Raw genomic sequence first — 72089 nt, 5'->3', positions numbered from 1 at the left:
TTATCTTTCAGAAAATGGTTGAAAAGAGCTTGAATAACTTTCACACATTCTTAATATAATCGGTGACTTCTACTTAAAGGGATAGCAACAAAAGCCATATTATCCCAGATATTTCAGTGGAGACTAAATTCCTTATAAACTTCAAAAATAACTCATTTAAACAAGAGTAAAATATCATCTCATTAGGCATAGATCCCAGCTTGTAGGGATATTCCTTCAAATAGCACCGGAGGAGATGAAAGTCAAGTCAGAGAGTTCACATGCTTTGCTACTAAATTATGGGAGAATTTTTTGTCCCTACTTCTGAAGTTGTCAGCTAACTACCAGCTCAGCTCAGACACCCATCTCAGATAACTACCATGGAAGGTCTTAAAATCAGCACTCATGAGACGGTTAAGTGCATACTGGAGTAAAGTTTGCTGGGTACTTACGTATTGCATTAGTCTTTCAGGTCCTGGAAATATTCTTTGTTCAATGAATGATGCTATGTAAGATGCTGGCAGATCAGGTCAGGTCAGGGTCACAGACCAATTTGCTTGTGTGTTAGTATAGCTCAAAGTGTTAAATGTATACGTGTGTATTCAGATGTTTAAACTTCATGAAAACTAGTGGAATGTTATTTGTATTGTTTTCATTTATCTGCTCCTGATACAATGTAATGGTAAACATTTATATTGTGCATACCTATTTATCTAACTAAATAACTCATAAAAAAATCTTATGAAATGCTAATGAAGGACTAACAGAAAATGCTAATTTCAAAGCAAATGGCCATTATGGATGATGGTCGGAGGTCAAAAGACTAAGTACATTCCTAACTCATCATCATCAATCATCATCATCAGAGGAAAAGCCTACATGGGTAGAGAGGCTGTCAGCTTGTCTTTTGTGAGAAGATATAAGAAGGGATACAAAGAAAGATCCTTCATCTTTGAACTGTTTGGACTCTTACAGGGAAGTATACCAAATGCAAAGCGGAGATCCTCAGACAATCTGGGTATCCTGAAAAGACTTTAGGAAACTCTCAGTTTATTATATCACTGCCATTATTTGGAGTTATAAACTGTGATTCACCTGTACATATCTCTTACCTGCGTTAACCTCTCAATAACTCCCATTCTTTTTCTTAGCTAATAAACCTTTAATAAGCTTACTGTAGAATTGGCTGCCAGCCTTGTCTTTGGTGTAAGATCTGGAGTACCAGTTGATCTGGGGTAAGTGACTGGTCTCTTGGGACTGGGAGAAACCTGATGTGATGTGATTTTGGGTTTGTGTGACTTTATCACAAAGTCCAGTTTGACTGAGTGGCAAGATAGGCTGGAGTGTCTAAGGGGACTGGGTCTCTCTCCATGGTAAGACTGGTATAGTGATCCAGGAGTTCATATTTGTGACTGGCATGGTGAAATCTAATTGCAGAATACACCACCAGTGTGGGGTTGTGATACTGTCTGACTGAGAACGACCATATGTATAATTGTTGCTACCACTGTTCTACAATTGCAACAAATCTTATATGAAGTGTAAGGGGTCAATGAGAAACTTACAATCAAGTATGATTATCCTCGTTAAATCCATGTATCATCACTGTATCTGAAGTTATGAATATTGGCTAAGTATCTGTATCTAATATGTGGTTGTTCCTGGGGTAACACCCACAAGATAGCTTACATCCAGTCTCACCAGCCCATTGTGAATGGACTATTAAAAGTTTGATGGGCCACTAAGAAAAATCAACTCTCCAGATAGCTCTTACTGTAGATGCCTAAGCAAGAATATGGGCAATGGCTGTCCCTGTGAGTTATTAAAGGACATGTGATATGCTCATGTGACCCTGGACTCCTTCTTGGGCCAGTCACCTGGCTGTGACCTTTGTTTGAGCCAGTAAATTTCCAGGCATATGGCAAAGGGTATAAAAGACCCCAAAGATATCTCCATTTTGCCTTTTTTCCTGCCCTGATTCTCTGGACTATGGACTTACAACAAAAAAGGAGCATTTTGAACTATGGGCTGAGGACCTTCCAATCTTTTGGAAGTTACCAGAGAATTTACAAGCCTTCAGTTTATTCCATCACTGCTATAAACCTGATACCCAAGGACTTTTCAATTATTTGTTTGTATATGATTAACCATTATTAACTCTTTTCTTAATAAACTTAGTTACTAAAGGATTGGCAGCAGCATGGTTACTGGGTAAGATCCGAGTTATATATTGGACTTGGCTATGTGGCTGATCTCTTGAGATTAGAGGACCCTTTGTATGACAAAACTGGTTTTCAGTAACCACTCATCATAGAGTCCAGTGTCTGGGTGGTGAGACAAGGGCTGGAATGCCTAAGGAGACTGTATCTCTGACTTCTTGTTAACTAGTGTGGTGACACAGAAGTTCACTTTTGTTACCAGCCTGGTATAATCTAATGATAGAATAAGCACCAGTTTGGGTGAGTCTGCCCTATAGCTCAGCACTTTATCCTGAATCTGGTATTCTTAGATGTGACCCACGGAGGCACGGTGACAGGCACTCACTGTTGTGAGCCACTCCAGACCAGACAGCCTGACACTATGTTCATTTTGTTGGCAAAGAAGCATACCTGATATTCCTGGCACTTCCACCCCATTGACTGCAACACTGTTCACAGAGACATTTGTGAAAGAACTAGAGCAGACAGGAAAATGGTTTTGTTCACCTATCCTTGACCCCATGCCACACACAAGCTTTTACAAATTCAGAAACATTTATGACTCCCCAATGAGTATCTTCTGACAAAGCAAACATCCTAGGACAAGAAAAGGAAACAATGCAAACACAGAGACAGAGATTACATTACCCTGCACTGCTCAGGCCACAGAGAGTATATGCTATAAATGACAGTATACTATTTCATACAATAAGTGTTGCTATAAATAACCCTTAAATCCACAGAACATTTAAAAGACAATGATCTAAATGCTCTCCTTGTTAACCACACCAAATTCTTGGTTACTCACACACTGTAGGGCAGTGGTGGGCAACCTGTGGCCTGCGGGCCGCACGTGGCACGGCAGGATAATCTGCTGCCGGGCTGCCAGAAAGTTTGCTTATATTTGCACGGCCGCCAACAGCTCCCAGTAGCCGCGGTTTGCCGTTCCTGGCCAATGGGAGCTGCAAGAAGCAGTGGCCAGCACATCCTTGTGGCCTGCTCCGCTTCCCGCAGCTCTCATTGGCCAGGAATGGCGAACTGCTGCCACAGGGAGCTGCGGGTGGCCATGCAAATGTAAACAAACTGTCTGGTGACCCTCCAGCAGATTGCCCTGACGGGCCACATGTGGCCTGCAGGCCATAGGTTGCCCACCACTGCTTTAGGGACATCCATCCTTACCCTGTTCCTAGGGCTCAGGCGTAACTGTTAATTTAGGCACCCACCCTCACCCTTCCGTGGGCTCAGGACGTAACCTTATACTCTGCGAGTTTGCGGGGTCTTTTACCAAAGAGCCTTACACAATAATATCCTACTTAACCTGTATTTATTAACAATCAATCAATCATCAAAACAGAATGCACATACACATACAATGCTCACCACTCCCAATAAGGCAGATGAACTTTTCTTGATGGCCAATCAGGATCAGGTCATCTGGGGGACTTCAGCTTCTGCACGATGTGATTGGCAGAGTGTTGAGGTCTGGCAGCTCTGATCTTGGGGCTGTGTCCTGGAGTTGGTTCCAAAGAACTTCCTTTTGGACCCCAATTTATATAGTGAAACTGGAATCTTGCTTAGCTGTACCTTACCCAATCATTTCACTAAAATATTACTAAACGATTTTCTAACCAATCCTAACATATTGTAAAACAATCCTTTAACCAACTATACCCTACCACCTTAATTGATTTACACCTCGCAAAATTAGTTATGCAACAGACAGAAACAATCAAAGAACCAGACAGAGACCATACAGATAAACAATAGGGAAGTGGGGACCATAAAGACAAGACAAAATAAAGAAATGAAGATTTCACAACCCCAACTATTGATAAGTGATTCCTTGCCAGATAAAGAAAACTTTGTTTGATAGCATTCTAACAATCTTAAGGTCTGTTTCTTTATCTGGTGATGGTAGGTACTCTTAGGACAGGATCGCCTTTTTAACAGCCAAATATTACATTGTTTTAATGTAATTTAGATGGAATGTGAGGATATGACTTTCTGCTTCTTAGCTCATGGCTGCTGCTCTCCTAATATGGGCCACAGACAAAGGCCTCAGACCTTACAATATGGCTACAGGAAAAGGCCTTATCCTTACACCCCACTGTAGAAAAATCATCAGGAACCAAAAAGGGGTCAGGACACGGAGGTTGAGTCTTTCAGAACTACTGATTCATACTCCCCTCTGCGGGGAGAAGTTTGCAGCCGCTCCTCACACAGGCAGCAATTAGGGGCACATAGCTCCCAACCTCCACAGAGCCCATGAATCTACATATAAGTCTAATTCCACCCCTGTAGACATCCATAAGGAGGGACGCTCTTTAAGATTCCTCTCCCCTTTGTCAGGGAAGTTCCTAAGGGATCAGCTCCTTCACCACAGCTGCACATTCCAACTCCCTTTGTGGGGAGTCAGTACTGGTCAGATTAGGAAATACCCAATATATTTTTGGCTGCTATATAAATAAAGCAACCATTTCCTCTGTGTCAGCTAGCCATAGATTTTAAGTCTCTCTGTCAGGAAAGCATGCTGGGTGAAGGGGCTGCTTCTCTCTGGGATACCCTCTCTGCATTGAATACTCATGAAACGCCAACCATACGGTACTAGTTTGTGTTTCTGTGTGTTCAGGACAAGATGGGGAACCTGGGAACTTAGGCTTCATTCCCTTTCCTCCTCTTATATATGGGCATTTTCTGCTCCTTTGGTCGCCTCCATGCTGTAGAAGCGGATGAGCATTTCTGATCCTTGTCAATAGCACTCTTACGGATTATTGTCTGTATAGAGGCTAATGTTTTCAAAAATAGAGGAATTAAGAGTCTGAGGTTAGGTCTGCACTACCAACATAAGTCGTTATAACTATGTCTCTCAGGAGTGTGGAAAATCCACACCTCTGAGCTATGTAGTTATAGTAACCGAACTCCTGGTGTAGACAGCACTGTGTTGATGTGGGGACTTATCCTATCAACATAGCTACCGCCTATCAGAGAGGTGGAGTATCTACACCAACAAGAGAAGCTCTCCTGTCGGTGTAGGTAACGTCTTTACTGAGCACCACAGCAGTGCAGCTCCGCCAATTCAGCTGTGCCGCTGCATCTCTGTAAGTCTTTATTGCTGGGGGTAATTCTGCATCACTCTGCAATGCAGAATTTGAGCAGAATTAATGTTCTGCACAGAATTTCATGTTTTCCTCACAGAACTGGGGCTGCAGAGCTGCTGGCTGCCAACTGGGGCTGCTGGACTCTGCAGAGCCTGGTTCTCCAGCGTGCAGTAAGCTGAGTGCCCGGCCCAGTGGCGATGGAGGCTCTGTATCCTCTGGCTGCAGGGCTTGATCCCCATTTGCCCAGGGATGGGAGTGGGCCCAGGAGACCCAGCTCTGGCAAAGGGTGAGGAAGGGCAGGGCTTCACCACGTCCATCAGTGGGACAAAGCTGAGCAGAGCGGATTATATGGCCGGGCTCTCGGGAGAAGTGAGGGGGGACATGTGTGGGCGGGGGGGCACAGCTGGGCTTTGTGGAGCCAGGGGATCCTGTTTCTGGGCTCTGGGGGAAGGGGGTCCCCACACAGCCCTCTCTAGCACACCCCTCCCCCCAAGTGGAACTGGGTTGTAGTAGGAGTTTCTTTAACTCTCTACTCCTGGGGGAATCTTTTTCATTGTCTGTGTTGTTGACACATTTGCTGACAAGTATCTTGAAATAAATTACTGAAATAATTGAAACTGGTGTGATTATTTTGTGTCATTTTGACAAATAAAATATGCAGAATTTTAAAATATTGTGCACAGAATTTTTAATAATTTTGGTGCAGTATTCCCCCAGGAGCAGTAACTGTAGACAAACCCTTAAGCTATTTTTAGGGGTATGTCTCCACTGCAGCTTGCAGGGTGCTTCCCAGCATAGGTACAGAGCTATGCACTACTCTAATGCTTTAAGAACAGCAGTGTAGTCATGGCGGGATGGGCAGCGGCTTGGGCTAGCTGCCCCAGTACATTCATGCCTGATCCCCTGGGTATGTAATTGGGTGGCTAGCTTGACCTGCATCCCGTACTGCCGCTACTATACTTCTATTTTTAGTGTGCTAGCTAGAGCAGAACTAGTGCTGGTTTGTCCACCTGCATTGAGAAGCACACTCCCAGCTGCAGTGTAGACATAACCTAACTGTCCAACTTGAGACAGTTTTAGTCTGATTAGAAGAGGTTCTGCAAGCTCATAATTCTCATTGACTACAGCTGGCATGAGTACTGAACAGGCCTGAAAAAAAACAAACCCAAGATATCACTTGTTGATTACCCAAAAACTGAGGCACTTAAAAAAAAATCAGAACTATGGCCAATTTTTCAGAAATAAAATTAACAAGAAGCAACAGCAGAAATCTATACATGAACACCGTCTAATCAAAACTGACTTCGCTCTCTTTCTGTCATTTTGGTATATACTACCTATGCTTGTGCTATATTTTCTTCTTAGTTAAAGCCGAAGAGAGTGTAACCATGGAGGCTCAGCATTTTCATTTTCTTTATGTTTGCTGTGTGTATTTTCAGATTGTAAGGTACGAGGGACAACATTGGATACATGTGCAACTCCATTAGAAATCAGTGGAAATTGCCTACATATCTGTGAGGAGATTTGGTCCTCCAGAGTGTGACAATTTCTTTCATTATTCAAAGCAGTTCCTGTTTCTCTCAAGTGACTTCTGCCTTCCAAGAACAGAACTTTTAAAAATTGTAATTAGGGCTGTTGATTAATCGCAGTTAACTTGCGATTTACAAAAAAAAAAAAAAAAAAAAACCACCAAAAAAACCTCTACTCATGATTTTAAAAAATTGTAATTAATAGTAGTTTTAATCGCAGTGTTAAACAATTGAATACCAATTGAAATTAAATATTTTTGGATTTTCTGCATTTTCAAAAATATTGATTTCAATTACAACATTGTATACAAAGTTGACAGGGCTCACTTTATATTATTTTTATTACAAATATTTGTACTGTAAAAATGGCAAAAAAAATACAAATTTTTCAATTCACCTCATACAAGTACCTTAGTGAAATCTCTTTATCATGTAAGTGCAGCTTACAAATGTAGATTTTTTTTGTCACATAACTGCATTTGTAAATAAAATAATGTAAAACTTTAGAGCATACAAGTCCACTCAGTCCTACCTATTGTTTAGCCAATCGCTAAGACAAACAAGCTGGTTTACATTTACGGAGCTGCCTGCTTCTTATTTACAATGTCACCTGAAAGTGAGAACAGGCATTCACATGGCACTTTTGTAGCTGGCATTGCAACGTATTTACATGCCAGTTATGCTAAACATTCGTATATCCCTTCATGAGTCGGCCACCATTCCAGAGGACATGCTTCCATTAAAAAAAAAGTGTTAATTAAATTTGTGACTGAACTCCTTGGGGGAGAATTGTAGGTCTCCTACTCTGTTTTACTTGCATTCTACCATATATTTTGTGTTATAGCAGTCTCAAATGATGACCCACAAAGAAGATACCAATGTGAGATTTCTAAAGATAGTTACATCACTTGACCCAAGGTTTAAGAATCTGAAGTGCCTTCCAAAATCTGAGTGGGACGAGGTGTGGAGCATGCTTTCAGAAGTCTTAAAAGAGCAACACTCCAATGTGGAAATTACAGAACCTGACCCACCAAAAAAGAAAATCAACCTTCTGCTAGTGGCATCTGATTCAGATGATGAAAATTAACATATGGCAGTCTGCACTGGTTTGGATGGTTATCGAGCAGAACCCATTATCAGCATCGACTCATGTCCTCTGGAATGGTAGTTGAAGCAGGAAGGGACATATGAATCTTTAGGGCATCTCACACATAAATATCTTATGACGCTGGCTACAACAGTACCATGCGAATGCCTTTTCTCACTTTCAGGTGATACTGTAAACAAGAAGCAGGCAGCATTATCTCCTGCAAATGTAAACAAACTTGTTTGTCTTAGCAATTGGCTGAACAAGAAGTAGGACTGAGTGGACTTGTAGGCTCTAAAGTTTTACATTGTTTTATTTTTGAATGCAGTTATTTTTGTGCATTATTTTAGATTTGTAAGTTTAAATTTCATGATAAAGAGATTGCACTACAGTACTTGTATCAGGTGAATTGAAAAATACTATTTCTTTTGTTTTTACAGTGCAAATATTTGTAATAAAAATGAATATAAAGTGAGCACTGTATGCTTTGTATTCTGTGTGGTAATTGAAATCAATATATTTGAAAATGTAGATAATATACAAAAATATTTAAATAAATGGTGTTCTATTATTGTTTAACAGTGCAATTAATCATGATTAATTTTTTTAATCGCTGAACAGCCCTAATTGTAATTAACTCCCCCATGAATGCAGAGTGAATTTTTCCTACTGTAAAACCAATTTAGTACTGAGTTTCCAGAGTGACCAACTATGCATAATTATGGACAGTAAAGCACAAGTCTGGAAGCAGAGACAAGCATACAGATGAATCCTTCTGAAGATTTAAGCATTTCAAAGAAGTCCATCTGGAGCTGGATTTCTAGTCTGAACCATGAGTAACAGGTAAATGTTTTGATGCTGAGAAATTTAAGAAGAAAGAAATCCCCATATGTTGTTAATTTTGAACTTTTTTTTAAAGTTCTGGTGGTACTTGAATTCATTTCTATATTTATAGAAAAATAGCACGTATATAATGACATTACAAGGAGAATTATGAGTAACCTTTTTTCTAGGAATGAATTCAGTGATCATGATTAAAATAAATTAAATTTGGGGAAGTAGTTAAATAGGAATAGGCCTGAGTTTGCCTGTGAACATTTAAGAAAACAAAAATATTATACCCTTGAACTTTTCATACATGATGACTGACAATACATAGAGACCCAGACATCTGTAAAAAGAGAATGGAAAGTTGCCAGATGTAAATGGAGCAGCCCCATAAGTATATTTTAGCTTATTGGATTTTCATGTAGCAAAAATTCCACTGGAGAGAAAAGAACACTAATCAGACAGCAAAAAATGGTGCATTAGAAGACAACTCATTAGCCAATTGGGACTCAAACACTATTAGAAATGACTGGGAAGCGCCAAGGATGTGCCTACACTATTTGACATGTGATTAGCTTACACAATTTAAATACTATGGTCAAGTACTTATTTTTGTATGATTTAATACTTTAGCAAATAAACATGTTTGATCAGAGCTATTTACTAAGTCAGATAATACACAGTCAATCATTACACTATAATTAGCACACAGATTTGCACTGCAACAGTTTGATTCATAAAAATGCAGCTTGAAATCCCAGGATTAGCACAGATAAAATTTTGTAAATTACAGACCAAATCTTGCAGTTTTCACCTGCAAACATTTTGAATTCCAATTTTTTAAATCCCTCCTGCTACTAAGATGACCATACGGTAGGATTTTTTGAAAAATAAACTTTTTTAAAGAGTCATAAGAAAATGTCCTATTTTGAAGACATGTATAAATGAAAAATTTCAAAATAAAAAAGATCGATAACTTTTTCAATAAAAACATTGCCCAGAAATAAATTTTTGGCCAAAAATATAAAAAGGACCAGATCTACCATTAACAAAATATAGCACCAACAAACTGAGTGGAAATTAATTTTTCCTTTTTTCTTCAGGTATGCACCAAAATAATTCTAGCACTTTGTAGACCATTGTTTGTTCTGGGCTGTTCATTAGGAAATGTAATGTAACTGCATATATATTCCCTCAAAAACAACATTTTATGAGGAAAGGTATAGAAACAACCTTGCTAGTGATCTCATTTGTATATTTCATAGAAAAATAGCACATAGGTAGTGACATTACAAGGAGAGTTATGAGTAATCCTCCAGCCAAGAACACAACCTCCAGACACAGGAGTGCAGACATTCCTGGCTGGGATTCCTGTCTTTTAACAGCCACACTTGATACTCCTAGATGGTCTGTTGACTGACTCTTTGGATGGCATCATGCCAGATCACAGGCTTTTGCCCTGTTTGAATAACCAGGCCATGATAAATTTAGATGTGTAGCCTGCAAGACAACACTGCTAGGGGCATATCTTCTTCCGGAAGTAAGTCTGTGCCAGCATTAAAGCATTAACACCACACGCCATTTTACACTTGACATCTGTGGACACAGAGTATGTGACAAAACGAACAGCACAACGAAAGAGGAAAGGAAGACATGCAGTTTATAGGCTTGGCTGGAGGCCAGTAGAGGGGATGAATTGCAGCTGGGGCCCAGGAAACCCATTAAGAATCTTTGGGGTATCTCTGTATTTAATATGAGAGCACTCTGACTTCAGGCATTCTGTTTCAAGGCCAACACACAACAGGACATCACAATAACAAACAAGGCAAGCCAGCAGAGCATGACACAGACAAGTTGTTCACATACACCCCTCCTTGCCCACCAAAAGATGTCAGCCTGCAGAATATGACAACCCATTTTGTGAGGAGCAATGTCAAAAGAGTACGTACAGTAATGCTCTATGGGAAGTGCCCACAATTGTGTGGTGCACAGAGGGGAACAGCTCAGATGGCTCTTAGCCAGTCTGTCATCTGACAAGCTTGAAACATCCAGCAGAAAAATGAGATATCCACTGCCCTTAAATGCCCACTAGCAAAGCACAACCAGCCTTTTAAGAACCGTTTGCCTCTTCAAAGGGGTCATTCCACCAGAATATACTCACCCATTTACTGACATTACTACTTTTTCTTGCCATGAATCTCTCAGTTAATAAGACATAAATTATACAATTATAAATTATACATGTGTGATAATTCCATATTAGGTACTAATTTAAAGGCATTGTATAAATCAACAGCCAGAATCACAAGCAATCAGGAGATACTCATCTTCTAATTACAGCTTAACCCAGGCCAGCCTTAAGCACAAGCAAGTAGCAACTTAGTGACCCATCGGGTATGTCTACACTGCAATTAAAAACCCACAGCTGGTCCTTGCCAACTGACTTGGGCTCTGGCTCAGGAGCTGTTTAACTGCGGTGTAAATGTTCAAGTCCAGGCGGCAGCCTGAGCTCTGGAACCCTCCCACCTCACAGATTCCTAGAGCCTGGGCTCCAGCCCACTCCTCAATGTTTGCATTGCAATTAAACAGCCCCTTAGGCCAAGCCCAAGTCAGCTGGCACGGGCCAGCCACAGGTGTTTAATTGTAGTGTAGACATACCCACAGTTTAAAACTTCTGAATTCACGGGCTGGCTCTACTTTTCCCTCCAGCAATGGAACAAAATAAGGACAACCATCAGATCCCCACTTCTAGTAACAGGGCCAGAAGGATAGGCTGCTCTTGGCCTGATTTCCCCTCTTTGGAAGCTAAAGGTCCCACAAATTGTAAGGCAGAGAGAGTTATCAGACGATGGATTCCACAGGTAAGAGTTATAATTCAAGTTACAGAACAATATATTTCTGGACTAACGAATGTCTAATCAGAGCAGGCCTTTCAACTCAGCTCTATAAAAATAAATGAGAGAAATCATCAGGTGGCATACTTATGGGAACTATCCTGCTACTTCAACACACTAAGGGCTTGTTTACACTACAGCCACGCCAGGAAACCTGGGCCTACAATATGGTTCCACTTTGTAGTGTAAATGGGACATTATTTCTCCAACTATGTTAAAGCCTTGGCTATCCAAGATAAACAAGGCCTTAGCTCGGTTTGGGGAAATAGTAATGGCCCATTCTACACTGCTAAATGAAGGCACATAGTAAGCAGGACCATCACCAGAGTTGCTGTGTCAAGTGTTCTAAAAGGCAGCCACAGAATCCAAGAATGGGGTAGAGGTCGATTGCTGCATACTTTCTGGGCACTTTGGGGGAAATTAGGAAATAAAGCTAAGAATGACTTTTCAATCTTCTTCCAGAAGTGATCTCCACCAAATTTGCTTCACTTTACAGACTTCTCCTGAAAGAGACCGTAAGACTAAAGCAGCATTGCTCTGTATTATGTCCCATCAAGCACCTAATGATCAATTGGAAAGGAATTTTTATTTTCCCCTGTGTGGCATAAAATCTCTACTACTATCACCAAACATTTAACTTCTCTCCCATCTGCAAACAATTAACATTTAATTTCTAGGCCACATCTCCAATTGCAAATTTAGGTCTACTATTACAGCTGCAGACATGGTAATCCTCCTCAGAGTGAGGAAACATGATGCTAAAACATCCAGATGCTGTCTACACAGCAATCTCCATGTTACTACCACCAGCAGAGGTGCAAACCAAGTGAAGTTGCAATTGTGGCAAAATCCTAAATTTCTCATTGTAAACACAGCCCTAGGGAACAGAAAATAGTTCACTCCCTATCCCTGTTCCTTCTTTTGACTGTCTGCTCAGACTGCCAACACTGGCACTGTTTTCTGATGTGTGACGGCTAGGAATCAGACGGTAACTGAGGCCACCAGTCTATTTTACATAGGACACATTTAGGAAAGAAAAAGGAAATGGATTTCTGGGGCTGACATTGATGAACTGGCTCACATGGAAGCAGCCTTGACTCCCTTCACACTCCTGAATCCTGAACAGATAATGCAAACTCACAGACATCCTAGAGGAAACAGTGCAATACTGAGTTATATAACAGGCTTGGTTAAAGAGATGGATCCATCAGCTATCATTACTGTCCTGAAGACATACATGCAGCTTTGCTGGTGGACAGCACAATGTATTTGGAGGGGAACGATTATTATAGTCAGAAGAGAGGTTAGTGGAAATATTTCAGACCTCAGAAGACAAGAAGTGTACGATGTAGCAATGTAAAGGATGAATATTTCACAGATTATCTCCCAGAAGTGTCTACCAAGATCTGACCCTTTCAAATCTCTTGCTCTGGTTTGTATTTATGCTTAAGTAGATCCGGTCTTTCACTTTTGAAAACAGATGATGGGCATAGAGAACTTGGCAGTGCAAAAAGGAGCTCTGACTTATGAATACTATGTATGCCAGTGTTTTAGTGGATTATGTGGTCTTTTTGAAGCAAAGAGGAAGGTTATTGCAAGAATAGGAGCAGTATTTTAAACAGTCACAGTCAGGATTTGAAGCAGCAAACAAAGGTCACTATGACTGATTTCAAGTCCCAATGAATAATGTTTTCATATTTGGTACTTTTGGAATGCAAATCAAAGGAAACAATAGACAAAGACTGCCTTTGTCTTGAGTCATGTATTACTGTACAAATATAGCCTACCAGTAAAATTACCTCCACCTCGTCCTCCAGCCTGTGTACTAGAACAGAATGAATACAAAGAAAGATTACTGACTTGTACCTATTCTTATCCATATGGTAGATATTACAAAACATCTTTTTTCCCTTCATTGTTCGGCCAGCTCTTGGGTACTGATTCTCTTTGGGGGGAAAATTTTTACAAAAAAGTAGAAAATGGGGTATTTCCCTGGGCCTCATCTGGTGAGTTCCACTAAGTGAGGGCCATCTTTGATCATGATGATATCCTCAGGTCCCCACCTGTTATTTATTACACTCCAGCCAAAACATTCACAAATCAGATGAAATGGCTACTGGGAACAAGAGTGGAAACACTTGCCTATCATGGCATTAATCTTAAAGTCAAATTAGTCAACACATTGTCAGCTACATGTGAGTACAAAGTTAAGCAAACTTGGAATGAATCTGAAAAAAAAAAAAAAAAACCACACCAATTGGTGATTACTCACATCCTCTCTGCTTGACATTCTCAATACTGAATTCCCCGATTTGACTTAGTTTTCTTTGTTTGATCCGACCCCCTCTCTATTCCCAGGACTTTGACTCCTCTTTACTTGGGCTTAATCAGTTAGAAAGATGCATGTACTCTGCTCCTGTATATTGAGAATGTAGTCCTGAATCCCAGGGGAGACAATAGCCCCGTTAGTAAATATTAATCTTTTGTGATTCGTTTCTGCATTAAATTCATGATTCCTTAAATTCATTAATGAATTAATTAAATTAAATTACATTCATGATTCCTGGCCAAAAATACCAAAATCTACCAGTATATTCCATTTGTAGTAGCGCTGTATGTATTATATTGTTTTAGCTGTGTCTGTGCATGCCTGCCAGATCTGGAATGGGTTTTTATTGATGCTGGAGATACAGCGTAGGGTTTCAGTTAATTTAATTTAGCAACATAGTGAACAGGGATCACAGTGAACAGCTGTACCGATGCAGCTGTGCCATTGTAGCGTGTCTGGTGAGGATGCTGACGGGAGAGAGCTTTCCCGTCAGCATAATAAAACCACCTTCCAGCAAGGCGGTAGCTCTGTCGGCGGGAGAAACTCCCACCAACATAGCATGGCAGTGCACACTGGTGTTTAGGTCAGCATAATTTACATTGTTCAGGGGTCTGGCTTATTCACACCCCTGAGCGACATAAATTATACTGGCATAACGTGTAGCGTAGACAAGCCCTAATTCAGAGATTACTCTGTAATGGAGACAGTGCTTTCACTCTCAGTTTGATACACCTGAATGGCATGCCTCCCACAGCAGGCAGGCTCTCCTATATGCATGGGTGACAATCAGGATCCAGACACCCCAAGTGGAGAACAGAAGGTTTAGGCCCCATGATAGAGCAGCTGAACCAAGTCAAGGTCTTTTACTAAAGCCTGTAATGTTCTAAACTTAATAATCAGTATGAGATATGTACGCAGGCTACGGGTATGAACTTATATAGATGTAGAACTGTGTTCATAAACTTCGGCTCGACCTCACACCAGCACAGTGAGCGAGAGGCACTTCTTAAGGCAGGTGTTTACGCAAAACCAGACTAAACTAATGATTCCTTGTCCAACCCAGATGGGCCATTAGAGTTAAATGGAAAGATATTGAGGCAACTGGGACTTTCCCCACATTGAATATCTATAGTGACCGAAGGGTGGAAAAAAAGTCAAACCTGCAAACCCATTTTAAATGGAAGGGATTTGAAGGGAAATCTGTTCAGAAACCAAGGCGCTGTCTCTGGGCAGGAAGCTCTCCCTGGATGCTGGACCCCCCCCACCCTGTAGCTAAGGCAGTGGTTCTCAACTGTAGTCCAGCGCTTGTTCAGGGAAAGCCCCTGGCGTGCCAGTCCGGTTTGTTTACCTGCCACGTCCGCAGGTTTGGCCTATTGCGGCTCCCACTGGCTGTGGTTTGCCACTCCAGGCCAATGGGGGCTGTGGGAAGGGCGGCCAGCATGTCCCTTGGCCCGCGCCACTTTCTGCAGCCTCCATTGGCCTGGATCGGTGAACTGCGGCCAGTGGGAGCCGCGATCGGCAAAACCTGCGAATGTGGCAGGTAAACAAACCAGACTGGCGCGCCAGGGGCTTTCCCCGAACAAACGGTGGACCAGAGTTGAGAACCACTGAGCTAAGGGATATGGTGGAACACTATTCAAAAGAAAATCACTAATTTGTATTAGAAAAGTTATATCTATTATGAAATTGTAATGCCTGAGGTTGTCTCTGTTTATTTTCGGAGTAACTTGTCTATGTTTGCTCTCCCTTACTATTTTTGTCTCGGAATCTGTGGTTTTTCCTAGTAACTAAACCCTTCGTTTATTTTTACCCAAAACAGGTCTCTGTAGTGCAAATTGCATGGAATGTGTGTGTGCCAAAGTGAACTGATCTGTGGGGCTGGTTTCGTGCCTTTGAAGGTGACAAACCAGAAGGGAACAGTCAGACTATCTGGTACTTGAGAACTCAGGGAAGACAGATTTGGGGAAACTCAGGACTAGAAAGGCTGTTGGTGTCACCCTGCAAGGAGTAACTAGGCTGGTGAAAGCCAAGGTGAGACCTTGTGCTTGCGGGCAGGCTGTTGATGTCAGGGAACTGAACAATAGCAGCACAGCATAAAAGCGGTGACAGAATCCCTGACTGGTCTGGTTGATCCCTAAAACATCACAGCATGTCATCACTGCCATATTAATTAGATCTCCATGACACAATTGCCAATTTTCACATGGTAAATAAGCACCCCGACTTTCACAATAAGCCAAAAATCAAGCGAATGCCATTTCAAAACAAGGCCAAAACAAGCCAATCCCTAAGAACCCCAATGCTCCATGTGACTAGATCCCCCCGCTGGGACTGTGGTGGGCCCGTTGTTCACCCCGACTCTCTCCCCCCTTTGCCCTTGCTTGCCTGGAGCCGATTAAAAAAAAAAAAGCAGCAACAAGCAAGAAGCCAAACACAAGCCCAATTTCTGCATTTTTTTTTTTTGGCAGGTTTGGCATGTCTGCTCCATGACAGAATAAGTTATATTACATCAATCACCGGTATATCCAGCAAATATCCTAAGTCCTCTCAGGAAATCACATTGGCACCAAAATCTCCTTGCTGTCTCACATGCAGAGTAGCAGAGGGGAAAATTAAAAAAGCCTTGTGTCGCTCTAATTTCATCATTTTTATGCAGCTTTTGGAAGGGATTACAGGAAATAAGATTTGAACTTGGCTACCCTTTGGAAGGCCATATACACTGTACTTACAGCTCCCCCAAAAAGCAAAGAAACCATATGCACCACATTATGTCCATCCTGGCTCCACTAAGGGACCATCTTCTTTGATGCAATTTATACTCTGGGATAATTTAACGTAATTTCTACCTATTTTGGCAAAAGTACGTTGAGCACCAGATGGTGTGGTCAGACCCCTGTGTTTCCTTCTGTTTCCAAGTCCATTTATGCCTCTCCAGTGCTCCATACGTGCTTGGTTGGAATAAATCTGCTTTGAATTCTATGTAACATGCTGGCTAAGCAGATGTGATCGTGTCTTTCTCTAGACATGCCTGGCCCACAGAGGCTAAGAGCTTGCTATTGCTACCAGTTAATGGAGCGATTCCATAAGTGGCAGAGGTCTGTATTTTTTATGCTGAGGATCAGAGTTTCTGTCCTTGGTGATGACCAGTAGTGAGGCTTGTTGCTTTAAAATATAGATGTAGAAATGTAGAGGTTGCTCCTGAAAACAAAAACAATACAAAAATACCTCTATGGCATGATTGAAAGAGTAAGTTTTCTGACTGCAATTGAGTGAGTGACCTGACAGGAACAAAAAAATTATTTGTCCTTCTCTGGTAGAAAGGTTGACTGCTCTATTGAGACCTAATCCTGCAAAGGGCTGTGTGCCTCCTGGGAGGTGCTAGGAGCCCTCAGCGTTCCCTGACTTTAGTGAGAGTTCAGGATCCTCAGCATCTTACAGTCAGTGGGATTGTGCACGTATGTAAGGGCATTTCTACACCAGGGGTTCAAGTGAGCAAAGGAGATGCAGCAGCTACAATAGTTATTGTCATCACAATAGCACACATATGCCCCAGTCCCTATTGCTGCCACTGCACTGATGTCTCAGCTCTGGCCATTGCAGCATCGGCAACTGGCTCTTCATTCCGACACTTTCCACGCAATTGTTTTTAACAGTTTTGTATAGTAGTTAAGGAGGAGATGTGGCGATTGAAAGAAAGGGACTTGACCTAAAGTACTTTAAAAATTGGGATAGTTCACACATGCACTGACAATTTAATATTTTAAGAAGTTCAACTGATAGACTTCTGAATTTGCAGCTTAGCATCAAAATGTCAATGGTCTATTACAACTGATCTACTGGGCACAGCTAATTGGTTTGTTTACCACGACTGGATATGTCCTTGGTTAAAAGCTCACCTCATTCTTTCTAAAAAAGAAGGGAAGTTCAGTCTGAGTTCCCTTAAGGCATACAGAAGCAGATTCATAGACTAGTCATTTGTGGTTATATTTGCTGTTGTCAATGGAATGCTTTTCTGAGGCTATGGATATTGCAAACTTAAAGTGTAATGACTTATTTCACAATATCTCCCATGGTAGGAGCATTTATATACAGAGAGCTAAAACACAGGAAACGCTTCCGTTACTAGAAACTGAAAATATTGGAAGATGAAGGCAAAAAGCATTTGATATACATGAAAAAAGGTACTCAAGTAGAACCATCCTTTCCATCCATATTAAGTCAGGAAAATGTGTGGTAAAAAGGTGACAGAGTTACTAGCAATTTGAGTCAATTTTTTCTGGCAATTATGAGTCACATGGTGCACCTTTTTATGATTTAGGCATTATCCCTTGGTCTGATCCCTATCCCTTTATTCCCCCCTTCCCACAGTGCACGCATGCAGGGCTTTAGAGATTGCTTTTGCAAGATGTCATACACCTGAACCTTTTCTGCTAGAACTGCTTAGTGGCCATAAATGATCATATTAAGCCATATTTGAGAAATCCACCATACAGCTCTGATAACTCCATAGTATTCTAAGCTCCTTGGGAGGCAGGATATTAGGCCATTGAATAATTAATGGCATGACCGTGCTTTCTTGTTGAACACACCGGCAAAATTCTTTCCCCTGGAGACCACACATGCTTCATGGGTTAATATTATGTTTTAATCTAATGCTGGTTGCGAGAAAGCTATATCTGTACACTTTACCACTCACAAACATCAGTGCAAAAAGCCAACACATTATATGTGAAATAAGGGAGACAGTTAGTGTTAGGCAGGTAAGCACTAGCAAGGATGATGCTAGATTACTGAACTTAAGTGGGTATTGAGAAAGTAGAAAGATTCCAAAGCATTGCCACAGAGATTAATGACCTAGAAGAAGGGAAATGAATATGCACAGTCTAGAGCAGGGGTTCTCAACAAAATTTTTTGTGGCCTCAAAGTGCGGCCACCAACTCTTGCTAGTGGCCGTGCTGACAAATTTTTCTTAAGATACTTAATTAACTTTAGGAAAAACAAATAAATATGCACACATACATGTTCAAATCATTGTAATTTATTGAATCTTTTTGCAGACTCAATAATAAAAATAATGTACAGTTGTCTCTATTCTTTACTGGACCTAAACAGAATAGAAACAAATAAGGTGCTCTGTAGGTTCTTCTCTTTTTTGTTGTTGTTTCTTTTGCTTTTTTGGTTGCTTTTTTTTTTTGGACTTGCTAGCTAGTAAATTTGCTGCTGTGAAAAGTGATATTAACAAACATACAAATATCAGTTTTCACAGCAGCAGACTTACTCAGTCCTGGCAAGCCCAGGGACAAATTAAGCCTTAGATGGGGAGGTCAGTACAGGGGAAATAGGGGATGCGGGGAATGCATGATAGGCCAGCAGGGGCAGCAGGAACCAAGGGTGATGGGGGTGTGAATTCTGTGGGGCTAGAGCTTGCTGCCCACTCTAGCTTGATGCTAGAGCCCGACCCTACCATCCCCAGGAATGTGGGGAACTCACTAACTGCCTGCTCCTCCAGCATTTGTGTCTCCGGGGGGGAGGGGGGGGGGGAAAGAGAACAGGGTCCAACCCCTGCTGGTGGCCCTGGGAGAGAGACCACTGCTTTGCCCCGCCCCCCATCACTGCCCAGGAGGGTGTGGCTGCAAGAAAAGCCCCTTGTGGCCACATTTGAGAAATGCTGATTTAGAGAAGAGAAAACACAGAAAGAGACAGTTATTGCTGCTGTCCCCACTTTGTTCCATTCTGGTAGAAAAAAAAAAAGGAATGATAAATGAAATAACTAAAACACAGTTAATCCTACCCCACCTGCTCCTGGTCTCCTCCCCACTCCCAGTGTGGAGAGCACTGCAGGGGAGAGAGAGGGCATGGCCAGAACACACAGCACCTTGGTGCCTGAACAAGTTAGAGGTGCCTCAGGATTGCTCTAACTGTCTCTGAGGTTAAACCAGGCCCCAGTTGTTCCCAGGGTTGGGGGGAGTGTCAAAATGACATAACACAACCTTTGCCTCTCTCCTTGGGTATTGCATCAAGTTCAGTTTGGCTGCACCCAAGGATCTAGCCCATTATATCTATGAATACATAAGACTCTAATAAACAAACAGTTTCAGTAAGCATCAGAGGCCAAAGCCGGATCATCTTATTCACATGGGGCCAGATTTTCATGGTGCAATTTTGTGTACATCCATCTCACATAGGTAGACCTCAGGATACACGCATAGCAGAGGCCTGGTCTACACTTAAAAATGACCTAGCTACATGGCTCAGGACTGCAAACAAATTTCACACCCTCAGAACTGTAGTTAGATCAACCTAACCCCCAGTGTAGATGTGCCTCAGTCGACCGAAGAATTCTACCTTCACACTAGCTATCACCTCTCAGAAAGGTGGATTACCCACATCAACGGAAAGCCCCCTTCCATCAATGTAGGAAACATCTATACTGTGGTGCTACAACAGTGTCGCTGCAGCACTGTAGTGTAAACTGTGACCTCCTGTACCCACGACATCCTGTACCCCATGTTCACCACTTTTATATGATTATGATGTATTTCATACAAAGTATGCCTTGTGAGGTATCATTTGAAAACTCATAATCTACTGAACATCATTGTCCTGTTATAATATCAACATTGTATATGGAGCTATGAGGTTGTACTATAGGATTGTTACCCAGAACTAGCACTCCAGCTAGGTGCTAAAAGGACATTACTTGCTTAATCAGGGATTCACCAGCAGGGGAGCTGTAAACAGGAAATTTACAATTCACCTGAAGGACAATTGGCAACTCACATAGACCATGGAACTGCCTGACCCATAACCCAGCAAATATTTTTCCAGTACAAAGGATCAGAGTATAAAAAGGAGAGACAGTGACCTCCTCATCACCTCTCCTCCCTCATCTCTACTCATGGCAGCAAGATCACTTGAAAGACATCATGCATCATTGCACTGTGGGTAGTGGTCCTGGCCTGGAGGTTTTCCAGCCAGTACAGACTATTGAAAATTTTGGGGCGAGAGAAACTTTTGCTTTTAAACTTATTAGCCTTGGTAAAGTTTAGGAATTAGCTTGGTAAAGTTTAGGAATTATCTTTTTATTTCTTTTGTAACCAACTCTGACTTTTATGTCTTACCACTTTTAAAATCACTTAAAATCTCTCTCTATTTAATAAACTTATTTATTGTTTTATTTAAACCAGCGTGGTTGGCTGAAGTGTTTGGGAAGCCTCCACTTGAGACAGCAAGGCTGGTGCATATTCGTTACCCTTTGTTGAAATGATGGACTAATTTATGAGCTTGTATGGGCTAATGAACGGTACAAGATGCACATTTCTGGGGGCAAGGCTCAGACTGAGGGATATGCGGGCATCACCCTGTATCTATTCATGTACTTGGCTGGGAGTGACTTTGTATACTGCTGGCTGAGAGTGAACAGAGCCTGGAGGGGTTTGTTGTTCACTAGCGAAGCAGTATAAAAAGGTATCCCAGACTAGAGAGCTAAGGGGACACAGCAGTTCAGGTTGCTTCCTGGGGAATGTCATATAAACATACCCTCAGGGTTTGCACCCACACAGGTCAGGCACATACAGTATTGCAACAGGAGGATGGGGAGGAGAAATCAATGGGACAGCAGTTGGCCTGAAATCCATAGGACTACAAACAAACAAAGATTGTGTCTTTGGAACATCTGTACTTTTCCTAAGAAGAAAATGGAATGTTCTTTATCCCCAGAGTCACTTTAGATTCCATCGTGCAGGGTGGAACAAAAGGCACTCAGCATTTTGCTGGACTGTGCCCTTAAATATCTGAAGGATTTAAGCATCAAAAAGAAGGACAGCTGCTGCCTAACATGGGTCAAAAAGATATAGCTAGAAGCAATGGGGTGAAGCTAAGCAAAGGAAAATTTAGACTGAATGTCAAAAAAATTGTCTTAATAGCAAAGATCTATGAGATTGTAGAGTAGTTACCTAGTAACTAAACAGTCTACTATTTAAAAATCAGACTGAACAAAGAGCTGGAGAACACAGTGTAGGGAGCAATCCTGCACTGGCGGGGAATGGTCTTCTCTGAATAACCCCATAAGTCTGTTCAATCTCTTACTTTTAGTATTCTCTGTTAACCACAGTTTTGTGTGCCCCATATGCTCCACAGAGCTGAGCTAATGAATACACAGCCCTTCCCATTCTCTTTGCCAAGTCTATTTTATTCATGCCTAGTTCCCACTCTCATCCTTTTTGCTGCCATGCCTTTGAGTGCAGTGATTGGATGCTGACATTTAGGGTGATCCCATTCCTGGGTAACTGTCAAATGTAATTTAAAAATTGCTTGTTTGGTATTTGCTTAGATAATTGTTGTAATGATACTGTAAAGTACTTTGTAAAGTACTTTCAGATGCATGGATGAAAAAAAGGTACAATATAAGTGCTAGATCTATTATTATTATTGACAGTGGGGTAGCCTGCTATGGTCACCGTAGTCAGTTTCTGAAATGTTAATATGCTTGCCACTTCACACAAGATAAATATACTTTTATAAGGTAGCCCAACTACTCTTCTGCATATCTCAGGACAATGGTTATGTACAGCCAGATCCCTCATTCAGATTTCTGTTAGACATTGTTCACCACTACGAGGGTGATCAGATAGCAAATGTGAAACATCCAGACACATTTTTTCCCGGCAAGGGAGGAAGGAGAGAAGGTTGCCTAAATAAGTCAAAGCCCCTAATATCTGGACATGTGGTCACGCTAACCACAACCCAGAGTATAAGCACGTAACCAGTTTAATGCCATTATTCTCAATTATTTTACAAGAAAGAACAGACCAATTTCTTATCATTATCCAATTCCATTTTCCACTCATCACTATCCCTTTGTTGGAAAAGACTTAAATATCTCCCTAAGTAGGATTTTCATCACAGGAGAAAAACAGCAAACTGAGCCAGATGAAAATGACAAAATATTACCAGAGTTACAGCAATTACTGTAGCATCCATTTCCCTCTCTTTTCTCCCCCTTTTGCTATTGTCCTTTATTTTAAGCCTGTATTGATTTTTATTATCCATCCCTTAGCATGCCCTTCCCTGGGTTGCTTAGATGTTTACAGGAATTTAAACAGACTTTCAGAAATGGTTCTCTCAGTTCTGAAGGTTGTTTAAAAAAGGACTCTGTCAAGCTGTTTCTTTATCTTTCAAGGTGTTTCTTCAGCTTTGATTAAAAAACCCCAAACCCTCCCTGTTAATGACACCCTTTTAGAAACAGGATGTGATTTTATCTTGACTGGATTAATGTCAAGAAAGTGACTAAGTTGATACCATCAGGTTTATTTTCACTTGTTACCTATGCCAGAATTTCAGTCATTGGTTTCCTGAAGGAAAATGCCCAGTTGCCAGAAAACTGCTACAAATGAAAACATTCCTAACCCTTTAGTATAAACCCAGGTCTTCAGAAGTGAATGCTGGGGGCATTCACTTGTTTCTGGCTTAGTACATGGTTTCTTTGATCTTTTGGGTACCAAAAAAATCCCAAACACACACACTTGAGCAAGAGACAAGCTTTTTTGTTAACTGCACGTATTTAAAGGAAAGAAATACACCTTTCTCATAAGAATATTAAAATTAGAAAATTGTGCTTGTTCATGTAACTACAAGAAGCACACTCATACTCAACTGCTATGATTGAAGCTAGATTTGAATCACACATAATTTGACACATTCATGCTGCAGTATTCAGTAATTAGATGCTATTTGCTACCCTTGAACAATAGCTACTGTATATGTCAGAATAACTATGGAAGCATGTGGTAATAAGATAAGAGCAGTGTATAACTGCAGCAAAGTAAAAGTGCATAACTAGATGAACAGGTTTTGTACAATTGAATGATGTAGTGAGAGATATAAGACTTTAAAGCTTACCATGCATGGCACAGCTATTAGTTTTTCTTTCCCCTGTACTAATCATACTTTTCTGACCTGTTTATTTATTTCCCTATGATCCATTTCCTGCTACTCTTCTTAGTCTTTTTATCCTTCCGTTCTCTCCCCTCTTTTACTTTCGGAAGCTTCTCTCACATGTCAGTTCAATCTCTCTTTTCTACGATACAGTCACCAATCTGGACCAACAGCATGTAGTGAGGATTGTAATACAATGATCACACACAACAGTTCTTTCTCTGCTATGTTCCAACAAACCTTCCCATTGCAGAGAAGGGAGGTCATAGCAGATATTTCCAAGTCAGTTTACCAGTTCATAACATACAAGTTGTTGTCACCCCCATGTCTTACTCCCCAGTTTAGAGGGAGAGTACATGGGCTTTTTTGGTGCTAAGAATTCAAGATGATTCTCTCTCCTGTGCATATAGAGTGGACTGTGAGCCAGTCAGTTATTTCAATGATTCACAGAAGTGATCTGGGCTTTATCACCAGAAAGAGATGGTAAAACACAAGAGAAAAATCTTTGGAGCAGTTTCTCAGCTGTGTAAATTGTCATAACTCCATTGCCTTCAATATTGTTGGATCAATCCCCTTCTCTTTAATGCACGTTTCTTTCAGAATGGAGCCTTCCTCAACTCAGTCCAAAGAGGGGAGTCCACTGCCAAATCCAAACTGGCTCAGGTCAACCAAGGAAGCCAGAATAAAGGGTTAGAGAACAGTTTTAATTTGTTATTTGTGTTACAGTAGCACCTATGGAGTTCCCAGTTTTTAAAATCAGAACTCATTGTACTAGGTGCTGTACAAATACATAGTAAGAGACAGTCCTTGCCCTGAAGAGTTTACAGTCTAAATGGAAAAGTATTGTGACGTTGCACTCCATATGCTTTATGAAAATATGCTTCTAAATGTGAATATGATGTAACCGAAATATGCTTTATGCAAAAGGTCTCTTGTAAGGCATCATTACAAAGTTTATAATCTACTGAGTGTGTTCATCCTATTTGTATGCATGTATCATTTTTGTATCTGAAGCTAGAAATATGAAGTATAACTCTGAGGTCCAATTGTAATTATGCAAAGTGTGGGCCATTAATGGTGGCTTAGAATCTTGATGGCTCCCATTGACTAGGAATTGGTTGTGAATGGGCTTATTTACCTGCAAGCCTTCCTGTGTATGTGTGGGCTAGGAAGAATGAGGTCTCACAGGACATGTGACCATATCACATGATACTGGAATCCATCTTAAATCTGGTACTTTTCCATTTAGAAGGAGGGGTGGGGACCCAGAAAGACAAAATATTCCCACCTTGTGCCAAAAGCTATAAAAGGGGATGGAACAGAACAACGGGGACCAGTCATGAGAAAGCCCCTGTTTTCCACCTAAGATGTCTGCTGGAACTAACAAGGACTGTACCGGGGAAAGGATTGGGCCCAGACTAGGAAGGAGTCTAGTCTGTGAAAGAAGCTTATTGGAACATCTGAGGGTGAAATATTATCTGTAATCAGTTTCTTAATTTTTAGGCTTAGACTTGTGTGTTTTTGCTTTATTTTGCTTGGTAACTTACTTTGTTCTGTCTGTTATTACTTGAAACCACTTAAATCCTTTTTTATACTTAATAAAGTCACTTTTCTTTATTAATTAACCCAGAGTAAGTAATTAATACCTGGGGGAGCAAACAGCTGTGCATATCTCTCTATCAGTTATAGAGGGAAGACAATTTATGAGTTTACCCTGTATAAGCTTTATATAGAGTAAAATGGATTTATTTGGGGTTTGGATCCCATTGAGAACTGGGTGTCTGGGTGCTGGAGATAGGTGACCTGCTGAGCAGTTTTTCGTTAAAGTCTGCAACTTTGGGGGTGTGGACCAGACCTCGGCCTGTGTTGCAGCAGGCTAGTATGTCTGGCTCAACAAAGCAGGGTTCTGGAAGTCCCAAGCTGGCAGGGAAAATGGGCTCAGAGGTAACTTCAGCACATCAGGTGACAGTCCCAAGGAGGTCTCTGTGACCGAACCCATCACAAGTATCATCACTATTTTATAGATGGGGAACTGAGACAGACAGATTAAGTCACTTGTTGAAGGTCACACAGGACTAGAGCTAAGTGAAATTTTTTGCCCAAGACTTCATTCAGCAAAACATGCAGACTGGGCAACACCAAAACATTTCCTGAATTCATGTAGATTTTGCCAAAAGCCTTAATATTTTTTTGAAAAAAACCCAAACAAATCACAAAATGTTTGGCTTTTTAAATGAAACGTTTTGATTTTTCCATTCAAAATGACTTTTCATTGAGATTTTATTTTATTTAAAAATTAAAAAAACCTAAAAGTTCTAAGACAATGTGCAGTTTTTGCTTTTAAAATTACCACATGAAGTTCTTCCTGCTGTTCAAAAGAGTCAAATAGCTAAATAGGTCTGGAGTCCCCTAAGTTCCACTCACAGTGGCAGAATTTGCAATTCCTACTGGACGAAATACTTGATATAATCACAATCTTTCCCATCATTTTTCTTATATTCTATCAAGGACCACAATTCCTGTTTCACAGGCCAAATAGCAGAGACACATTTATGCCCTCACAATGCCAATTTTAAAATGTGGTTCCACTGAAAAGTGAATGTAGAAATGCCAGTGTTGGATTCAGTATTTGTCTCTCAGTGACTGTAGATCAGAAGTTATTTGGTTGTATTCCTTTTTCAACTTGGCATCGGATGGCAAAGCTGGGTTTTTCCCTGCTTGTATATTACTTCCAGTAATAAGATTTGAGAGCCAAATTCTGTCTTCAATTAGATCTGTAGAGTTGTACAGGTGTGAAGGCAAAATCTGGTTCCTCTCCACCTTTGACTGTGGTTCCATAGGTGCAACTGTGAATGAATACAATGTTCTTGAACTAGGTCAAATAGAATCCAGCTCACTCTCTCACCATTTTGTTGGCTCTGAATTGCTAACAGGAGTAAAAATTAAGAACTCTCTACGGTAATCAGATCTGTTGATTACAAAGCTGCCATGTTTTACATTTCTGATAACTGGCACCTGTGTTAAGGGAATTTGTACTATATTTTTAGGAAGAGCCCCCTTAGAAGAAAGTGTGAATTCCAGACAGAATCCCCATTTTGTTCTCATTATTATGAGTATGGGAATTAGTACTCTGTATATAAAGCTCAGCGATGAACCAGAAACTCTTCTCTCTTTGCTTACATTCAATATGCCGTAACACAGGAAATGGTGGGGGATGATATAATTGAATACACATAAGGGGAAGTGAGTGCCTTAACTGCTTTAGATTAAACAAAGCAATCAATCAGCCACTCTGTCCTAGAACCAGTAACCCTAACATATCTACCAGCATGGAACCAACTCAAGAGATCCCTCACTTCGAGCCCTTTAAACACCCCTGTATGTTTTTGAGCTAAGAGTGTAAAACTAACCCTTCCCTAAGTGCTAAACATTCATAAAGATTGTTTATGTAGGAGCATGAATTTGTCCTAAATAAGTTTAGGTTGTTGTCAAGCAGTCCTGCCATAGCCCAAGAGTATGAGTACCAACCTCAGAGCCGACTGTTAGGAAGCAGGGCACAAACCCCTAATTCGTTGTGAGTTCTATACTTAGATTTCACCACCCAACTATCAAGTGCAAACTTCTCTGGCACTGTAACAGCCTTAACATGGAGTTACAGACAGTCCCCTTGGATAATCCAGTCTGTCTCATCACCCTGGTAAACCTACCTTTGTGATAGGTGGTCCCTTACATGAGATATGACAGCAGTATTCAGGTTGCTCCCAGTCCCAAGGGACCAGTCACTTACCGCAAATCAATTGCGCTTTAAAATCTCAAAGACAATGCTTGTAGCCAATCCTATGGTACAGATTTATTAATAGGAAAAGGAAATGAGAGTTATTTACAAGGTTAAAGCCGGTAAATATACAAACCCAAATGAGTTACAATCTTAGGTTTCAAAAGGTGGTATAAGCTTCTATAATAAATTAGTTCTAGATGTCTTTTAGGGCTAACCCAGGCTAAGCAGCTGGGGTTCTCTTGCTTATGTCGAGAAAATTTTGCCTTCCCCCAAAGTCCAACAGCATAGAGATATAGTTCTTTCTTGTTAGGGATTTTTCCCCCCTTCCCCATATGCTCTGAGCTGTGAACTCAGTTGATGGGAGGAATTCACTTGCACGACTCCTTTTCATTGGGGGGGGGGGAGGGGAGGAGAGGGGGAGGAGTGGAACAAAGTCTGTTGGTTCTCTTCAGTGTGCCAAAATAGTCCATCTGGTGCCTATGGGATGGGATGTAACACCTTCTGCTGGAGACCCACACTTTACACTAGTTAATGTCTCTCTCCTGTCTGGTGATTTTCGCAGTCACAATACAAATGCTTAAATATTACCTTACAATATGGGATAAAGATGCTGGAAGCGAGAGGGATGCATGCAGCAACTCACAAGCATTCAGTAACATCCATAGGCGTGCACACGGGGCGTGCCCAGGCACACCCTAATGCCCTGAGCTCCTAATGCTGCTCCTCCCCCTCCCCCACTGGAGGCTTGGGGGGTGGGGAGGAGGAAGAGGAGGAGGCTGCAGCAGTTGCAGGCAGCGATGGCGGCGGAGCCGTGTTTACATCGCTGCTGCCCCCAGTGGCGCGGGGTGAGTGGAGTCGGCCCAGGAGCCCAGCTCCACCAATATTTGGGGCCAGGTGTCCGTCCCCCCCCCCGTCGCCCCTGCCACCCCCACCCACACCTCCCCCAACCCCCTCTTGCTGCCCCCCACACACCTCCCCGGGCCCTGGAGCAGAGAGTCTCTGCCTCTCCCGAGCAGCTCCAAGCTGCCTCCCTGCAGCAACTGCTGCCGCAGGGTCCTAGTACCCCCCCCCCCCAGCTCCACTGCCAGGGCACACCGACTCTGAGCCTGCCCTTCCACCTCAGACCCTTCCCTTTTCCGGCGGGACCCGCCACCAGCACAGGTGGCCCCCCCCGCCCGCAGTCACCGCTCCTGCCCCACTCTGGGCAAGGAGGCAGCCCCGTCCCTCCCCCTCAGTGAGGCTACAGTCAGGGGCCACAGCAGGGGAGGAGGCGCACGCAGCACCCGCCGCCACCCACCACAGGGGAGGAGAGGGAGATTCCTGGACCTGAGAGGGGCCCTAGCAGCACATGACGTGACAGTGGTGGGGGTGAGTGGGCTGCTGAGGGGGGTGGCGAGAAAGGGGGCCTCCTCCCCCAGAGCTTGCTGCTGCCAGCAGGGAAAGGGCTGGGGGGAGTCCTCCTCTCTGGCCCCTGTCCTGGAGCAGCCTGCCTGAACCCCAAACTCATCCCCAGCCCTGCCCCACCCCAGAGTCCACAGCCGCAGCCAGAGTTTTCACCCCACCACTGCACCCTCAACCCTAGCCCTGAGCCCCTCCAACACCCTAAACCCCTCATCTCCAGTCCCAACCAGAGCCCTCATCCCCCTCACCCTAACCGTCCGCCCCAGCCCTGAGCCCCCTCCAACACCCCAACCCCCCCAGCCCCAGACAGAGCCCTCACCCCCCCACACTCCAACCCTCTGCCCCAGCCCTGAACCTCTCTAACACCCCAAACCCCCCAGCCCCAGACAGAGCCCTCACCCCCCACACCCTTACTCTCACCCTGAGCCCCTCCCACACCCAAACCCCTCATCTGCAGCCACACCCCACACCTCTGCACCCCCTCCCATCCCCAAACTCCTTCCAGGAGCCTGCACCCCAATCCCCTGACCCAGCCTCGGGCCTGCATTCCAGACCTCCCCCCACCCAAACTTCCTCCCAGAGCCTTGGGCAGGTGGGGGGCGGAGTTTTTTGGGGCGGAGTTTGGGTGGGGGCAGGTTCTGGGCACCACCAAAATTTCTACAAACCTGCCACCCCTTGCCTCCCCAGCGCTACATGTGACCTTTGTTGACTTACGTCAGTCATAGCGCTCTTCCACCCCTGCACTCCAGCTTGGTTTGTGCTCTTTGTACCCGCCCCGTAAGTGCTATCACGTCATTGGTCAAGGGGATGTCCAGGGGGTGTGTTATAACCATACAGCCAAGGGTAGCCTAGAAGTCCTCCTTACCTGTAACGGGTTAAGAAGCTCAAATAACCTGGTTGGCACCTGACCAATGGGGAAAGAAGATACTTTCAAATCTTGAAGGGAGGGGGAAGACTTTGTGGGGTAAAAAGCAGAGGGGCATCAGGTCAAAAAAACTCCTTGTCCTCTAAACCATTCTGCACAAATCTCTGATATTACAAAAAAAGTAAATAAGGCAAGGCGCGTTAGATTACCTTTTGTTTTCAACTTCTGAATTTGTCCTTTGCTAGAGGGAGGTTTATCACGGTTTTTTTGTAACTTTAAAGTTTTGCCTAGAGGGGAATCCTGTGTTTTGAATCCGATTACCCTGTAAAGTATTTACCATCCTGATTTTATAGAGGTGATTCTTTTACCTTTTCTTTAAATAAAATCCTTCTTTTAAGAACCTGACTGATTTTTCCATTGTTCCAAGACCCAGGGGTTTGGGTCTTTGATCATTTTGTAACCAATTGGTTAGGATATTATTCTCAAGTCTCCCCAGGAAAGGGGGTGTAGGGGCTTGGAGGGATTGCTGGGGGAAGAGGAACTCCAAGTGGTCCTTTCCCCTGGTTCTTTGTTAAAATCACTTGGTGGTGGCAGCGTTACTTAAACCCAAGGTACAAGGGAGAATTTGTGCCTGAGGAGTTTTTAACCTAAGCTGGTAGAATAAGTTTAGGGGGGGTCTTTCATGCGGGTCCCCACATCTGCACCCTAGAGTTCAGAGTGGGGAGGGAACCCTGACAAGGTGGGATTTGGTGAGGACTCTGTTCTGAGCAGTGGTGTGGTAAGGGGGCTGGGCCGGGGGGTTGGATAGGGCATGGGAGTCCCAGGGGGCGGGGTGTGGCTAGGGGGCAGGGCAGTCGGGACAGGGGGGTTGGATAGTTGGTGGAGTCCTGGGGGGTGATTAGAGGGTGGGGTGGTCTCTGGAGGGGTGGTCAGGGGACAAGGAGTGGGGGGGGGTTGGATAGGTCGGAGGTGTGGAGAGGGGTCGGGACAGTTAGGGAGCAGGGGAAGTTGGATGGGTCTGGAGTTCTGGGGGTCCTGTCAGGGGGTGGGGAGTGGTTAGATAGGTGTGGGAGTCCCGGGGGGGGTCTGTCTGGGGGCAGGGGTGTGGATAAGGGTTGGGGCAGTCAGGCGACAGGTAGGGGGTAGGGTCCTAGGGAGGTGGTTACAGTGTGTGTGGGGGTCCTCAGGAGGGGGCAGTCAGGGGACAAGGAGCAGGGAGGCTTAGATAGGGGGTGGGGTCCTGGGGGGCAGTTAGGGGCAGGGTCCCAGGAGGGGACAGTCAGGGGACAAGAAGCAGAGGGGGGCAGTCAGGGGGTGGGAAGTGGGAGGGAGTGGATAGGGGCGGGGTGGGGGCGGGATTAGGGCAGGGCTCCCTGGGTGCACACCCCTATGCTAACGTCTAAACACATTCTTAGAACCCTAATACCTATTTTTACCTGATTCCTGCTACATATTTGTCAGTGTTCAATTGTGGCATGATCAGGCAACTGGTCTGCCAGCATCATGGGCTGTTCAGTCTTTTAAGACAAGACACTGTCTGCTCAGTCAGTCAATGACAATATGAGAGACTCCAACAAAGGTCAGCTAATAGCAAATGTACCATCTTCTCAAGTGGCCCACATAAGAGACAAGACATGTAGTGGGATCTATTTTGGGCCAAACTAGGATTTTGTATACTCCCTCGTCTTGGTCTAGAAGTTCCAATATGACTTAAATTATGAGTGTTTTGGGTGAAACTCCATTCTCAGATTTTTTTGTCTGACCTACAAAGTGCAGCCACATGTTGAGTGGATTGTATTTAGGACACAGAACAGATTGTGAGAGGAAGATATAAATGATTTACTTGGAGTGACAAAGAACTGCATTCCCATTATAACTTTTTGAGCCTGTAGGTTGCTTCAAAAAAAAAAATCACTAGGGTGATAGCAGCAGGTTTAATCTATCCGTTTATTACTCATCCACTGGTGGACACATTTTGTTGTATGCTGCCTTTTATGTCTACAACAGACACCTGCAGCATACGCAAGCAGCACTAGCAGTTGAGCACTATAGTCAAATAAGGGTATTTCTTAAGACTCCAGAGACATTCTGGAGAAGATCGCTAGATACAAACACTATTCTTGTATCTAAAAGATCTTTGAGATTCTTATCTTTCCTGCTACATTCTAGGATCAAAGCCCTGTGACTGAATATAGCCTCCCTGAAGTCATCCTTTGAAATAATTGCTTATAAAGAGTTGATAGAATCCATTTTGCAAAGTCAACAAGGTCTTTGCAGTCCTTGTCCTTAAACAGCCCAATTAGTTCATACTTTCCCAACGTGCAGATCTTTTGAATTTTGTTTCAGCAGCTCTGTCTCGTCTTCTGCTCACAGTTTAAAGTAACTATGAAGGAAGATGATCTTTAAAGTCATCTAATAGGCTACTGAGAAATACCCTCCATTGTGTGAGAGAGCTAGATTCCAGTAGTGATTTAGAGAAAGGATAGTTGTGTGTTTAAGACATCAGACCGGGATTTAGTCTTTGGTCGGAACCTGGGTCTCCTGTCTATTTGACCTTTGGCCAGACATTTTATTTATGTCTCTTTTCCCCATCTGGGAAAAGTGTCTACTACTACCACCTCCTGTTTCTCTTGTCTAAGTGTACAAGATCTAGCACCCTGGGGCCCCAATATCAGGTGGAACTTCTAGGCACTCTTACAATGCAAATACAATGTTATCATTGCGGATGACTCAAGTGAGTTAATAGAAAAATCATAGATTACATGAGTAAAACAAGGTGATTATTCTGTTGACTGTTCCAAAGTACTGTTTTAAGATAAATGGAAGCCATGGCTCTGGCCTATAGTACCCTTGGGTAATGCAAACTGTAATCAGTTCAATTCTTGCTGAGCAGGTGAGCAGAGCAGGCGTGTCATTTTCTTACGTTCTTTTTCATGGAGTTGGTCTGCCATGAATTCTGAATTAAGCCAACAAGGGGGTTCCAAATGAAAACATATTTACATGTTTATAGCTTGAGGACAGCACAGACTGCTCTGTTTTCTCAGAGAAAGCTGAAAGGGCCAGCAGAAGCTTTAGCCAGTACAAGTGTAGATAGACTGAACAGATGGAAAAGGACAGCTTGCCTTTGTTTTCCTTCAAGGCCTGCCTGACTCCTTGGAAACAAAGGGTCGTTCATGTGACCAGCGCAGAACTGGCATTGGAAAAACAGTGGCCTTGAGTAACAAAAAATATTCGCTTATGAAAAGGCAGAACACAATCAAATGAAGACCTGAGGTTTCTCTCTCTCCTTATATATAGACTCATAGACTTTAAGGCCAGAAGGGACCATCATGATCATCTAGTCTGACCTCCTGCACATTGCAGGCCAGAGAACCTCACCCACCCTTCCTGTAATTGGCCCATAATCTCTGTCTGCCTTTGTTTGCCATAAAGCCTTGAGTTATGAGAAAATGGAGAGCCAAAAAATGAGTAAATTGATTTTAAGAACAGGAAAAAAAAAAGCATTAGCACTCCAGCCAAACCAATGAACAACCACACAAGGAAACATTATAAACCAAATACCAGAGAAGTCATGAAGATCCCAACAATGCAGTTATTTTATGTGTGGATTTAGTAAACAATACATTTCCAAAAATCAAAATAAAACAAATCACAAACTAATTTAGCACTGGGGCACATCTTTAGTGGGGAGTTCATTCAAACTGGTATAAAATACATACTTTTTTGTATATTTTTATGGACTAGGTTTAGTGAAAATATTTGGAAGATAACATATTTTCATTGCTTTAGACACTATACCAGCATTGACACTCATCTGCAATAGCTTGAAGAGGTAAAGTATGTTTGTTTGTTTTCTTGTTCTAAAATATTAGATGTCCTCAGATAAAATAGGAGGTTTATCTGTATGTTTCTCCTTAGCTATGTTTGTACTGGCATTAACTTAGACTATGGCAGTGTCTAAAGGCCATGCTCTTTGTGCTGGGAACTGTACTTAGTAAAAAGAAAAGGAGTACTTGTGGCACCTTAGAGACTATTGTTAGTCTCTAAGGTGCCACAAGTACTCCTTTTCTTTTTCCGAATACAGACTAACACGGCTGCTACTCTGAAACCTGTACTTAGTAAGCAACTATCCCTGTCCCATGTGCAAGGAGAACGAAGGAAGACAGGTGTATAGGATTTTTTAAAAACCATAACAGTATTTAACCATATTTGTCTAATTTAAGATTTATTCTATACTGTCCTGAAAATTGGTATGAATTAAATCCTGTGAGATAGGAGACTTTACTAGCTGTATACCACTTGCTGGTGATAGTAACATAGAACAATGAGTCATTTTATTCTTTTGTTCCGTATTTCTAAAACCAGCAAGGCTACATAGTTATTAGTTCCTCCTTTTCTGTGCATTTTCCCTTACTTGTGTTTGTTACTATTTAAGTTTTCCTTCTAATTTTGTTTTGCTTTGGTTTTGGGCTCTCATTTTTTTGTTTTCCTTGCTTATTGTCTTTCTCTAAATGGAAGAGATTCTTGTCCACAGTGATTAAGATTTTAGGGGGAGTCAATGTAGTGATTCTTTGAGGTATAGCCTAAATTCATCTTGCATAAAAAAACTGTATAAGTATCTGCTTAACTCCCTGCCCCGACCACCCACTCCAACCCCTCCTGATGCAGAAGTGAAGCCCAAAGCCCTGCCTACTAATTAGTTTATGGTTTTAAATCAAGGAACCAGGCTAAGACCTTACTGTTTTAAAAAGAAAAGCTACTTTCTCCATCCTTTTTCCCTTCCCTTCATCCATTAATACAGCAAATTCAATGGAAGTTTCCTGAAAGAAACTTGATATTCCAAGAGTTCATTTGAAACAATCGCTTTGTCATGGCTGACAAATGCCGGCAAACAAACAAGAAAAGAGTTCTTTGGATCTGGAGCTTCATTTTCAGGTAAGTAATTGTTTTATTCTTCTGTGTTGCTTTTTGCAGGGGGAAAGGTTAGGGCAGATATATGCCTGTGCTGTTCAACAGCAGCCATTTTCCATATACCTCCCCTACACAGATGCTAGACCTGATGCTCCATTGTCCTACACCTTGCATAGTAGCTTGCATTGGAGAAAAGCGGGTATAAAATTCTACCACTAGTGTCAATGAATACAGACAATAGACATGTAGAAGTGCTGCACTGGTGCAAAGTGGGACATCAGTGATCCCCAGTTTCAAATCAGGGTATATCAGCTATACCAGTACAAGCCAAAAAAATTAGTAGAGACACAGCCCAAGGTACTCTGGAAACAAGTAATTATTACAACCCTAGGAAATATTCATTCCCTGACCATCCCTCCTTGAGTGATGATTTTAGAGAAGTCTCCTATGTATGATGACACAGTATGGAGTTCTACATTTGCTATTGTTTCTCATACAGGCTAGGAAACTGGACAGGATTTTGGAGACAGAAAGTCTATGTATTACCATCTCCCAAGAGAATGGTTTCTAGAATTCCAGACAAAATGCAGCTAAATAGACAGATTATACATGATTGTACCAGATTCCAACCTCATACAGACAAACTGAATTCAACCTCATACAGACAAACTGAAATCGCAGCTCATTTCATTCAAGTAGATTAAACTGTTTATCCTACCTCACTTGTAAAGCACTGTAACATGCTGCTTCCTGCATTACCTGCTTGTGTGTTATATTACATGATGGGAAATGGGAAGCATCAGCTGGGCTCCTCCTCGTGCTAGGGGTCCTCTGATTTTTAACACTCTGAGACACTGGTAATTCAACCTCATTCAGAGACCAACTGTTAGTGCCTCCTATTTGGTTTCCTGGATGAGCAAGAAACAGAGCTCAGCAAATTCTCAATGCAACAGACACCCAAAGAATATTGAAGGAGGAGATCACCGGAGGAAAAAAAAAGTCACTGAAAAAATATTACTCCTCTTCCTAGCTCTCCAGGAAGGCAAGCAGATGTGCAGAAATCCAGTCTAACAGTGTCCTCAAAATAGTAGTTGCAGGTAAATATTCTTCTTTTCTCCTAGTGTACCAGAAGAACTGATTTCCTGCTTAGACTGAAGAATTGGAGCAGATTCTTCACAAGCTCAAATTTTTTGATCATGGAGTAACAAGAGAGGCATGGTCATGTACTCGAGACTTTTCAAATCTCTATACACACAGGTTGTGGGAGATTTGGGGGAAATACTTTACAGGCTGCTACGAGCCAGAGGCAGGGCTACAAGGTGTTCTCACTGGGACAATATAAGGGCTGTACAGCAGGACAGCTAGGCTTGCATACAGTCAGGTCCTGGAGCAGATCCTTGCAAAGAGATCTAGAAGAGCTCTTTACCAGAGCAAGGTCAGAAAGGAATTGGCCTGGAACGTTCAGGGCAGGAGGCATTGAGGTACTGACATCATTGTCAGAATGGGGTTTGTTTGAGGGTAGCTTGGGACTGCAGTGTTGGAAACCAGCAGCCCCAGTGGGGGAAAACCATAACCAAACATTGTCTCTTCAATGCACACATCTGAAAGCAGTGAGTCTCTCTCAGATGTGGCTAGGTCAATCAGGAGCAGGGCTCTCCTCAGCTTGGTTAAGGGAAAAGTCCACTGCCAAACCCCACAGTCTCACATCACCCAGGGGAAACCAAATTAGAAAGCTAACACAAACAGTCTTACCTTAAGAGTCTCTGGCAAGACACACAGGCCTTTGCAGGGGAATAAAACATCCCATTTCCCATAACCACTGTGTTTCTAAGTCTGGGTCAAGTATTCCTTTGGACTGGGAGGAAAAGAAAAGGTACAGACTTGGGCTGTGGCTGAGGACTCAGTTTCCCAGGATCTTCATACTGCCTGGCTTTCTCTACTTGGATTTGGGGGTAGAGGAAGGAAGGAAGGAAGGATTCCTTCCTAGGCTACTTCTCCTTCCTGCTTATACAGCTACCTTGATGAACCCAGGTGTGAATCATTCCCAACCAGCAGCCTAAGTAGCTTCTCTATGGTGGGAAAGGCCCGCTGCCTGGTTACCTTTCAAAAGAATTAACCCTTTCCTTGCCTGACATAGTTGGAGGTATGACTACCTCGTGACCGGGCTTAATTCTCTGTTTCTCAAAGGACCCCAGACTTTGAGCGCTAGGGAAGTTCTGTCCTGTCTCACCATGGAGGACTGAGACCCAAGTGTAAGGGATGCAATCAATATGGCATCTTTAGAGAAGAAAATTTGGTTTGTTTTTTTTAATGGCTCATTGCAGCTGCAGCATGTCAGTTGCTGACATTTGGAAAGTCATTCATCATCTGCACTGATCATAAAGCTTAAAACTGGGTCAGAGTAAAGCAGCTCAACAAGTTTTATTTTCACTGAACACTCTCAAGAGTACATTTTTGCATAGGAATTGAATACACAAATCTTGCATACTGACAATGGACATTATATAAGCAAAAATCACTGTAATGCAGGATGCTCCCTTGAACTCAGCTCTCCCCTCTCTTCAGGGAGCATCCTATCCACTGTGCAATAGGCTATTCTGAGGAGGATTGCTCTCAGACGCGCCTGTTGAAGCTGTTCCACCTTGTATAAATTATTTAAGTAGTCAGTGTGCCAGAGACTTGAACTCAGGTCTCCTCTCACCAGGGGACTACCCTAACCACCACGCTATGAGCTATTCTGCTCGCCATCTCAAACCATATCTCCCATTCCCAGGGGAGTGCCTCCAACATCAGGCTAGAGAGTCATTCTCTGTCCCTCCCTGCCCCAATGAATATTTAAGTATTTACACAAAATGGAACCTCTTCAACAGAAAAGAGTAAGAGCAGCCTCCCACAGAATAGCCTATAGCTGGGTAGTTAAGATGGTCAACTGTGAGGGGAGAGACTGGAGTCCAAGTCTCTGTTCCAAAACAGGGCTTCAAAGTTGGGGCTCTCACATCCCAGGCCAATACCCAACCACTGGGCTAAAGGGACAGACCCCAACATGTTTCCTGAAGCTTCCCCAGAAAAAATGATTTTTCCAGCTGAACCTAATTGGGTCAAATTTGTTAATAGTTTTGAGTTGACAGAAACTGCAATTTTGAGCAAATAAATTATTTGTCTGAAAAATTCTGCCCAGCGCTAGATGGAACCTTCCTCCCATCTAGCATCAGAACATCAGAGAAGTGATTAATCACTTTTAATGAATTTGTAAACTCAGGGATTGTACCCTATAACTGGAGAATTGCTAAGATAGTACCTATTTGTAAGAAAGAGGGGAAAAAACATGATCCAGGAAACTACAGGCCTGTTAGTTTGACCTCAATTGTATGCAATGTCTTGAAACAAAATTTTGAAAGAGAAAGTAGTTAAAGACATAGAGATAGTAAGTGGGATAAAATACAACATGGTTTTACAATAGGTAGATTGTGCCAGACCAACCTGATTTCCATCTTTGAGAAGATAACTGATTTTTTAGACAAAGGAAATGCAGTAGATGTAATCTACCTGGATTTCAGCAAGACATCTGATGCAGTTCCACATGAGAACTTACTTGTAAATTGGAGAAGATGGGGATTAATATGAGAATTGAAAGGTGGATAAGGAACTGGTTAAAGGGGACACTACAGTGGGTCATTCTGAAAGGTGAACTGTCAGGCTGGAAGGAGGTTACTAGGTGGAGTTCCTTTGGGATCAGTCTTGGGACCAATCTTACTTATCATTTTCATTCATGACCTTGGCACAAAAAGTGGGAGTGTGCAAATAAAATTTGTGGATGACATAAAGTTGACAGCAATTGCCAATATGAAGGAGGACCAGAATATTATACAAGATCTGGGGACCTTGAAAACTGGAGTAATAGAAATGGGATGAAATTTAATAGTGCAAAGTGCAGGATCATGCACAAAGTGACTAACAACAAGAAATTTTACTATAAGCTGGAGACGAATCAGTTGGAAGCAACAGAGGAGGAGAGAGACCTGGGTGTATTGGTTGATCACAGGATGACTAATGTGATGTGGCCATGAAAATGGTTAATTCAATTCTAGGACACATCAGGTGAGGTATTTCCAGCACAGATAGGGAAGTATGGCACTGGTGAGACCTCATTTGGAATACTGTGTGCAATTCTGGTCTTCCATGTTTAAGAAAGTTTAATTCAAACTGGAACATATGCAGAGAAGGGCTACTAGGATGATCAGAGGAGTGGAAAACCTACCTTATGAGAGGAGACTCAAGGAGCTTGGCTTGTTTAGCCTAACCAAATGAAGGATGAGGGGAGATATGGTTACTCTCTATAAATACATCAGAGGGATAAATACCAGGAAGAAGAGGAGTTATTTAAGTTAAGAGCCTATGGTGACACAAGAACAAATGGATATAAACTGCCCATCAACAAGTTTAGGCTTGAAATTATGCAAAGGTTTCTAATCATCAGAGGAGTGAAGTTCTGAAACAGTCTTCCAATGAGACTAGTGGGAACAAAAAATCTAACTGGCTTCAAGACTGAGCTTGATAACTTTATGGAGGGGATTGTATGATGAGATAGGCCACATACCATTGTAGGCAATCTGTGACTAAAATCCCCTACAACCACAGATAGGGCATTAGATGGAGATGGCTCTGAGTTACTACAGAGAATTCTTTCCCAGGTGTCTGGCTGGTGGGTCTTGCCAACACTCTCAACGTTCAACTGATGGCCATATTTGGGGTCAGGAAGGATTTTCCCACTGGTCAGACTGGCAGAGACCCTGGGGGTTTTTCACCTTCCTCTGCAGCATGGGGCACAGATCACTTGCAGGTTTAAATGAGTGTAAATGATGGATTCTCTGTAACTTGAAGTTTTTAAATCATGATTTGGGGACTTCAGTAACTTAGCCAGAGGTTAGGGGTCAATTACAGGAATGGGTAGGTGAGGTTCTGTGGCCTGCAATGTGCAGCAGGTCACACTAGATGACCATGATGGTCCTTTCTGGCCTTAAAGTCTATGAGACATCTGTTCCCCTGAGATTGAAAGCCAATATTCTACTGTGATGGAGACCACATAAGTAGATAGACAGAAAACACAGCAAAATAAATAGCAAAAGGCAGTGGTTCTTAAACTTTTGTACTGGTGACCCCTTTCACATAGCACGCCTCTGATTGTGTCCCCCTTATAAGTATAAAAAAGTGATTTTAATTTAACACTATTATAAGTCATGGTGGTGAAGTGGAGTTTGGGGAGGAGGCTGACAGCTCGCGACCCCCCATGTAATAACCTTGCGACCCTCTGAGGGGTTATGACCGCTAGTTTGAGAAACCCTGGCATAAGGAATGTTTTTTGAAAACAGCACCATGTAACTCTCTTGCATTTTTCAATAGCAGAAAAGGTCTAGGCATGAAATCCTGGTTCCACTGACTTCAATGGAAATTTTGTCCGATACTTCAGTGGAGCCAGGATTTCAGCCTGCTTCTTTATAAGACTTTATTTCACTAAACAGATGATCGATTTCTAAGATATTCAAGAAGGTAAAAACAAAAGGTAAGGCAAATGGATCTCTGCCCTGATTTATATAAATTGTTCCCAGGCACTACAGCGGTGGGGGCTTTTTAAATGTATATAAACAATAATCATAATAAATAATAACAAAAATGGACTTAAGGCTCACAAAAAAGCTCTGTATGTGGATCTTCAGTATGACCGAAGAAAAGACCGAAGCATACTGGAGTTTCGTTTTCAAAAACAGCAACAGTCTATTAACACTAGAGGGAATCTTCATCATGCTCAACATATTAATAGCTGAAACAAGGAGAGAATTTACCAGCAACAAGAATCACATATATGTACTTATACACACTGTACACAGACATACACGTACTAAATTTCTGGTATGTATAGTTAAACCGAGAAGAACATTGAGAAACAGTAATAGTGGCATATTTCCTTTTCTGTGTTCCTAATTGCCTATCATTGTATTTCAGTATAAAGATTATCTTCCTGCTGTTCCAACTACTACTGCAAAAAAAAAAAATTCTAGGGGTTGCCAAAATGTGCCTTTCACTGTTTGAACTTTGTAGTGTTTTTAAGGATTGGGGTGTTGGTGTGTTTCTCTCTGGGGAATATCTCTGCTCACACATGCAATATTGTGCAATTTGGGGAATACCAATGGCAGTATCAGCAGGTATTGTCTTAAACTAGTGCTACTTTCTGCAGACACTATTCCCTTAAGTTTGTGGCCATAGATGTATTTAAGAAACAAATCTAGGGAGGAATAACCAACAGCACTGAAATCAACATAGAGGGGGAGAAACATGCCCCCATCCCACCAAAATGGTAGCTCTGTTGTTTAGGCTAGCTAGTAATAATGAAGGTCACTGCTACAGAAACGATTGCTTCTGATAAAATGAACCAGCAGAAGTAACCTTGGAGCTCTTATACACAGCCAATTTGCAAAATACTTTAGCAGCTGGGGCTCTTCCTACCTGTGTAGTAAGCCAGGGCCAGGTTGCTTGCACGGATGTAATTAAGGACAGAATTTAGTACTACAGTTTATCAAGATACTTGCTGTTTAGGGTTCCTCCTTGTCCCTTGCTCCTTACCCCTGGTCTACACTATGAGTTTAGGTCAAATTTAGCAGCGTTAGATTGTTTTAACCCTGCACCCGTCCACATGACGAAGCCATTTTTGTCGACTAAGAGGGCTCTTAAAATTGATTTCTGTACTCCCCCCCCGACGAGGGGATTAGCGCTAAAATCGACATCGCTGGGTCGAATTTGGGGGTGGTGTGGATGCAATTCAACGGTATTGGCCTCCAGGAGCTATCCCAGAGTGCTCCATCGTGACTGCTCTGGACAGCACTCTTAACTCAGATGCACTGGCCAGGTAGACAGGAAAAAGGGCCCACAAACTTTTGAATTTCATTTCTTGTTTGGCCAGCGTGGCAAGCTGATCAGCACAGGTGACATGCAGAGCTCATCTGCACAGGTGACCACGGAGTCCCAGAATCACAAAAGAGCTCCAGCATGGACCGAATGGGAAGTACTGGATCTGATCGCTGTATGGGGAGACGAATCCGTGCTATTAGAACTCCGTTCCAAAAGATGAAATGCCAAAATATTTGAAAAAAATCTCCAAGGGCATGAAGGACAGAGGCTATAACAGGGACCCACAGCAGTGCTGCGTGAAACTTAAGGAGCTCAGACAAGCCTATCAAAAAACCAAAGAGGCAAATGGCCGCTCCAGGTCAGAACCCCAGATATGCCGCTTCTGTGATGAGCTGCATGCAATTGTAGGGGTGCCCCTACAATTACCCACCCCTTTATGTGGACTCCTGCAAAGGAGTCTCACGCAACAGGGATGAGGATTTTGGGGGACGAGGAAGATGATGATGAGGAGGAGGTTGAAGATAGCACACAGCAGGCAAGTGGAGAAACCGTTCTCCCCGACAGCCAGGAACTGTTTATCACCCTGGAGACAATACCGTCCCAACCCGGGCTCCCGGACCTTGAAGGCAGAGGAGGCACCTCTGGTGAGTGTACCTTTGTAAATATAATACATGGTTTATAAAAAGTAAGCGTGTTTAATGATTAATTTGCCCTGAAGACTTGGGATGCATTCGTGGCCAGTACAGCTACTGGAAAAGTCTGTTAACGTGTCTGGGGATGGAGCGGAAATCCTCCAGGGACATCTCCATGAAGCTCTCCTGGAGATACTCCCAAAGCCTTTGCAAAAGGTTCCTGGGGAGGGCAGCCTTATTGCCTCCTCCATGGTAGGACACTTTACCACACCAGGCCAGTAGCACGTAGTCTGGAATCATTGCATAAGAAAGCATGGTAGCATATGGTCCCAGTGTTTGCTGGCATTCAAGCAACATCCGTTCTTTATCTCTCTGTGTTATCCTCAGGAGAGTAATATTATTCATGGTCACCTGGTTGAAATAGGGGAGTTTTATTAAGGAGACATTCAGAGGTGGCCGTTCCTGCTCGGCTGTGTGCCTGTGGCTGAAAAGAAATCTTCCTGCTGTTAGCCATGTGGTGGGGGGAGAGGTGAAGTGATCATCCCAGAGAATTGGGCATGTGGGGGGGTTAGTTGGGTTTGTGCTGCATGTTAACCTGAAAACCACAGCCCCTCCTTTTAAATGGCCAACCCATTTTAAATGGCCAACCCAACGGGTGCTTGGTATGGGAAATGAGAGCACTGCTGTTTGAAACCATTCCCACTACTCTTCCTTTTTTTTCCTCCTGCAGCTGCAAATGTTTCAACGCTCCCCCTATTATCTCCATCCCAGAGGCTAGCACAGATAAGAAGGTGAAAAAAACGCACTTGCGATGAAATGTTCTCTGAGCTCATGCAGTCCTCCTGCACGGAAAGAGCCCAGCAGAATGTGTGGAGGCAGACAATGTCAGAGTCCAGGAAAGCACAAAATGAATGCGAGGACAGGAGGGACACTCGAGAGGATAGATGGCTGGAGCAAGAGGAGCGGTGGTGGCAGTGTGATGAGAGGAGGCAGGATGCAATGCTGAGGCTACTGGAGGATCAGACTGATATGCTCCGGCGTATGGTTGAGGTGCAGGAAAGGCAGCAGGAGCACAGATTGCCGCTGCAGCCCCTGTGTAACCAACCGCCCTCCTCCCCAAATTCCATAGCCTCCTCACCCAGATGCCCAAGAAAGGGGGAAGGGGGGGCACTCCGGGGACCCAACCACTCCACCCCAGAGGACTTCACAAGCAACAGAAGGCTGGCAATCGATAAGTTTTGAAGTGCAGTGTGGCATTGTCCTTCCCTCCTCCCCTCGTCCACCACCCTACCCAGAATACCCTGGCAGTTATCCCCCTATTTGTGTGACGAATTAATAAAGACTGCATGAATGTGAAACAACAATGACTTTATTGCCTCTGCAAGCGGTGATTGAAGTGGGGAGGGTAGGGGAGAGTGGTTGGCTTTCAGGGAAGAAGAGTGAACCAAGCATGTGGGTTTTCATCAAGGAGAAAAACAACTTTCACACTGTAGCCTGGCCAGTCATGAAACTGGTTTTCAAAGCTTCTCTGATGCGTAGCGCGCCCTCCTGTGCTTTTTTAACCCCCCTGGTGTTGGGCTGTGCATAATCAGCGGCCAGGAGATTTGCCTCAACCTTGCACCCTGCCATAAATGTCTCCCTCTTACTCTCACAGATATTGTGGAGCACACGGCAAGCAGTAATAACAATGGGAATATTGGTTTCGTTGAGGTCTAACTGAGTCAGTAAACTGCACCAGGGCGCTTTTAAACATCGAAATGCACATTCTACCACCATTCTGCACTTGCTCAGCCTATAGTTGAACAGCTCCTGACTACTGTCCAGGCTGCCTGTGTATGGCTTCCTTCCTAAGCAGTCATTTCCCATTTTGTATGTGTGTAACTGATTGTTCCTTCCTGAATGGAGTACTTTGCATTAGGCATTAGCCAGGGCATTAACGGATAGGCTGGGTCCCCAAGGATAACTATAGGCATTTCAACATCCCCAGCCATTATTTTCTGGTCTGGGAAGTAGGTCCCTTGCTGCAGCCATTCAAACAGACCAGAGTTCCTGAAGATGCGAGCATCATGTACCTTTCCCGGCCATTCCACGTTGATGTTGGTGAAACGTCCCTTGTGATTCTCCAGTGCTTGCAGCACCATTGAAAAGTACCCCTTTCAGTTTATGTACTGGCAGGAGAGCAGGAGAGCAGAGTGGCAATGGAAGCGGTCGTTCGGTCATTCGATGACGATGGTTTGCAGCTCTACTGCACCATCTGCTGCCAGGGTGCATAACAGTAGTGTAATTATACTCTTAGTTGCGATGTGGATAATTTGTAATGTTGTAGGTTAATGCTACCTCCGCTGCACTCCAGTGTTCAGCAATAACAGGTAATGGGGATGGTAGCATGCTCCTGCTCAGGCACACACATTGTAATTACACATTCATTCCAAAAGAAATGAAATGAAATCAAAATGAAAAAATGAGTCTGTGCTTGAAAGGGCGATGCCTGATTATCATACACCTGACACAGATGAGAGGGACAGCAGAGATCTGTGGGGTAAGAGAAACAAGCTTTATGGTACAGTGTGTGCGGGCAGTGATAATCCATTATTTCCTCTGTTTTTCCAAAGGAAATTAACAACTGAGTGCTTATTTCTGCTCAGTCACATGGACGTAATTCCTGTGGAGTTCAGTGGGTCTTGAACTCATGTATCAGAGAGAAGAACTATAGTTTGTGTTCCTGTCTCCCTCTCCCCTGCTGTTTGTTTCTTTTCAGACATTGAGACTATCCAAGATCAAAAGTCAATGAGAAGAATCTGCTTTCATTGCAAACAATGAAACTTGCAATCGTGTAACAGAGCAGAATTTGGCTTGCTGCATTTCAAAACACTGCATTTCAAAACATGGCAATGCTATCATTGAGATTTTTCAATCTCCCAGTCATGACATGTTTCCACCCATCCTCTCAACTATAGTCAAGAACCTGGCTCACACTGAAAGAGAAGGGAATAGTCATTCTATTACATTTAAGGAAACCATTTTAATAAATAAAAGAAGACAAAAGGGAATGGACACTCCTCTTATAAAGGGCTGGGGAGAAATCCTATCTTCGATTAGATTGCAAATCTCTGATTCTGACCTCTTGGACTTATTCTACACTCAGACATTCTGCAGAATCTCCTGTCAATATCATCAAAAGATATTTACCCCACATGGTTATCTTCCAAGCCCTGATCAAGGGGCATTACTACTCACTGCAAGAGGGGAAGAAGGGGAGAATTTTTCTCTTTGAAGAGATAGAGGATAAGGGGAAAGGAACACATTCCAATGAGACCAGTCAGTTTTTAGAGGAAAGAAAAACATGTAGAAAGCCTGTTAATCATTCTCCTGACTCAATATTTTATTATGTAGGAATATGTCTTGCCCTAACTGGTACTACCTGGGGATGGCCAATTAAATGATTGGAATGAAGACAATTCCCATTTGTTCTATGCAACAAGCCTGCCCATCTGCGGTGTGAACTCAGTAATAACCGCACCAAAGTTGCCTGCCTGAGCAATGAAGGTAATTTCATAGCCCTTTGCCATGGAATTTGGATACATTTCAGAGGCAATTTTTCAAACTATTTGATTAAATTTCAGATAAATATACAATGTGAACACACACAGACAGAGAATATACATGCTATGTAACAATTGTACACCTACCATGACTGTCAAATCATTTCCTCTGATCCTTTTACAAATTACATGGATTTCTGGATTTAAAGAGCCTATTTCTACAACATAAAGAGAATTCTGTACCTGCAATGAGCAGTAAGGTAACCATCTGCCATTCTCCAGTCTCTTAATATACTGCCAGCTATAAAATACCAAAAGCACTGTCCATAAAACCAAGGAGTATGGCTATTTTATGATTCCATGGCCATGAAAGAGATTATCATGTAGCTTGTATGCATATCCACAGTATGCATCCGATGAAGTGAGCTGTAGCTCACGAAAGCTTATGCTCAAATAAAGTGGTTAGTCTCTAAGGTGCCACAAGTACTCCTTTTCTTTTGCGAATACAGACTAACACGGATGTTACTCTGAAACCTATCACGTAGCTTGTCATCCATCGTATTCTGTAGCAGAGAAAAGAAATGGAACACACTAGAAATCTACCATCTCCATTCCTGTAGAGGCTGATGTTTAACATGGAGACTATATAATCTCCTTTAACAGAGTTGAGGCCCTGTTCAAGTAAGGTATTGCTATTGTGCGTCATGATCATAGTCTGTGGCAATGGTATGAAATAAAACAAAGAGAAAGAACATTAGTGGGAATGGTGGCAAATTCTAATCTAAAATGTCTGAAACTAGAGAAATTGTGTCAAGTTAAACATCTCGGGAGAAATCCTGGTACTACTGAAGGTAACAGGGGGGTTGCCATTAACGTCAATCAGACTAGGATTTCAGCCACAGAGAGGGAATCTGGCTTAGTACTTGTGTTTTAACACGGGGAATGTGACCCATGTGGGTGTAGGGAATCGTTTTCCTTTGTTCTTTTATTAAATCCTGACAAACTACAAAGTGTTTCTGGGTCAGGTCTGCTGCTCTTTTCCTCTTTGATTGGTGACAGCCCATCCTAGTATAGCCTGGCACTATTGTAACACAGCAGCCTTTGTGATGAATAAAATACATCCTAACTCTGTTTTCATATTAGTATCATCCCACAGCAAGAACTTTGTCTATACAAGGCCATGTTTGTAGGACTAACATTTTTCTTCAGATGCATAATTGGACCTCTAATTACCTGTGAACAGAAACCCTACCATACAGATGTCCAAGTATCAGATAATATTGTTAAATCAGGTAGTTGAATGGCTACATAGAAGGGTGTGGCCACCATTAATTACAGCTGCAAAAAAAAAAAAGATGGGCTCAAAGTCCCCTTTAAAAGGCAAGGCCCACAGTTCTTTAGGAGGACTGCATACTGTTTTGCCTTACACAATAAGACCCTGTAGTTTTCAGTGGTGCAGCAAAACATACAGTGCCTAATTCTGCTTTTGGCTGCATGAATGCATGGTCCACTGAAATCAATGGGCATTGCAAAGCTGGGGTGAGTACAATTTCACCCAAAATGTACAGTAATATTTCCTGTACCTAAAGGCGTTAATATAAGTGTTAAAAGATGATCTAGAAAAGGGCACTTGAGAGGATTTTATTACCATATATGAATGAGCGTAAATACACAAAGGGTAACTATCCTGGGGAATTGTCTGCCAGATGAATAGTGGGGGCTGTTTTATTATGGAATTTAAGACATTTATATGGAAATGTGCAAATCTACATATGGCTATTGAGGAGAACAGGGTATTCCTGTTGCAAGGTAGAGGGTGATCCATAGATCTAGCAACCCAAAAAGGTCTGCTCCAGTGATGAAGCGGTTAGCATGGAGAACCATCATGAAATCTGCTTTTTGGAACAGGCCAGCATTAAGCAGGTCTGTAATAGCTACATGGCTGCTTTGAGGCCTACTTACTCCCTTCAGGATCTGCAGAAGTCTCTGCAGCTACCGAGCTGTGTAGCTCTCCCAGGCACCTTAATACAGTGGCCAGTAGGTCCAGAATATGGTATTTTATTTCTATTCCATTCAGGGAATAAGAACAGCTCAGTTGTGGCTAATTGAACCTTGCATATGCCACTGAGTGGTGGTGTGTGGCGGGGAGAGCGGGCAAAGGCTGTGGGTATGGCTACACTGCAATTAAAAACCCACAGCTGGCCCATGCCAGCCGACTCGGGCTTGTGGGGCTGTTTAATTGAGGTGTAGAAGTTCAGGCTTGGAGTGGAGGTTAGGCTCTAGGACCCTGTGAGGTGGGAGGGCCTCAGAGCTTGGGCTGAAGCCTGAACCCAAATGTCTACACAACACTTAAACAGACCCTTAGCCCAAGCCCTGTGAGCCTGAGTCAGCTGGCATGGGTGTCTAATTGCAATGTAGAAGCAACCTGTGTATCCTAGTGGGAAAAACTGAACCTCAGATACATAAATGCAAACCCACTGAAGTCATGGGGGTTGTGCGTACGTAACTGAAGAAGGAATTTGGCCTCTTGGGTTCTAATTCTATCATGGCTGCTCTTTTATCAACATTTCTATTAGAATTTTTGCAGCAGCAGAAGGAAGAGGGGTGCAAATCCTTAAAATAACAGAGCAGAAAAGGTAGTCAAAGCTCTCCCCAAGCTGCAGTGGCTTATGTGACTCATATCAATATGGCTGATAAGGCAAAGGTGCATTGACCTTGGGAAGCATTACAAGAGTGATCGTTACTTAATGTAAAGATGCCTGTGCTTGAATAATAGCTCAGAGCCTTTGTTGAATTAACTCCTTTGACTGAAGGGTGTTTACTGCAGGGATGAATTTGTCCCATTGTCTGCCACGTGTTAGGCACAAACAGGTTTTTTTGGATATACATGTTTGCTTATACCACTGGTTTTATCACAAATGTCTTTATTATGGTCAATGAAAAAAAAACAAGCGTCCATTTATAACTGAATTTCCTCATATCCCACTTACTGTAACAGCATAAGGTATTCATACTCTAGAGAATATACAGTATCTCCTTACAGCTTTGTTTCCTTCAGGGCACCAGAGCCCTATACAGCTGGTAGGATTTGGTGCTATGTTGTACCAGTAATTCTACCCCCAGAGAAAAACCACTTTGCATCAGCAATTAAAATTACCAAGTAAAACAATAGCTTGTTATTTACTTATGTTAAGAATTATTTAAAGTGAAGGGACATTGAGCCAAATTCTGCTCCCATGAATTTAAAGTGGTGGATATCTGGGATAACTAAGTAAATTTTAAAAGAAGAATTTAAAATATATGCAGTAAGTATAGTGGGTATGAAAGTAAAGGAGAGTATAAAAACAGGAGAAGTAAGGATGGCGTTGAAAAAAAGGAAAGCAGATACTGGGGAGGATTGAAGAAGGGATGAATAAGATGACAGCAAATGAAAGCTTCAATTGATAGAATGAACTGGATAATTTATAGGGAAAAAAGAAGTCAAATTTAATAAGTAAAAATAATTTTTACTTCTAGACAAGAGGGTGCTATTACCTTGTAATGTACATTTTTGTTCTGATAATATGGTAGAGGTTTCAGAATATGCTAGTTCCCACTTTCTTCAATTAAAGATAAAATTTTACTAGTTTATTTCATAATTGCATTCTTTAAATTACCCAGAGAGTATTAGATCAGGAATCCAAAGCACATCACCCAATTCCTCTGTAGAGGCACTAGGTAATACTTTAACCTTGTCTTTGTCAATTTTCTGCTCTGTATGCCTCTAATTAGATTCAGAGCTCACATTAATACTGTGGCACCAAAAGTCTGGCAGTGACATCAATATTTCCCAAACTTACTCTGAATTCAGTGTTACATATTGATTTTAAAGATTGACATATGAGTTGCTGAGAAAATGAATGGAGTTTATCTGGGGTCATACTCTTAATCAGGGCATGTAATAAATATCTGGATTCTACAGCTCCTTCCCTATCCTGTGAAGTATGCAATGTGACTTTGTGTTGCCTAAGTATTATTGCAACCCAAGAAGCTAGAGCTGGCTCTAAGCTTATGTCTGATTTACTAAGCCCTGGTCTAGACTACGAGGTTAGGTTGAATTTAGCTGCATTAGGTCGATTTTATAAGCAATGTGGCTACACAACCAACTCCGTTTCGTTGACTAAAGGGCTCTTAAAATTGACTACAGTACTCCTCCCCCCTGAGGGGAGTAGCGCTAAAATTGACCCTCTTGGGTTGAATTTGGGGTAGTGCAGATGTAGCATTGTGCAATTCGATGGTATTGGCCTCTGGGAGCTACCCCAGAGTGCTCCAATGTGATTGTTCTGGACAGCACTTTCAACTCCAATGCACTAGCCAGGTACACAGGAAAAGCCCCGGGAAATTTTGAATTTCATTTCCTGTTTGGTCAGCATGGTGAGCTCAGCAACACAGGTGACCATGCAGTCCCAGAATCACAAACGAGCTCCAGCATGGATTGAATGGGAGACTCTGGATCTGACTGTTGTATGGGGAGAAGAATCTGTGCAGGCAGAACTCCGATCAAAAAGAAGAAATGCTAATATATATGCCAAAATCGCACAGGGCATGTTGGAGAAAGGCTACAATAGGGACACACAGCAGTGCCGCGTGAAAGTTAAGGAGCTCAGGCAAGCCTACCAAAAGACAAAGGAGGCAAACGGTCGCTCTGGGTCAGAGCCCCATACATGCCGCTTCTATGATCAGCTGCACGCCATTCTAAGGGGGGACCCTACCACTACCCCACCACTGTCCATGGATACCTGCAAGGGGGGAGTCTCATGCAACATGGAGGAGGATTTTGTGGATGAGGAGGAGGAGGAGGAGAATGCGCAGCAGGCAAGTGGAGAATCCGTTCTCCCCGGCAGCCAGGACCTTTTCATCACCCTGGAGCCAATACCCTCGCAAGATGGGTTCCCGGATCCTGAAGGCAGAGAAGGCACCTCTGATGAGTGCACATTTGTAACTACACTACAAGGGTTAAAAGCAATTGTGTTTAATGTTTGATTTGCCCTGAAGAACTGGGATGCATTCGCGGCCATTACAGCTATTGGATAAAAGTCTGTTAATGTGTCTGAGGATGGAGCAAGAATCCTCCAGGGACATCTCAATGAAGCTCTCCTGGAGGAACTCTGAAAGCCTTTGCAGAAGGTTTCTGGGGATGGCTGCCTTATTTTGTCCTCCAGGGTAGGACACTTTGCCATGCCAAGCCAATAGCAAGTAGTCTGGAATCACTGCAGCACAAAGCATGGCAGCGAATGGTCCTGGGTTTTGGTCGCATTCATGGAACTTTCAGTCTTTATCTTTCTGTGTCAGCCTCAGAAGAGTGATATCATTCATGGTCACCTGCTTGAAATAGGGGAATTTTTGTAAGGGAACAGTAAAAGGACCCCGTTCATCCTGGGCTGTTTGCACTTGGCTAAAAGGGATCATCCCGGAGAATAACCACTCAGTGGGGGGAGGGGTGTGCTGTACTTCCAATCCAAAACCACAGCCCCTACTTTTAAACGACAAACCCAATTGGCATTGCTTGCTATGGGAAAGGAGGGCGCTGCAGTTTGAAACCATTCCCACATATTATGACGGTGGAAGAAGCCAACCCCGCATATCCTTTGGCTTACCATGGCTGCCTGGAAACCGAATTCTGTTGCCCAGCTGTGTGTGATGTATCACCATACTGTCAGGAGTTCAATATAAAAGGCAAAATGAGACCTTGCACCTAAAGCACATGTGCTGTCTGCTATGAATTGCTTGATTAACTGTGAAAAAGTCTCCCTTTTGTTCTCAGAAATATATCTTCTTAAATTTTACTCTCCCTTTTTATCCCCCCTGCAGGTGCAAATGTTTCTATGCTCCCCATATCAACTCCGTCCCTGAGGTTATTGCAGATTAGAAGGCAAAACAAAAAACAAAAAACAAAAAAAGCCCCTGCACTTGCGATGACATGTTTTCCGAGCTCATGCAGTCCTCCCACACTGATAGGGCGCAGCTTAATCCATGGAGGCATTCGGTGGCAGAGACCAGGAAAGCATTCAGTGAGTGTGATCAGAACACGCAAGAGGAGATGCTGAAGCTAATGGGGTAGCAAATGGCCAAGATCAGGCGTCTGGACCTGCAGGAAAGGCAACAAAAGCACATACTGCTGCTACATCTATTGTATAACCGCCTGCCCTCCTTGCCAAGTTCCATGTCCTCCTCACCCAGACACCCAAGAACGCAGGGAGAGGCTCAGGGCACCCAGCCATTCCACTACAGACGATGGCCCAAGCAACAGAAGGCTGTCATTCAAACAGCTTTGGTTTGTAGCATGGATATAATACGCAATGTGGCCTTGTCCTTTTCCCTCCTCCTGCACCCCACCCAGGCTACCTTGTCAGTGATCTCCCTTTTTTTTTTTTTTTAATAAATAAAGAATGCATGGATTCAAAACAATAGTGACGTTATTTCCTTTGCCAGCTGTGGTCAAAGGGTGGAGGGGGATTGGCTTACAGGGAAGTAAATTCAACAAAGGGGGCAGTTTTGCATCAAGGAGAAACACACACAACTGTCACACTATAGCCTGGCCAGTCATGTAACTGTTTTTCAAAGCATCTCTGATGCGCAGCGCGCCTACCTGTGCTCTTCTAATTGCCCTGGTGTCTGGCTGTTCAAAATTGGCCACCCCGCCATAAACGTCTCCCCCTTACTCTCAAAGATATTATGGAGCACACAGCAACCAGCAATAACAATGGGAATATTGGTTGCACTGAGGTCTGACCTAGTCAGCAAACAGCGCCAGTCAGCTTTTAAATGTCCAAAGGCACATTCTACCACCATTCTGCACTTGCTCAGCCTATAGTTGAACAGCTCCTGACTACTGTCCAGGCTGCCTGTGTACAGCTTTGTGAGCAATGGGAGAAAGGGGTAGGCTGGCTCCCCAAGGATAACTATTGGCATTTCAACATCCCCAACAATAATTTTCTGGTCTGGGAAGTAAGTCCCTTCTTGCAGCTGTTCACACAGACTGGAGTTCCTAAAGATGCGAGCGTCATGCACCTTCCCGGCCATCCCACATTGACGTCAGTGAAATGTCCCTTGTGATCCACCAGTGCTTGCAGCACCATTGAGAAGTACCCCTTGTGGTTTATGTACTGGTTGGCAAGGTGGTCCGGTGCCAAGATAGGGATATGCATCCGTCTATCACCCCACCACAGTTAACCCCATTGCAGCAAAGCCATCCACTATGACCTGCATATTTCCCAGAGTCACTACCGTTGTTAGCAGGTCACTGATTGCCTTTGCTACTTGGATCACAGCAGCCCCCACAGTAGATTTGCCCACTCTGAATTGATTCCCAACTGACTGGTAGCAGTCAGGTGTTGCAAGCTTCCACAGGGCTATCACCACTCGCTTCTCAGCTGTCAGAGCAGGTCTCATCTTGGTATTCCTGTGCTTCAGGGCAGGGGAAAGCAACTCACAAAGTTCCATGAATGTGGCCTTACACATGCGAAAGTTTCGGAGCCACTGGGAATCATCCCATACCTGCAACACTATGCGGTCCCACCAGTCTGTGCTTGTTTGCCAGGCCCAGAATTGGCATTCCACTGTATCAACCTGCACCACTGCCACCATGATGTCCCAATTGCCACATCCCATGCTTTCAGGAACGTCTGTGTCCATGTCCTCCTCGCAGTCGTCCTTGTGCTGGCTTCTCCTAGCCAGGTTCTGCACAGACTGCAGGATAATGTGTGAGGTGTTTACAATGCTCACAACAGCAGCATGGAGCTGAGCAGGCTCCATGCTTGCTGTGCTATGGCGTCTGCATGGGTAACCCAGGAAAAAAGGTGCAAAATGATTGTTTGCCATTGCTTTCAAGGAGGGAGGGAGGAAGGGGAGACTGATGACATGTACCCAAAACTACCTGCAACAATGTTTTTCCCCCCATCAGGCATTAGGAGCTTAACCCAGAATTCCAATGGGCAGCGGGGACTGTGGGATAGCTACCCACAGTGCACCACTCCGTGAGTCGATGCTAGCCACGGTATTGAGACTGCACTCCGCTGACCTACTGCGCTTTGTGGGGACATACACAATTGAATGTATAAAATTGCTTTCTAAAGATTGACTTCTATAAAATCAACCTAATTTCGTAGTGTAGACATACCCTTAAGTGTACTGGAAAGGTTTTACAGGCAGAAGTGTACTATTAGGGCTCTGCCTGCCTGAGCGGCACTGGGAAGAACAAAGCTACTCACACAAGGGTTTCCCAGGAGGTATTGAAAGATGAGAGAGCTTACTTGCTCTTCAGTGTCACTCTGTACCCACAGGCAACGGTCACAGACCAACCAAGACATGTCTCATGTGCTAGTCAGAGTCTCCTCTTCTTCCTGGTGCAGCCCAGCATTCTCCAGAGAATTTACGGCTATGCTGTATATGTATGTACTAGCAGGAAAGGGATTCCCTGCACCCACTCCTCCTCTGGCATGCCATACAGGAAAGCCATGATTTGGCCCTGAAATGTCCGAACTATCACCAATTCAGCCTTCTTTTTGGTGATTTCATCAACACAGGGCCCAGTAGTAAGGGTTTTCAATTTCATTCTGTGGCCATAAGAGCCTGTCATCTGGTAGAGTTCATAGCCCCACACTATGAGAACAATGGTCAAAACCTCCAAGCCTTGGTGCCCCAAGTTAAGTTCCTAAGCGCACATTTAGGCACCTAAATAAAAAGTGACCTGATTGTCAGAGGCCGTGAACACCCTCAAATCCCACTCAATGCCATGGGAGCTGCTGGTGCTCAGCAACTTGAAGATCAGCCTCACTTTTATTGATGTTCTTAAATATGGAGTTAGGAGCCTGACTTTAGGGTTTGGAAATCTTGGCCCATAGCAATAATTATACTTGTTCATGCTCTGGATCCTAATAGTCCCGTGTTTCATTACATTGTTTCTCAAAGATACCATTTTTCTTTGATCGATTGAACCCTATCCTGATAAATAACCTTTTGTGCTACCATGCATTTCTGACCTGCTGATCTGAGTTGGCTGTCTCAGTCTAGCTCTTCGTGGACCAGTACCCACTACCCTAAAACCATCAGAATTGGCTCCCTTAGCAGAGAAGCTGAAGATTAACTGGAAGAGCAGATTGAACTAGCTTCTGATCCCTAAAGACTTTTCCTCTAGATCAGAGATCTATTTGTTATCTACAGGAAAAAGAGGACTTCACTTTCTGTCACAATCAGTCTATCTCTAATATTTAATTGTTAGTATTATTTACTTACAATAGCACCTACAGGCCCAAACTATGTATGGACCCCATGGTGCTAGGCACTTTACAGACATATAGAAAAATGTCAGACCTCTGCCCTAAAGAGTTTACAGTCTTAGATTATAACAAGACATAACAGGTAATGAAAGAAACAGATGTGAAGAAGGAAGGAAAATGGGAATGGGGTGGCAGTAATATGAGCAAATTTTTAAACTCTAGGTAGATGAATAATTCATACGTATCGTTATATGAATTAAAGAATGTGTAATGAATTGTGTAAGTCAAATACATAGTAAATAATGTTAGAGAAATGAATATTACATATACTATAAGAAAACAAAGGAACTTTTGCTTGTTGTATGTGTTTCTGCTGATACAGCATTCCAGACTTTGCTGAGATAGTTTTAAGGTTGTGTAAATTTGAAAACTGATTTCTGTCTCTTAGCTGTAAAATTCTTGGTCTGTGCAGACACCTGGGGGACAGAGAGTCAAGAGGGAGTTATTTCTCCAGTAAGTAATGGCCAGGTGTAATCTAAATAAAGAAAAGATATATTAATCAGCCAAGAGCTAGCTAACAGGTTAAAATGCAAGGCCACAAAAACAGACGAGTAAGAAGAAGAACAACTGTTGTAAGACAGGTTTCAGAGTAACAGCCGTGTTAGTCTGTATTCGCAAAAAGAAAAGGAGTACTTGTGGCACCTTAGAGACTAACCAATTTATTTGAGCATGAGCTTTCGTGAGCTACAGCTCACTTCATCGGATGCATACTGTGGAAACTACAGAAGACATTATATACACAGAGACCATGAAACAATACCTCCTCCCACCCCACTGTCCTGCTGGTAATAGCTTATCTAAAGTGATCATCAGGTGGGCCATTTCCAGCACAAATCCAGGTTTTCTCACCCTCCACACCCCCACACAAATTCACTCTCCTGCTGGTGATAGCCCATCCAAAGAGACAACTCTTTACACAATGTGCATGACAATCAAGTTGGGCTATTTCCTGCACAAATCCAGGTTTTCTCACATCCCCCCCACCCCCATACACACACAAACTCACTCTCCTGCTGGTAATAGCTCATCCAAACTGACCACTCTTCGAGTTTAAATCCAAGTTAAACCAGAACATCTGGGGGGGGGGTTAGGAAAAAACAAGAGGAAATAGGCTACCTTGCATAATGACTTAGCCATGGAGGATGAGAAAACCTGGATTTGTGCTGGAAATGGCCCACCTGATGATCACTTTAGATAAGCTATTACCAGCAGGACAGTGGGGTGGGAGGAGGTATTGTTTCATATTCTCTGTGTATATATAAAGTCTGCTGCAGTTTCCACGATATGCATCTGATGAAGTGAGCTGTAGCTCATGAAAGCTTATGCTCTAATAAATTGGTTAGTCTCTAAGGTGCCACAAGTATTCCTTTTCTTTTTGTGTATATAATGTCTTCTGTAGTTTCCACAGTATGCATCCGATGAAGTGAGCTGTAGCTCACGAAAGCTCATGCTCAAATAAATTGGTTAGTCTCTAAGGTGCCACAAGTACTCCTTTTCTTTTTGTTGTAAGACAAGAACAGCTGGATGAAAAAGCAAGAGCAAGGAAAAGATATGCTGGGAACTGGACAGATAAGAGTCAGAAGTGTATTAATTTATGTTCGTTATTGTGATTGATGCATGAGAATGTTTTAATTAGGGGTTTAGAATGGAATACATATGGATAGATAAGTACACAGATGAGAGAGTTTGGTAAACTGAGTCTGCACAAAGTTATGGAACAGGGATTAAAAGATAGATAAGAAGAAGAAAGTGGAGAAGAAATAGAGGAAAAAAACCAGCCAAACAAAACAGAAACCAGAGATTTGAAAAGCGTCACCATTTCCCCAGGAAAGGTAAATTTGGCCATTTTCTTTTCTTTCCTTGTCTATTTTTTGAATGTATAGTTAATTCACAGATAATAGCATTGTCTTAAAATGTACATAGCAAAGGCAAAAATAAACTGTTTGAGCTGGATTTTGTTTCTCATCCAATATATGTTTTAAAAAAATTAATAGCATATAGCCCTCACCTTGCAAAAAATGTGTCTATTACATAGTGGCAGCAATCCAATGTAACTATGAAAATACTTGATCAATAAGATGCTGTGTTTGGAGTACATGGATTATGAGTGATTTCCACTGCTTTTAGTAGTATATGGTGTTTTGAATTAAGATTGATTTTCACATGCTGCAAGTTTGGTCCTGTACACCCTATTCTCCACACAAGACGTGGGCTTAGTTTTAATTTCAAAGGTTTAAGTGTATTCTCAAAGCTTTAGGTTGGATAGTTAATTACATAAAGATTGATTTTGTGCATGAAGGCATGACCACGACTACCAGCTGGTTGCTTTGAATATTATGGCTGCTAAGAAAATGAATCTGCATTGCGAAAATTTTTGTTAGCAAACTCCCCAGAGAGCAGCATACATGCATAAGCAGGAAAAAAATAAATGCAATGGATTCATACTGATGAACTAATATGGTTGGATTCTACGAAGTTTTGTTTCACAAAATTTGGAGGTTATTTAAATGGAGAAAACCTATGGTCATTACATCAATTCCAAACTGGTCTTCTGTACTCCAAGTAGAAATTTTAACCATAAGGGCTCATATCACGCCATCTGATATTGGGCTGCGCTTAACTGTGTACAGTACCTTGCAAAAACAGTTACTTTGACATCCGTTCATAAACAAGTAGCTGTTTGTACCAAACTATGGCCCGGACACTGCAAACATCAATGTGCTGAATTTTACACATGGGTGTAGTGCCCTGGGAAAAGGTGAGCACATGTTTTGTTTGTAGGGCCAGGCATTGTATAAAGTCATATATTAGACGACAGGATTGAGACATACATCTATTAGTACTCAATGCTTTTTTTTGTCTCTGTCTTCACGAACAAGGTCAGCTCCCAGACTGCTGCACTGGGCAGCACAGCATGGGGAGGAGGTGAAGAAAGAAGTGGCTCAGGACTATTTAGAAAAGCTGGAGGAGCACAAGTCCATGGGGCCGGATGCACTGCATCCGAGAGTGCTAAAGGAGTTGGCAGATGTGGTTGCAGAGCCATTGGCCATTATCTTTGAAAACTCATGGCGATCGGGGGAGGTCCCGGATGACTGGAAAAAGGCTAATGTAGTGCCCATCTTTAAAAAAGGGAAGAATGAGGATACTGGGAACCACAGGCCAGTCAGCCTCACCTCAGTCCCTGGAAAAATCATGGAGCAAGTCCTCAAGGAATCAGTTCTGAAGCACTTAGAGGAAAGTGATCAGGAACAGTCAGCATGGCATTACCAAGGGCAAGTCATGCCTGACTAATCTAATTGCTTTCTATGACGAGATAACTGGCTCTGTGGATGAGGTGAAAGCAGTGGACGTGTTGTTCCTTGACTTTAGCAAAGCTTTTGACATGGTCTCCCACAGTATTCTTGCCAGTAAGTTAAAGAAGTATGGGCTGGATGAATGGATGATAAGGTGGATAGATAACTGGCTAGATTGTTGGGCTCAACGGGTAGTGATCAATGGCTCCATGTCTAGTTGGCAGCCGGTATCAAGTGGAGTGCCCCAAGGGTCAATCCTCGGGTGAGTTTTGTTCAATATCTTCATAAATGATCTGGAGGATGGTGTGCATTGCACCCTCAGCAAGTTTGCAGATGACATTAAACTGGGAGGAGAGGCAGATACACTGGAGGGTAGCAATAGGACACAGAGGGACGTAGACAAATCAGTGGATTGGGCCAAAAGAAATCTGATGAGGTTCAACAAGGACAAGTGCAGAATCCTGCACTTAAAATGGAAGAATCTCATGCACCGCTACAGACTAGGGACCGAATGGCTAGGCAGCAGTTCTGCAGAAAAGGACCTAGGGGTTACAGTGGACGAGAAGCTGGATTATGAGTCAACAGTGTGCCGTTGTTGCCAAGAAGGCCAATGGCATTTTGGGATGTATATGTAGGGGCATTGCCAGCAGACTGAGGGACGTGATCATTCCCCTCTATTCGACATTGGTAAGGCCTCATCTGGAGTTCTGTGTCCAGTTTTGGGCCCCACACTACAAGAAGGATGTGGAAAAATTGGAAAACGTCCAGCAGAGGGCAACAAAAATTATTAGGAGACTGGAACACATGAATTATGAGGAGAGGCTGAGGGAACTGGGATTGTTTAGTCTGCGGAAGAGAAGAATGAGGGGGATTTGATAGCTGCTTTCAACTATCTGAAGGGGGTTCCAAAGAGGATGGATCTAGACTGTTCTCAGTGGTAGCAGATGACAGAACAAGGTCTCAAGTTGCAGTGGGGGTGGTTTAGGTTGGATATTAGAAAAAAATTTTCACTAGGAGGGTGGTGAAACATTGGAATGGGTTACCTAGGGAGGTGGTGGAATCTTGTTCCTTAGAAGTTTTTAAGGTCAGGCTAGACAAAGCCCTGGCTGGGATGATTTAGTTGGGGATTGGTCCTGCTTTGAGCACGGGGTTGGACTAGATGACCTCCTGAGGTCCCTTCCAACCCTGATATTCTATGATTCTATGATTAGGAACAGAAATTGAGGGCTGGCGTCACAAAGAAATTTAGGCACCTAGAAAAATCACCAGAATTCACAAAACCTGAGTTAAGTGCTCAGGGTCCTTATGTAGTGACTGAAGGTACCTAAGAATGGGATTCACAAAAGCCAGGACCCTAGGTAGCTCTCCACCTAAGGGTATGTCTACACTACGAAATTAGGTCGAATTTATAGAAGTCGTTTTTTTTGAAATCGGTTTAATATATTCGAGTGTGTGTGTCCCCACAGAAAATGCTCTAAGTGCATTAAGTGCATTAACTCGGCGGAGCGCTTCCACAGTACCGAGGCAAGCGTCGACTTCTGGAGCGTTGCACTGTGGGTAGCTATCCCACAGTTCCCGCAGTCTCCGCTGCCCATTGGAATTCTGGGTTGATATCCCAATGCCTGATGGGGCTAAAACATTGTCGCGGGTGGTTCTGGGTACATATCATCAGGACCCCGTTCCCACCCTCCCTCCCCCCGTGAAAGCAAGGGCAGACAATCATTTCGCGCCTTTTTTGTCTGCTGCCAGCCAAAGATGTAAAGGATCGATGGAGTGGGTCAGAACAAGAAATAGACCAGATTTGTTTTGGACTCATTTTCCTCCTCCCCTGTCTAGATCACACTGCAGTCAGTCACAGAGAAGGCGCAGCGAGGTTAATCTAGCCATGTATCAATCAGAGGCCAGGCTAACCTCCTTGTTCCAATAACAACAATAACTTTGGTGCACCATTTCTTATTGGAACCCTCCGTGCAGTCCTGCCTGAAATACTCCTTGATGTACAGGCACACCCATTCTTGATTTTAGCTCCCTGAAGCCAACCCTGTAAGCCGTGTCGTCAGTCGCCCCTCCCTCCGTCAGAGCAACGGCAGACAATCGTTCCGCGCCTTCTTTCTGTGCGGACGCCATACCAAGGCAAGCATGGAGGCCGCTGAGCTCATTTTGGCAATTAGGAGCACATCAACCACCACACGCATTATCCAGCAGTATATGCAGCACCAGAACATGGCAACGCGATACCGGGCGAGGAGGCGACGTCAGCGCGGTCCCGTGAGTGATCAGGACATGGACACAGATTTCTCTGAAAGCATGGGCCCTGCCAATGCATGCATCATGGTGCTAATGGGGCAGGTTCATGCTGTGGAACGCCGATTCTGGGCTCGGGAAACAAGCACAGACTGGTGGGACCGCATAGTGTTGCAGGTCTGGGACGATTCCCAGTGGCTGCGAAACTTTCGCATGCGTAAGGACACGTTCATGGAACTTTGTGACTTGCTTTCCCCTGCCCTGAAGGGCATGAATACCAGGATGAGAGCAGCCCTCACAGTTGAGAAGCGAGTGGCGATAGCCCTGTGGAAGCTTGCAACGCCAGACAGCTACCGGTCAGTTGGGAATCAATTTGGAGTGGGCAAATCTACTGTGGGGGCTGCTGTGATGCAAGTAGCTCACGCAATCAAAGATCTGCTGATATCAAGGGTAGTGACCCTGGGAAATGTGCAGGTCATAGTGGATGGCTTTGCTGCAATGGGATTCCCTAACTGTGGTGGGGCTATAGACGGAACCCATATCCCTATCTTGGCACCGGAGCACCAAGCCGGCGAGTACATAAACCGCAAGGGGTACTTTTCGATAGTGCTGCAAGCTCTGGTGGATCACAAGGGACGTTTCACCAACATCAACGTGGGATGGCCGGGAAAGGTGCATGATGCTCGCATCTTCAGGAACTCTGGTCTGTTTCAAAAGCTGCAGGAAGGGACTTTCTTCCCAGACCAGAAAATAACTGTTGGGGATGTTGAAATGCCTATATGTATCCTTGGGGACCCAGCCTACCCCTTAATGCCATGGCTCATGAAGCCGTACACAGGCAGCCTGGACAGTAGTCAGGAGCTGTTCAACTACAGGCTGAGCAAGTGCAGAATGGTGGTAGAATGTGCATTTGGACGTTTAAAGGCGCGCTGGCGCAGTTTACTGACTCGCTTAGACCTCAGCGAAACCAATATTCCCACTGTTATTACTGCTTGCTGTGTGCTCCACAATATCTGTGAGAGTAAGGGGGAGACGTTTATGGCGGGGTGGGAGATTGAGGCAAATCGCCTGGCTGCTGGTTACGCGCAGCCAGACACCAGGGCGGTTAGAAGAGCTCAGGAGGGCGCGGTACGCATCAGAGAAGCTTTGAAAACCAGTTTCATGACTGGCCAGGCTACAGTGTGAAAGTTCTGTTTGTTTCTCCTTGATGAAACCCCCCGCCCCTTGGTTCACTCTACTTCCCTGTAAGCTAACCACCCTCCCCTCCTCCCTTTAATCACTGCTTGCAGAGGCAATAAAGTCATTGCTGCTTCACAGTCATGCATTCGTTATTCATTCATCACACAAATAGGGGGATGACTACCAAGGTATCCCAGGAGGGGTGGTGGAGGAGGGAAGGAAAATGCCACACAGCACTTTAAGCACAGCACTTTAAAAGTTTACAACTTTAAAATTTATTGAATGACAGCCTTCTTTTTTTTGGGCAATCCTCTGTTGTGGAGTGGCTGGTTGGCCGGAGGCCCCCCCACCGCGTTCTTGGGCGTCTGGGTGTGGAGGCTATGGAACTTGGGGAGGAGGGCGGTTGGTTACAGAGGGGCAGCAGTGGCAGTCTGTGCTCCAGGCTGCCTTTGCTGCAGCTCAACCATACACTGGAGCATTCTGGTTTGGTCCTGCAGCAGCCTCAGCATTGAATCCTGCCTCCTCTCATCACGCTGCCGCCACATTTGAGCTTCAGCCCTGTCTTCAGCCCGCCACTTACTCTCTTCAGCCCTCCACCTCTCCTCCCGGTCATTTTGTGCTTTCCTGCACTCTGACATTATTTGCCTCCACGCATTCGTCTGTGCTCTGTCAGTGTGGGAGGACAGCATTAGCTCGGAGAACATTTCATCTCGAGTGCGTTTTTTTTTCTTTCTAAGCTTCACTAGCCTCTGGGAAGGAGAAGATCCTGTGATCATTGAAACACATCCAGCTGGTGGAGAAAAAAAAAGGGACAGCGGTATTTAAAAAGACACATTTTATAAAACAGTCGCTACACTCTTTCAGGGTAAACCTTGCTGTTAACATTACATACATAGCACATGTGCTTTCGTTACAAGGTCGCATTTTGCCTCCTCCCACCGCGTGACTACCCCCTCAACCCTCCGCCCTCCCCGTGGCTAACAGCGGGGAACATTTCTGTTCAGCCACAGGCAAACAGCACAGCAGGAATGGGCTATACTGAGTGTCCCTGAAGAAAAGCACCCTATTTCAACCAGGTGACCATGAATTATATCTCACTCTCCTGAGGATAACACAGAGAGAGAAAGAACGGATTTTGGTTGAATGCCAGCAAACATACACTGCAATGCTTTGTTCTACAGTGATTCCCGAGTATGTGTTACTGGCCTGGAGTGATAAAAGTGTCCTACCATGAAGGACGAAATAAGGCTGCCCTCCCTAGAAACCTTTTGCAAAGGCTTTAGGACTACATCTAGGAGAACCGCAAATGCCAGGGCAAAGTAATCCTTTCACATGCTTGCTTTTAAACCATGTATAGCATTTTAAAAGGTACACTCACCAGAGGTCCCTTCTCCGCCTGCTGGGTCCAGAAGGCAGCCTTGGGTGGGTTCGGGGGGTACTGGCTCCAGGTCTAGGGTGAGAAACAGTTCCTGGCTGTCGGGAAAACCGGTTTCTCCGCTTGCTTGCTGTGAGCTATCTACAACCTCCTCCTCCTCCTCATCTTCTTCGTCCCCAAAACCTGCTTCCGTATTGCCTCCATCTCCATTGAAGGAGTCAAACAACACAGCTGGGGTAGTGGTGGCTGAACCCCCTAAAATGGCATGCAGCTCATCATAGAAGCGGCATGTTTGGGGCTCTGACCCAGAGCAGCTGTTCGCCTCTCTGGTTTTCTGGTAGGCTTGCCTCAGCTCCTTAAGTTTCACGCGGCACTGCTTCGGGTCCCTGTTATGGCCTCTGTCCTTCATGCCCTGGGAGATTTTCACAAAGGTTTTGGCATTTCGAAAACTGGAACGGAGTTCTGATAGCACGGATTCCTCTCCCCAAACAGCGATCAGATCCCGTACCTCCCGTTCGGTCCATGCTGGAGCTCTTTTGCGATTCTGGGACTCCATCATGGTCACCTGTGCTGATGAGCTCTGCATGGTCACCTGCAGCTTGCCACGCTGGCCAAACAGGAAATGAGATTCAAAAGTTCGCGGTTCTTTTCCTGTCTACCTGGCCAGTGCATCTGAGTTGAGAGTGCTGTCCAGAGCGGTCAGAATGGAGCACTCTGGGATAGCTCCCGGAGGCCAATACCATCGAATTGTGTCCACAGTACCCCAAATTCGAGCTGGGAACGTCGATTTAAGCGCTAATCCACTTGTCAGGGGTGGAGTAAGGAAATAGATTTTAAGAGCCCTTTAAGTCGAAATAAAGGGCTTCACTGTGTGGATGGGTGCAGGTTTAAATCGATTTAACGCTGCTAAATTCGACCTAAAGTCCTAGTGTAGACCAGGGCTAAGTTAGACAATAAGAGGTGAGGGCGGGGTCCTAAGTTCACCTCTCTCAGGAAGTTCAGTGCCTAAATTCAGGCTGCAGGGAGTGCCTCCCTCTGTTGGGATTTTCAGCTGTAAACCCTCTTTTGGAGAGGGGAACCGACACCGTTTTTGGGAGAGGGCTGAGGAGAAGCTCCCTCATAACTTTTAGTCCAATGATGAGGGTACTCACCTGGAATGTGGAACAGCCCTAGCGAAGCCTTCCCAAAAGTCTGTGGGTGGGGCAGGAGCAGGGGCCCCCAACCCCTTTGTGGCCCTGCCCCACCCTTTCCACTCAAGGCCCCGCTCCCAGCCAAGACAGAAGCTGGAGAGGGCCAAGAGCCGTGGACACTCCACCTGCCTGGGGTGGGGGGCTGAGAGCAGCCCCAGGCTTGTGTCCCTACCCCGTGGGCCCCCTGAACAGGGCAGGTGGAGGGTTCATGGCTTCCAACGGCTGTCTGTGCAACCCAAGCCTGATAGGAGCTGGACAGCCAGGCAGCTGTTAGGAGCCATGGACCCTCCACCTGCCCTGGGGGCTCAGGGGCGGGGACATGGGCTGGGGACTGCTCTCGCGATCCTCCACTTGCCCAGGGTGCGGGAGCCATCTGCTTCCTGGGCTCCCTGGCCGGGCTCCAGCTGCTGGCCTGGCTGTGGGGGCGAGGCCTCGGGGGGGAAGAAGAGAGGCGGGGGTCCTGTGGGGGCAAGTGGAGCAATTCTACTTAAAATTTCAAAAGTTTCCAGCATGTGTAAAGGGTGAAGTTACTATAGATTAGCAAGTATATTAGGGACTGATTCAATGTCCACTGAAGTCAATGGAAGTCTCCCTTTGGACCAGGCCCTTAAATTAACCACTGGTAATCAAATCTGACAAGTATCTCCAAAAGTTTTTAGTTTGGATGTTTGGAACTAGGAAGAGAGTGGATGCATTTCAAGTATTATAGCTTGTTATCATATATTTCAGGTAGGAAAACTTCTAATTTAAAGTTGGCTTTGTAAAAAACAAGTTTAGAATGTGCTGTTTATCCTGCAGGAGATTTCCTGTCTTGCAGGATGAATAGAATTTATGGCCTGCTGGACCATAATCTTTACAAAGTTTTATGTTTATTAAATACATAAACCCACACACATAAATAAATCAAGAATACACACCTGTAGGCAATTTTCAAATGAGTCCAGCTTCTATGCATGAATTATTCATGAAAACGTACCTTTTTTTAAGGAACATGACAAGGTTCCAAAAAAGGAGAAATGTTTTTGTACTGCAAACATAACCAACAGTAAAGAAGATATATAAGCAACAAGGCCATGGGTTGGCATGAGTACTGAAATCTGGCCAGTACAGGACCAGAACATGCATAAGATATTTTGTATGTTAGGCTGGAGGAGTTTTGGCAGAGCTGTAGAAAGCATGAACAGAGTGACTGGCTCAAACCATTGTGATTAGCCCTTTAACTACCCTATGTGATCAGTAAAAACAAAATCACTAACTGAAGTCTTTTAATAGGTTAGGTTTTATTAGGGATCAAGGAGAGTGTTTTAGCAACATAAGGGACATGAACTTTTAGTTGTTACAAACAAACAGAGGTGGGCAAACTATGGCCTGTGGGACACATCCGGCCCGTGGGACCATCCTGCCCGGCCTGAGCTCCTGGCCCAGAAGGCTAGACCCTGGACCCTCCCCCGCTGGCCCTCCTCCCCTGCAGCCACGCCGGCATGTGGGCAGCGCTCTGGGAGGCGGGGCTGCACGCTCCTGCAGGGCAGCATGTCTGGCTCTGGCTGGGCGGTGTGGCTGCCAGACATGCTGCTCTGAGCGGCATGGTAAGGGGGCCGGGGCTGGGGCAAAGGGTCCCGGGGGGCAGTCAAGGGACAGGGAGTAGTGGTGTGGATAGGGGTCGGGGCAGTCTGGGGACAGGGAGCGAGAGGGGGAGGGGGGGTAGTCAGGGGACAAGGAGCAAGGGGGGGTTGATGGGTTGGGAGTTCTGAAAGGGGCAGTCGGGGGCAGGAAGTGGGAGAGGTCAGATAGGGGGTAGGCTGTTTGGGAAGGCACAGCCTTCCCTATCCGGCCCTCCATATAGTTTTGCAACCCCAATGTTGCCCACCCCTGTATTAGAATCTACATAACTGAAGCATTCCTTCTATCGCAGAATATGTAAGCATTAGGAATATAGAAGGTAAAAAGAGACATACTCTGACCTCCAGAATAAAACAGATATCCACATATGTCCCCCATTACACACCAGCTCCTCATCAACATTTATAAGTCAGCTAAGATAGTACAGTAACTAGTTTGACTAATGTTTACATTTTCATAAGGTAGAATCTACTGCTTAAAATGTTTACTGGCCTAGTAGGCATGCAACACAGGAGTGGACTATAAAAAGGTAGAAAAATCATACAAAAGAGGAAATCCCCCCTGTCTGGCCATTCTAGACAACCAGAACTGCCGTGGTTGTGAAGGAGTGAAAAGGGACATTTTTCTTTTCCATGTAATCAGTACCTCTTTCACAACTCCGGTGTGATAACATGAGATGGAGATTAATGTCCTGCCTAGTCCAGGAAATGAATATGACCATACTTTAGAGTCAATATATTCAACAAGCTGATTCACATTGTGATTTCAGGAGACTCTTTACCAGCATGCAGGGAACAGCTCATTGAGAAATCCAGATGATGATACTGGGACGTTAGTTTCTATTACAAATAGCACTAGAGTTACTACACTGGTCATTGGAATGGGGCATTTAACTTCATTCTAATAAAAAGAACAGGCGTACTTGTGGCACCTTAGAGACTAATACATTTGTTAAGATGCCACAAGTACGCCTGTTCTTTTTGTGGATTCATTCTAATAGTGAATGTTATACTTAATGCCTTTCAAAAGATAAGTGTCACATGTTAACAGTGGCAATGATATTTTTATTTGATTTTTTAAATCGGTGGTCTATATTAAAAGCTACAGTAAGTAAGTCTACATAAGTCAGACTCTCTGGTCTGGCCAAACTGTGCTAGCACAAGACTGAATGGGGACAAAGCTAGTTTTAGGATCCTCAGCTGGCTCATCACAAGGCTGGTCTAGCACAGATTAGTGACCTGTTAACATTAGAAAATCATGCACAGAAATATTGAGCACACGAAGGTGCATTGCTACAGCTTCATGAATGCATAAGTACAATGAAACAATGGGCCTGATTCACCTGTGACTTCCACTGACGTGAATTGGGAGTGACTCCCACAAACCAATGAAGTTACATCAGTATGAAGAATAATCTGGCCCATAGTATGCTAATTAAGATGGCCCTCAACTCCCCTAGGGCCTACCCTGCCATCTTCCTCCTTCTCACTATGTTTATTTTGAATATATAGTCACCGAGAAAAAAAAATTCATAAATACCATCTGATTGCAGCGTAGAATATGTATCCATTTGAAAACATCTTGTTCACTTTCAAATGCCTTCCTGTCTTATTAAATGCTGCTGTTCTTACATAGTATTGTGACAGTGCACACAAAATGAATTGAGACTTTAAAATTTTGTCAAGTATGAAGAATAAAAATTTATCAGATATTCATGTAGCTGAATTCTCATTTGTAGGATTCTGAAATCCTTTTTTTAAATTTAATACTAGAATCTACACAGAACCATCAGAAGAAATCAATCTTCGGTTTGTAACAATAGCCTCCTAAAGATCCACGTCATTGTCCCCAATCAGCCAGCAAGCCAACAAATTCACTTTACTGCTGGTGATGTGGGTGAACTGCACTGTTTTATGAAGTATAATTGAAGGGAGCTACGCACCCAATTCCCTTTGAATTGTAATGTGACTTGGGCACCTAATTCCCTTAAACTCTTCACAATCCTAGCCTAAAAGCCTATATTTGACCAAAGAGTGAGAAGAGAGGAAATACTGTCTTGTGGTTACAGCATTGGACTAAGGAGACTGGATTCTGTTGCCAGCTTTTTTCAGCCCACCATTAGTCTCTCTCTGCCTCAGATTCCCCATCTATAAAACTCATCTATTTAGGTTCGTACATTTTCATAAGGCAGACTCCACTGTTGACAGTGCTAACTGGCCCAGGAGGCATGCAAAACAGGAGCGGACTATAAAAAAGGTAGAAAAATCATACAAAAGAAGGAATTCTGCACGTTGGCCATTCCAGACAACCAGAACTGCCGTGGTTGTCAGGGAATGAAAAAGGTCATTTTTCTTTTCCATGCAATTAGTACCTCTTTCACAACTCCAGTGTGATAACACTAGATGGAGATTAATGTCCTGTCCAGTCCAGGAAATGAATAGGACCATACTTCAGAGTCAATATATTCAACAAGCTGATTCACATTGTGATATCAGGAGACTCCTAACAAGCGTGCAGGGGACAGCTCATGGAGAAATCCAGACCACAATACTGGAAGGTTAATTTCTATTACAGTGTGCCCATCCCCATGGAATCAGTACATCTCACAAAATTATACACTATACACAAAGATACAGTTTCCTTTTCTCTAGTCTCCAGGGGCTGGGTTGTGTATGCATGTTCTCATAGGGAGGCTTTTGCTCTGCAGGTGCAAAGGAGAGGACATTTACCTGCCTCAAACACTTTACCCAGTCTTTTATCCAAGGATTTCAAATATTGCTGTATAAGTTCACTCTACACATTCTGATGTAAATGACAGGAATCCCAGATGCCTTGTAGCCTAGTACGGACAGACAACTAAACTTTGGGAAACTGATTTTCAAAAACAAGTTCACCACGGATAGGAGTTTAGAGATCACAACAGCTGCTATTCAAGTGACTGGTTAGACTCTGTGTGGAATCATTATGACTTGCAAGCAAGCTACTGTTAAGCCTGATGAAGAGGCCTATATTTGCTGCATGAAAACAAAAACAGAGAAAGAATGTTCTTGTGGTTAAGGCACCAGACTGGGACTCAAGACACCTATGTTCAATACCTTGGTCTACCACAGCCTGTGTGACCTTGGGCAGGTCACTTGGGGCTATATCCACAAAGATTCTTGAACAGTGCAATGCCTAAGCCCTTGACATCCTAATGGAATCCTCCGCCTTGAGTTAGGCATCCAAACAATGCATGGGGAGAGTCAGGTGCTGTTGTAAAAATTGGGCTTACAAATTTATTCTAATTGTGAGATGTGAAAACAAAAGGCCTATTAATATAATTGGGTGACTATTAAAATCATTACTGCTAAATGAGAAAAGCGTAGGACTGGAAATCAATGGCCCAAAATTAGCATGTCAAAAATAGGCTTAATTAGTGGATAAAGGATAATAACATGGGAATGAGCTATTCTACCCCTCACTCCCTGTTGGGGGTCTTTAAAAAAAATAAAGATGACAGGGTGGTGGAATGTGTGAAATAAAGAAGCTGTTTAACCACCATTGACTGGGAGACAAGTGAACCAGAAGAAGCCACCTTCACCATCTTCTGGGACTTTGAGAACCACCATAACACCATGGGGTCTTAGTTGTTCTGATTCTGAAAGAAGTTCTGAGCAGACTGGGCCAGAGAGGGGGACCCAAGTGACACTGCCACCTCTACCAGCTCCAGCTGAATCCCCAAAACCAATCAGGTGGGCTGGTCAATCAGGTGATCATCCGATGAAGGGAGCTGTAGCTCACGAAAGCTTATGCTCAAATTGGTTAGTCTCTAAGGTGCCACAAGTACTCCTTTTCTTTTTGCGAATACAGACGAACACGGCTGCTACTCTGAAACCTATGCACATTATGCAACCTCCGATATGAATGAATAACCCACTGAATTAGGGCCACACCTGGTCTGAGGTGTCACCCTCTTTCCTTTGTCTGGAGACAATCTGTTTATCAACACCCCTTGACATGTCTAATTTAAACAGCTTTTAGTCATAGACTTTAAAGCATAATATGAGTGAGTAGCCACAATTTCACATATAGCATTGTTACACATATTTTACAATGATATTATTGATCAGTGTGTTATTAGTTTTCAAATGATCCCTCACAAGGCATATTTTATTTTAAATTATTATATCAGTATGTGTAGGGTGTTAATACAGGGATGCCTAGGGTCACAGTAACTTATAGCTGTGGCAGTTATGCTGTTTATAGCCTCTGAGGAAAAAGCAAGGCAGGACTGCTTAGGTAATCTGACTTGCTGAAGAACTCACAGTGCAGGCAGGGAACTGTGCAGCCTGGAAAAACCCCAGTGAGGAGGAAGAGAGATGAGGGTCTCTGCCCAAGAGAGGTGACAGCTGAGGACCTTACCCTTACTGAACCATGGGAGGGAAATACAGGTGCAGTTGCCCTGAACTATGACACAGAAGAGTTTTAAAAGAGCAGGATGAGGAGCTTGCTAGACTGTTAATATTGATTTTCTGTAAGTCTTGGAACCCTGGGGAAGTTCCAGAAGACTAAAAGAAAGCTAATGTGCCAAATTTAAACAGGGTAAACAGGATGAGCCAAGTAATTATAGACCTTTCAGCCCGACATTGATCCCAGGCAAGATAATAGAGTGTGTGATGCAGAACTCGATTAATAAAGAACTAAAGGAGGGTAATATAATTAATTCCAATCAACATGCGGATATGGAAAATAGATTCTGTAAACTAACTTAATATTTTTTTATGAGATTACAAGTTTGGCTGATAAAGTAATAGTGTTGATGTAATAGATTTAGACTTCTGTAAGGCATTTAACTTGGTATTGCTGACATTTTGATTAAAAAAACAGAATGACACAAAATTAACATGGTACACATTACATGGATTAAAAACTGGCTGATAGGTCTCAGAAAGTAATTGTAAATGGGGAATCAACAGTGAATGGCTTTGTTTCTAATAGAGCCCCGCGGCGATCTGTTCTCAGTCCTATACTATTTAACTGGACTTCAGCAAGGCTTTTGACACAGACCCACATGACATTCTGATAAGTAAGCTGGAGAAATGCAGGCTTGGTGGAACTACCATTAAGGGGATACATAATTGGTTAAACAACCACAAACAAAGAGTGATTATTAATGGAATGGTATCAGATTGGAGGGAGGTCTCAAGTGGAGTTCCACAGGGATCTGTTCTGGGTCCAGTTTTGTTTAACATCTTTATTAATGACCTGGATGTAGGAATAGAGAGCATACTGATCAAAGCTAAGGGGGATTGCAGAGGATAGAGCTACAATTCAGAGGGATCTTGATAAATTGGAGAACTGGGCTATAGACAACAAAACAAAATTCAACAAAGACAAATGTAAGGTGCTACACTTAGGGAAGAAAAAACAACTGCACAAATACAGAGTGGGGGGTAACTGGCTTGGCAGCAGCACTGCTGAGAAGGATCTGGGAGTTGTCATGGATCACAACCTCAACATGAGTCTGCAATGCAATGCTGTTGCAAAAAAAGCAAATGTAATTTTAGGTTGCATGAACAGAAGCATAGCATGCAAGTCATGGGAGGTGATATTGCTGCTCTACTCGGTGCTAGTTAGGCCTCAGCTGGAGTACTGTGTCCAATTTTGGTCACCAATGTGTAGAAAGGATGTAGAGAAACTGGAAAAGGTCCAACAAAAATGATCAAAGGGATGGAATGCAAGCCATCCGAGGAAATACTGAAGGAACTGGATATGTTTAGTTTGGAAAAGAGGAGATTAAGGGGGAGGGGACAGGATAGCAGTCTTCAAAACTTGAAAGGCTGCCATAAAAAAGATGAAGAAAAGTTGTTTTCTCTTGCCATAGAGGGCAGAACAAGCAGCAATGGGTTCAACCTACAGCATAGCAGATTTAGATTTAATCTGGGGAAAAACTTCTTAACTGTAGAAACGTCAGGACAATGG

The 72089-nt window shown here is 43.4% G+C and overlaps 1 long non-coding RNA gene across 3 annotated transcripts; it reads left to right on the top strand.

Moving 5' to 3' along the window:
- Window positions 1-28409: 28409 nt before the first annotated feature.
- Window positions 28410-52343, top strand: LOC140905092 (uncharacterized). 3 transcript variants are annotated; one of them, XR_012156741.1, is made up of 6 exons: window positions 28410-28501; window positions 33712-33754; window positions 34724-34857; window positions 35864-35930; window positions 41789-42380; window positions 43099-43710. It is a non-coding gene; the product is annotated as an uncharacterized lncRNA (long non-coding RNA). The 3 variants fall into 3 exon arrangements; XR_012156743.1 differs by lacking the exon at window positions 35864-35930; XR_012156742.1 differs by lacking the exons at window positions 35864-35930; window positions 41789-42380; window positions 43099-43710 and adding an exon at window positions 51761-52343.
- The last annotated feature ends 19746 nt before the right edge of the window (window positions 52344-72089 follow it).

Source organism: Lepidochelys kempii, chromosome 1 (assembly GCF_965140265.1).
Source record: "Lepidochelys kempii isolate rLepKem1 chromosome 1, rLepKem1.hap2, whole genome shotgun sequence".
NCBI lineage: Eukaryota > Metazoa > Chordata > Testudines > Cheloniidae > Lepidochelys > Lepidochelys kempii.
Note: the sequence above shows the minus strand (reverse complement) of the source record. Positions and strands in the feature narration are given on the sequence as shown.